The sequence below is a fragment of the Diabrotica virgifera genome, chromosome 6, assembly GCF_917563875.1.
Source record: "Diabrotica virgifera virgifera chromosome 6, PGI_DIABVI_V3a".
In the NCBI taxonomy this organism is placed as follows: domain Eukaryota; kingdom Metazoa; phylum Arthropoda; class Insecta; order Coleoptera; family Chrysomelidae; genus Diabrotica; species Diabrotica virgifera.
In genome coordinates this window covers 182,897,933-182,970,021 of record NC_065448.1, presented here as the reverse complement: position 1 = coordinate 182,970,021, position 72,089 = coordinate 182,897,933, and the positions used below count along the sequence as shown (strand labels likewise).

The window sequence follows — 72,089 nt, the reverse complement described above, 5'->3', positions numbered from 1 at the left end:
ATTTACAAAATATTATTTACCAAAAGTGGAGCTTGCAGTACAGAATATAATATTTTTATATGGTTAACAGACTTTAATTTTTAATGATGTAAGTTTAAATACAAGTAACAACATTAAATAAAAAATACTGCAAAAATAAAGATAAATAAGTGACAGATGTGTCACCTTTCTTGAGCACATACGCAGATTGTTTTGGATAGAATAATCACATATTATACTGTCTTAACTCGACAGAAGACGCTTTATACATATCTGAGATGGGCAAATGTTTTGCACAAGTCGTTATGTGACACTGTTTATGTCCGGTGCACCGTTTATTTTGGTTAATCATATAATGACTCTAGTGTCATCCAATGACAAATACTTGAAATAAACGTAACAGTTTTTGAGATAAGATTTTGTACTTTTCTTAAACTGTTGGTGCAATAAAACCGTTTTTATTTTTTTTTGAGTTGTGACACTATTTGAGCGCAGGTGCGATATTTCGTATGTTAAAATTCAGATTTGTCAAAGGAGAATAGAAACGTAACATAAGAAAATTTTTAAACACAAAATTTTTTTATAATAATTTTATGAGACAAAGAGAAACAACATTGAAAAACCATATACTGCAGTACTAGAAGCAGAGCCCTCCATCCAAATTTCCGGGTGAGGACTATTTTAAGAGAAAGACCATTAACACGATTAAAACCACATCTTAGAATCTTGAAAGTTTTACAGGCAAGAGCATGGAGACAGTACATACGCTTAAAAGAATGGAAGGACAAATTGCTTGAATTCAATATACTAGGTGCAAAGGATAAATATAATAGAATAAGGCTGCATGGCTTATCAACACTTATATATAAATCAAAACGGCAACAAGTGTATGTTTTCAAAAAACTGATAGTGTGTAAAAACTTTATTAAAATTAGTTAAGTACTTGCAGTATATCAAAATGCCATCATCAGAGCTTTCCTATAAAAGGACTAAGTTAAGCGACTTATTCAACAACATACAAAGGTATAACAATCTTACGTCTTATAGGTGTAAATACCTCAAAAGGAGAGCAACTGTTGACCAACACATTTGTCGACATTTTCGACTGTAAGGAATTTATTTTAAAAACGAACTACGGAAAAAATTTTTACTAGACGAGCTTCTAGAGGTCGTTCATAGAAAATTATTTGATATTTGATATCTAATGTTTGCCTTAACTATAGACCTATTGCCTTACTATTGGTATTTTCCAAAATTATTGAGAGACAAAAAACTCGACTTATGTCCTTTCTCGTTGATAACAACATTTTATCACAAAATCAGTTCGACTTTTTAACTAATAAATGTACCACTGATGCCATCTTTTCTGTACTACATGAGGTTTACCAAGCACTAAACAATAATCTTTATACTGTCACTGTTTCCTGTGACTATGCCAAAGTTTTTGTTTGCGTAAATCACGATATTTTGATAAAAAAAACTCAATTTCTACGGAATTAGAGGTATTTCTTTGAATTGGTTCCAATCCTACTTGGATAATAGGAAACAACTGGTTAGAGCAAATGATACTGCCTCAAGTCTCAAAAATATTATATGTGGTGTACCACAAGGTTAAGTATTGGGTCCTCTACTTTTCCTTATCTTAATAAATGCCATCACTAATTTAAGAATCGGTGGAAAAATTTTTCTTTTTGCTGATGATACCAGTGTCACTTAGAGCAACTCAACTATTGCAACTTTTCATGCAAATATAGAATAGAAATAGAAATAGAAATATTTATTCATCCTTTTAAGACATTTTTACAAATGTATAGGACAGGTCATATACAGTAATATAACTGTTACAAGCTAACATTGTTTAGCTACACAATTTTTTATAGGTACCTAACACCTAACACATATTATAAAATAACATATTTAGACTAACATTTTTAGACATTCTAGACTTTGTATACACAAAACAATTTATACATAAAAAATAAAATAGTGTAAAATAGTTTATAGGCTATCGTCAAGGAATTCTTTGACTGAATAGTAGCATTTGGCTAATAATAAATTTTTGATTTTATTTTTGTAACTGTTAAAACTAGCAATCTCCTGCATTTCATCGGGAAGTTTATTGTACAATTTCATTCCCATAAATTTAAAACTATTTTCTAATCTTGATGTTTTAAACTGGGGTATTCGGAGCTTATTACAATTTCTTGTATGGTAATCATGTCGATGAGCATTAGTTTCAAATTGATTGAAATTTTCTTTGACAAACAGAAGAGTGTGGTAAATGTACAGACTATAGAATGACATGATTTTGTATTTTATAAACGTTGGTTTACAAGTTTCCCGAAATTTTAGCCCGAATATTTTACGAATAATTTTTTTCTGAGCTACAAAAATTTTAGGGCTGTCAATAGAATTTCCCCATAGTAGTATGTTGTAACTCATATGACTGTAAACAAGGCCGTAATAGATATTGATCAGTGCTGATATCGGCATAGTATCTTTTATTCTAGAAATAGCATAAAACGATTTATTTAATTTTGTATTTATTGTATTGACTTGTTCAGTCAATCTCAAACGGCAATCTATATTTAAACCTAAAAATTTTGTTGTTGTAACTGACGAAATAAGTATATTGTCAAATTTAAATGATAATGAGTATACATTGCTAAGAACATTTTGGGAATGAAAATATAAAAATTGAGTTTTATCAACGTTTACTATTAATCCATTTGCTTTGGACCAATCTACAAATTTCCCAAAAACACCGTTGGATAATAATATAAGTTCCTCTTTACTAGGCGCAGAGATCGCTAGTGCAGTATCATCTGCGTAAATAGTAATAACTCGAGATTTAATGTAATCAGGAAGATCATTCATAAAAAGAATAAATATAAGCGGTCCTAAAACAGATCCTTGAGGGACTCCTTTATCAATATTGAAAACTGTCGAAGCAGAATTCTGATATGAAACTAACATTTTTCTATTGCTCAAATAGTCTACTATCCAGTCCAAGAAATCTCCTCTGAAACCTAGGTTGTAAAATTTATTTTTAATAAAGTTAAAATCCAGACAATCAAAGGCACGGGACAAATCAAAAAAGAGACCTGCCACATGCCTTCCCCTGTCAAGATCTGTATATATATAATTAAAAAAATGACATGCAGCAGTCAACGTTGACTTCTTTGACCTAAACCCATGTTGATGCGGGGATATAATATCGAATTTGTCGAGAAAACAAACCATTTTATTATATACAACCTTTTCAAAAATTTTTGATAAAACGCTCAGCACTGCTACCGGTCTATAATTCGAAATCAATCCTGGATCATTTTTTTTGTGTATAGGAATAACTCTTGCGCTTTTAAGTGCGTCAGGAAATTTGCCGTTAGTAACCGATAAATTAATTAAGTAGCTCAAAGGAGCAGATAGAGAAAATATTCCCGATTTTACGACTTTTGTGGATATGTTGTCCAAACCAGTACTGGACTTGTTTTTAAGATTTATAATTGCGTCTTCAACGTCTTGATATGTAACGGGTGTAAAGAAAAAAGTTTTGTCCGAAATTTTAGAACAAGTACATTTTGTAGATCTAGACAAGCCAAAATATGATTCAAGATTATTTTCAGTTACAGTTGCAAAATATTCAGCAAAAACATTAGCGATATCCTCAGAAGATGTAATATCGCCACCGTCAGAGCTGAGAGTTATATTACATTTTTTTTGTTTTCTACCTGTTGCTTTATTTACCAAATTCCATGTTGTTTTAGATGTGTTATCTGATTGTATGATAAGCTGTTCATTAAATTGCTTTTTTGCATTTTTAATAAGTTTATTATAATTTGTTTTGGCTTCTTTATATGCCTTTTGAGAATTATTATTTTGAAGATTTTTAGATAACCAATATACATTTTTTATATGACGACCGGCTTTCTTTACTTCTGCGGTTACCCATTTATTTTTACGGTTTTTAGTACTACTTCTCTGTGTTTTTACAGGACTGTAAACATTCATGTTAAAAGAAATTATATCTACAAACTCGTTCATGGCCAAATTAATGTCATTTTGACTATACACTTCATCAACATTAAGTAAAGACAATGCATTTTGAAATTGAAATAAGCAATGATCTGATAAATCGCGATAACAATGTATCCTTCTTTCTGTTTTATGAAAATTTACATTATTGGATTCAATTGTAAGTGTAAAAATTTTATGATCGCTGAAATGACCCTCGTATACATTAGATTTACAAAAATCAATATTAACATTTGTTAACATGTAGTCAATTTTAGTGGATGATGTATGTCCTAATTTATTTGTGAAAATCCTCGTAGGGTCCACAGAAGTAATTTTCAAGTTATAACTAACTATAACATCATGTAAGATTTGTTTCTGCACAGAATTTGACAAATAATCAACATTTAAATCTCCGCATACGAAAAGGTCTTGATAAGAATTGCTACAAAATTCCAAAATATGTTGTAATTTAATAAAAAATTGATCAACGTTACCTCCTGCAGGCCTATAAATGCTTATCACACACACTTTGCGATTTGAACTCACAAAAGTTATGGCACAACACTCACAAATCATTTCTTCACTAAAACGAGATATATCTACCGGTTGATATTTAAGACCACTTTTCACATAAATACAGCTTCCTCCATGAATATAGGTTGTCCGACAATAATATGAAGCGTTTACGTAGTCATCAAGAACCATATATTGCATATTATCTTCTGAACACCAGTGTTCGGCTATACTTAAAATATCAGGTGATTCCTTCAATACCAATAGTTCCAAATTTATCATTTTGTTTGTAAGACATTGTGCATTAAGCTGCACTATCTTTAAGAAAGTTTGATTGTTATTGGAAAGAGTCTCTCGTGGATTTAAACTTCCAAAAAAGAATTAGGTTGTCCCTGTTGCACATATGTTTTGTCAATCTGATCCCCTAGAGACCGTTTACCTAATCTAAAATTAAATCGTTCAAACGAAACGTTTTTTGGCCAAAAGGTAACGTCATATATTTGTTCTTTTAGCTCTGGTTCAACTCCTATCATGAACGATTTATTGTCTTTTCTATTACTAAGTGTGGGAAGTGATTTTATTTGCGGATCAGTGGAGTTTGCATGTTTCTGAAGAAATATCTTAACGTCTTCTGCAGTTATAGAGTCAGGAATATTGGATATGTATAACCATATTTTACGGTTTTTATTTTCTTCTTTGCCATAAAACATTTCGTCCCCGTCTCCAGTACCAAATTTTCTTTTGTGCTTCCTGATAACTTTGCGGAAACCATCGCTGTCCACATTGCTGTTGCCTGGAACACCGGGAATAGATCTTAAATTATTATCTTCAGAATTTGTCGGATTTTGTCCTAAATTCTGATAGAATTCAAGCACACATTTTGTCTCGGCTTCTTCCACCGCTCGCGCTAATTTTTGATGAGAAACTGTTAAGTTCTTCCCCCCTTCCCTTGATGAGTTAGATCTCTTTGCAACATTGCTGTACGTTTCAACATTGTCGAATCGTTGGTCAGGTTTGGAAACGATATTATTATCAGTTCTAATTGTTTTGGAATTCCCTGCTTTTTGTTTGTTGTTAGTAGATACACTCATTAAATTGTGATTAACTTCTTTCGTGTTTGTGTTTTTGTTGACCAACCTATCTTTACTTGAAAAAGATTGAATATCGGAATCCACTTTCTTCATTAATTCAATTTGTTTATTTAAAATAATAATTTTATCTCTCAGTTCATGTATTAGGCAGTCCTTTTGTTTAATTATGTAGATAAAAATTTTTGGATCAATCTTACCGCCAGCAGTCTCCTCCATTGCGTCGAAGAATACAGCTTCCGGTATATCACATTGGTCACATTTAAAATCACTGACTGGATGATTTTCGTCAACGTTAGCACATTTAAAATGCATAAATGTATTCCATCCAATACATTTAATACCATTCACACATTTTCTGTTACACTTATAACATTTTAGATTCGTATTCGCTGTAAGCTCACTAAATACGTTTGAACTGCTTGCCATGCTGCCGACTATAACTTCGGATCTACTGACGATAGAGACCTGGTCTGACTCTAATTAACTCTCATTTAACGTGAATAAGACAGTAGCATTATCCTATAAAGGAGCTCTTGAAACTTTGCCTCTTAATAGCAGCCAGATCAGTACCGTTGATTCTATAAAATTCCTTGGTATTTTTTTAGACAGCAACCTCAAATGCTCCCTTCATATCGATTCGTTAAGTAAGAAACTCGCCTCAGCTTGCTATTCAATAAGATCTGTTTCAAGGGAAATCAATTTAGCATCTTCTAAAATAACATATTTTTCGTTGTGCAAGTCTTATCTTCGATATGGTCATCCCTTGTGGGGTTCTAGTACAGCTGCTCAATGTAGTGTTATTTTGAAATTGCAAAAAAGAACAATAAGATATCTGTTTGGCCTCAGAAGAACTACACATTGCAGAAGTTACTTCAGAGAATTTTAACGGAATTTTAACACTTCCATCTTTATATATTCTAGAAACGGTTTGTTTAATTCGTAAACACCTTCCAGCAGAAACGTCTTTCCAGCAAGGCCTAAGCATCTCTCCTCCACCAGAAATTCAACCTTTGATATTTATTTACCGATCCCGTCCACTGAGTTAGTAAACAAATATATATTATATTCAGCAAAAAAACTATACAACCGTCTCCCACTACAACTTAAAAGATAAAAAAAATCATAAAAAAGACCATATTCAATAGAAGAATTTCTTAATGAATAACTAAGAAAATCGGCATTGAATAACTAATATGCAGCAGCTTAAACGTATTGAATCTGAAATTGTTGATTTTATTTATTGATGTTTAATTTGCAATTTATATAAATTTTGCAATATATTGTTTTTTTTTGCTTTACTTTATTACTCTTATATACTGATATTGACTATTTATCTAATTCTAGTAAATTGTATTTTTTATTATTTTTTACTGATATTTTTTGACTGTATGTAAGTTTTGTACAAAAATTTTTAAAATTTTCAGTGACAATAAAGCATATTTCTATTCTATTCTATTATATATTCGTTACCCTTAAAACATTTTCTGTAAGAAATAATTATAATATACTTCGTTAAATAAATGGCTTTCATTACATGCTCATCAATTATTTTTAAAATATTGTTTATACATGTTATTTTTCCCGTCAAAAACACTAGTTGCAATCGCAGCAAATGAGGTATAAACTTTACAGTGAAAATTTGGACAACTAGTCATAAATATATTATGTCAGCAACGTATACCTACCCGAAAATGCATTGGAAATTTGGTATGCGCATTGCATGAACAATTCCACGGCCACGCATTTCCGAGCAATTATGTGTATGCTTAATTAATAAATGGTTCAATGAAAAAGCGAAAATTCAAGCCAACTGAATAATATTTAAAATGAAGTTAGTTATGGTATTGTTATTATGAATGAATATAATATGACATAATCTGTCAGTTTGCAAAACGTTCTGAATGTGATTACTAGATTTTCAATTTTGAGGATTTTCATATGACAAGTAAATTTAATGAAAAATTTGTCTTGGTGAAAGCTTTATTTATTTAAAAAGCCCATAAATGAGCTACAAATATTAAAACAAAACGTTTTCGATCTGTAAGAAGAGCATCGTCAGTGTTTCAAGAACATGCTAGGCCACCCAAAAATACTAAGGTAAAAACCTTTTAAAAATAGAATAATGTCTTACATAAATGGAAACATTATAAAATCCAAAGGATGGATCTAATCCCTATGGATATGGATTATGAAAGACATTTAGTCTATTTTTAAAAGGTTTTAACCTTAGTATTCTTGGGTGGCTTAGCATGTTCTTGAAACACTGATGATGCTCTTCTTACAGAGCGAAAACGTTTTGTTTTAATATTTGTAGCCCTTTTATGGGCTTTTTAACTTTTATGAGACTTTTACTAAGATAAATTTTTCATTAAATTTACTTGTAATTAATGGTATACAGCCAGCTACAGGAAATTCTTCCTTGTGGATGATTATCATATTATTTTGACGCGGTAGTTATACGTTCTAGGAAGTATTTTTAAAGCCGGTGTTTGGACTTTTGACAAACCACGAGCTTAGGGACAAAAATTAGTTCTGCTAAGATTATGAACTGTACAAAGGTATCATTAGTCCGTTCTTTAACGGTAAAATATTGCAAAACCTCTAAATTTTAAAGAACCGCTTGGATTTGCATGAAATTTGGCATACACCTAGCTAACAAGTCAAAGAAAAGAAGTGATATTGTGCCGATATGTGCTTTTGCCCTGGGGGTGGTTTTCACGCCCTCTTGGGGGTGAAAAAATATTCGTCCAAAGAAAGTCAGGAAATGGTTAAACTGGCTAATTTTAAGTAACTTTCGTCCTATAGAGTTTTTTCACTAAATCAATACTTTTCGAGTTATTTGGCAGTGAATATGTTCATTTTTTCAACAAAATAACCACGCTTTTAGACGGTTTTTCGCAAATAACTCAAATAGTAAGTATTTTGTGGAAAAAACATTCTTAGCAAAAATATAGCCTGTAAAAAATTTAAAAAAATGGTTTATATATCACGTCTCTACACCTAGTAGAAGCAGAGTTATAGCTAATGAAAAATAGGTTCATATTCGTCAAATTTCAAATGGAATACTTTAACGTGAAATAACCAAAAATGAAGCACATTTCGGGGAAAACTTATTACAACTTGTTTAAAGTGTTTAAAAAAAGCTTCATTTTTGTTTCATAAAAAGAATTTCTAGCATCAAAATTAAACAAGTTACGCTCAAAATAAAGTTAGTCCCTTTTGGTTTTGGGAAAAAAATCGAGAAAATCACCCCCTAATTAGTATCTTAAATGAACTTAATCGTTACGACTTCACAAGTTTCTTGACTCGTGTATATGTTGTTTATAAATATGATCTGTAAGTTTCATCGGTTCAAAGTCCTTATTATTGAAAGGGCTGTAGTTAAAAGGGGTTGAACGAGTCACTGATCACGAATGTATGCAAATTTAGAAACACCAAATCTTAATCAATTTTTGTCTAACAGAAAAACAAAAAAATACATGATATTCAGAAAAGCAAATCCGACTTTTTTTGTTTTTCTAGATTTTTGGTATCTCTAACCATTTTTTAAGTTATTTTGAAAAAAAGCATATTTTTCAAAATTTAAATTTTTAAAAAATTTTATTTTGAAACAAATTTTTTTCAAAAATAAGCACTTTGAACCGATGAAATTTACAGATCATATTTATAAACACAACATAAGTAAAATATTTTGTGGAGCGGTAACGGTTAATTTCATTTAAGTTGCTAATTAGGGGGTGATTTTCTCGATTTTTTTTTTTGCAGAAACAAAAGAGACCAAATTTATTTTGAGCGTAAATTGCTTAACTTATTGCTAGAAACTTTTTGTAAAAACCGAAATAAACCTTTTTTTAAACACTTTACAATAGTTATAATGGGTTTTCCCCAAAAAGTGCTTAATTTTTTGGATATTTCACGTCGAAGTATTCTATTTCAAATTTGGTGAATATGAATCTACTTTTCATTGGCCATAACTCTGGTTCTACGAGATCCAGATACCTAACACGTACACCATTTTTTTGAAGTTATACTTCTTTACGTGCGTTGAGGGTGAATTTTTATATGTTGAAACCAGGCTCATACGCATCGGCCAGGCGCATACGCGCATTATAACTTTGTTCTCATTGGATGTTCAAATGACATGTCAAAAATTATCCAATATGGCAGCTGTAGCGCAGCTGTGGGCTGTGGTTTGGTTATGTCGTTGATTGATAAATATAGAGTGATTGTTATACTGCCTTTTTAAATAGTTTTCATATTATATTTTTGGATTTATTAACATGCTTGTTGCATGTCATTGTGGAAGCCCAAACTGTGTGAGTGCGATTTTCAATCGCAAAATTACTGATAAAAACCTATTGGCTCGTAGAGGTAGTGTAGAGATTCTCTACACTAGAGAACTGTGGATAAACATCAATCAACCGGGACGATTTTACGATCTCACTTATTCAAAACTAAAGACTCGGAGGATCCAGTACTTGGAGTCTTTTATTACTGTCAATGATTACAGGTAAGTGTTTTGAAAATAAGTTAAAACAAATTTTGTTCCTACATTTGAGCCACTTTACACATTGCAAGTAATTGCGAAATTTATAGCACAAGTTCTTGCAGCAAAAACTTCTGCAATCAGTTGCAACTTGCAACTAGATTTCTGCAATAAAATGATTACAGGGTACAAGTAATTACAGAAGCTGATATGAAATAGACAGAAACTTTGACCTAACCATAAATTTTAGGTTATGTTGTTTTTATAAATTAAATGTGATTTTTTGAGTAGACTTATCAGATATTAGATTAAAAATATTAGATTATTGAGAAAATTATAATATGTGTTATATATAACAATTGCAGAAAGAATTGCATGAACATGTTCTATTTAGCTGCAACTTCTTGCAGCAAGTAATTGCACCTTTTCTGTGCAATTCTCGTGTGACACGATGCAATTTCAATTGCTGCAAGAAATTGCGCAATTACTTGCATCGTGTAAAGTGGCTATCTCATACATTCACATAACAATATTATACATAAATCTATTAATTTTAGACGAACCAGCTTATTTAGAGGACGAAAATCATCCTGATCAAGTTCCATCACAGGAAATGGTACGCAAGCCTCAAAAAAGTACGTAGGTAACATGATGTTGAAAGAACGAGGAGATTGGAAAAGAAAGAAGTAAATTGAGAGTGAGTAAAACCAATAAACACATTTATCTTATGCTTTTTCAAGTGGATATAACAACTAAAAAATAAATAATGAAGAATAATTTAATATTTTGATATTTTGTTAAAAAATATTCTCAGCTAAGTACAGTGCGTTGGTAACAGACTGTCTCCTTATATGCAATAAACCATTAGCTCATGTGATGCTCCACCTACAATTTGCTTAATCCATATTTTATAACTTTTCCTCAGCTTTTCGCTTTCATGTATCACATTGTTGTTAGCATTAATGGTTCTGATTTAAGTCGAGCTGCAATGCCACTTTTTTTGAATAGCGTAGTTAACCATATATTATCTGGTAAAGTATCAAAAATGTTTCTTACAAACTTTGTGTCAGTGTTCTGCTAACTGCAAATTATATTCATATTGGTTGAGAATAGTCCGTCCGCTATAACTTTTCCCATGCGGTGCGATTCATTTTCAATCAAATTAAGTCAAAACAGAAAATGAAACGTATGCCGATGTGTGTAGTATATAGTATACAGTATACAAAATGTATATACACATCGACGTTCGTTTCAATTTATGTTTTGATTTAGTTTGATTGAAAATGATTCGTACCGTATGGGAAAAGTTATAGCGGACGGACTATATCTGCATAAGTATGCTCTACAAACTCTACATAAATCACTCTGTTTATAATGATCAGCTATTGCCCAAAAATTATTAAATGAATTGAGTCATTCTTTTTTTATATAATTTCGATTTACATTTAACGTTACATTTATCGTTACATCGAGGTCCCGATTCTCTCATTTACGTTAATTTTACAGTTTTTCTAGTGTATTCTTGGTCAGAGTTCCTCAGTTTCTTCAAAATATTAATTTTGAAAACACTTGGATCTCTTTGTCTCTCCTTTCCAAGATTTTTCTTTGGGAATTTTTACTTAGCAGACGTATCTAATAATAAACTAATGCCTTTGATGCGGGAAGGGGTTTTCGCTGTTGATGCTTCTTGAACATGTAATCCACTGTGAACATCAGATATAACAGTGGAAGTTAGTTCACTCGTAAATTATATAGATGTTACAATGTGTTTATAAAAATATTCATCAATAATAGAAATTTATAGTATTGTAACATTGGTTACAAAGCTTTTCCACTGAGTGATTCAAAATTTGCACTTACAATGAGGTTATTTTATTAAAAAACTTTATATTAAGGTACATAAGATAGGATAAAAGTTTTTAGATCAAAATGAAAGTTGTCCTTTGTAGATATCATTTAAGCAATAGTTGAAAAACATTATAAGTGGAGTTACAATGTTATTCATATCAGTTGTAGTTGTGATCTAAAATTTAAATTGGATTAATTTTTTTTGTAGGCTATACAGATAAATCTAAAAGTAAACATAGAGGACAGTGATGCATTAGAGACTGGCATATCATCTCATACGGACAACACCGCAGGAGAGTTTTTTTTATATTTGAAAAATTCAGCTTCGCTTCAAAGAAAGTTGGATGCATTGGAAAAAAAATTAAGCTCACCGTTTGGACTTACAAAAGATATTGAAAATGCTATAAAGTAGGGATATTATACCGGATTTGTACAGTCGGAAAAATGAAAGAATACCCATGAACGAACATATAAAACACGCTGTATTTTCCTGTCACCGTGTCACAAAGAAAATTGCCCAGCGCAAGTACATGTAATAATAATTATTACACGTACTTGCGCTGGCCAATTTTTTGTAGGACACGGTGACAGGAAAATACAGCGTGTTTTATATGTTCGTTCATGGGTATTCTTTCATTTTTCCTACCGTATATACTTTTGTAAATAATACAGGCTGTAACAAAAATACAGGTCATAAATTAAACCACATATTCTGGGACCAAAAATAGTTCGATTGAACCTAACTTACCTTAGTACAAATAGGCACACAAAAAAAGTTACAGCCCTTTGAAGTTACAAAATGAAAATCGATTTTTTCCGATATATCGAAGACTATTAGAGATTTTTTAATGAAAAGTGACATGTGGCATTGTTATGGTAGGTACATCTTTAAAAGAAATTATAGTGAAATTTGTGCACCCCATAAAAATATTATGGGGGTTTTGTTCCCTTAAACCCCCCAAACTTTTATGTATGTTCCAATTAAATTCTTATTGTGGTGCCATTAGTTAAACACAATGTTTTTAAAAGTTTTTTGCCTCTTAGTAATTTTTCGATAAATCATTTTCAATCGAGATGCGGCTTCTTTTTTAATATGTTTACGTAAAAATTTTATGGGGGTTTTGTGCCTTTAAACCTCCCAAATGTTTGTGTACGTTACAACTAAACTATTATTGCGGTTACATTAGTTAAACAGAGTGTTTTTGAAACTTTTTGCCTCTTAGTATTTTTCCGATAAGGCATCTTTTATCGAGATGTGGCTTCTTTTCTAATACGGTTCAAAATATACCTCAAACTGTAATTATTTATAAATAATTTTTCGTATTATTACCAGTACGTAACAGTGTACAAATATATGGTGGATTTGACAAATATTCAAAATATCTCGACAAAAACTAGCTTTTCGAAAAAGTACTAAGAGGCAAAAAAGTTTTAGAAATATTGTTATTAACTAATGGTGCCACAATGATAATTTAATTGGAACGTACACAAAAGTTTGGGGGGGGGGGGTTTAAGGGAACAAAACCCCCATAAAATTTTTATGGTGTGCACAAGTTTCACTATAATTTTATTTTAAGATATTCCTGTCATAAGGATGCCACATATCCGTTTTCAATAAGAAACCACAAACAGTTTTCGATATATTGGAAAAAATCCATTTTTATTTTGTAACTTCAAAGGGCTGTAACTATTTTTATGTGAACATTTGTACTAAGGTAAGTTAGGTTCAGTCGAACTATTTTTGGTCGCAGAATATGTGATTTAATTTATGACCTGTATTTTTGTTACACCCTGTATATTGTATGATATTTTAAAAGAAAATAATGAGTACCACCAGTGTTACTACAAATGTCTAGTGAATTTAGTAAGTAATTTTGCCAATTTTGTAAAATTGACAAGAAAATAATTACTAAATAGTTAGTAATTTTGCCAATTTTCACAAAATTGGCCAAAAACATTGATTATAGACACGGATAGATACCCAAAGCCATTGATTATAGACACGGATAGATACCCAAAGCTGTACAACAAAACCGTGCCAAATTTTCTCCCCTCAAAACAGTATAGCCATCTATAGTTGAGAATGATGATTACGCGGCAGTCGAAAGAAATCCAACATAAAAGGTTTCTTCACTTTTCAAAGCCTCCCCTCCATTCTCAACGTAAATACGGTTTCCCCACTCTAGATAAGCTTGGGAGCTCTTCGAATTCTTCGGGTCACCCGCGTTAGGGGGTTGGCGGCGGGTGTGCTGTCTGTGTTCGGGTCTGTAGTGTTGGCTAAAAGCAATGTAAATGGTTTTAGCTTACCGTTGCCGTTACTAACCTCTTGTTCCGGTATCTTAGTAATTCCTCGTTGTTTTCATATTATGTATTCTTAAAATAACACATTTTACAGAACGTGTTTAAGAGTAGGTATCACAAATTCAATGCCTATAATAATTACCTACTATATTTCTTTATTCTGGAATTAAATTTTAATAAGCGTGTAATAAAAAAATTCCATAACATCTACTTTTTTCGATATGCAAATTAACCCAATATAATATAATATCTAAAAATTATTACTTCACAAGAAGGCGATTTTAATACTAGTGGCATGTTATACAGTAGATAACTATGTAGTTTCTATACTTTTTTATCATCGCACAAAATTGCATAATAAATTAAGTAAAATTAAATAAAATACGAGTTATAAATATTGCCAAATAGTATATTGTACAAGTGAGAAAAAAGAAATATTTCTCACGAGCGCACAAGTTTTTTGTTGGCACGAGCCTAGGCACGTTCAGGCGAGGGAGAAATATGTCACTTTCTCATGTGTTGTACACTGTACTTTTTCTATGGATGCGATTTTGTCAAGAGTTCAAACTTCAAAATTAAATAATTTAGGTGATTTTAGGTATCATATGCATAAATTGAAATAAAATACGTATACATGTAGGTATTTAATTTTCTTAATAAACTGCTCGTCAAAAGTTAGGGATATAGAAAATTCTGCTGAATTTTTATAGTAGATTTTTTCGTGAACAGATTAACGGATTCCGCTAATTTTTTTTTATTATTTTAGACTTTTCTTTAGTATTTACACAGTTATGCAAAGGTTTACTCAAACTTTTTTTTTGTACTTATACCGGGTGGAAGAAAAGAAATGTTTTTCTTATTTTAAATTTGAGGCGCCCTGTAGGGAGGACGAGGTACAAATGGGAGTATATATCGAAATCGTATTGTAGTCTTATGTTTTGTGAACATTTTTTTTTAATTTGGGTAACTCGACGAAAGAATAACAACCAGCTAATTTGAATTTACCGGAAAAATCGGAAAACTCTGGAAAATGGACTTTTTTATTCAACATTCATTTACAATGTTAACACTAATATATTTTGATAAATATTTTCATTAAATATCATAAATTTGTAAATAAATATTAAAATATAATTATAGTCTATATCTACTTATCAAGGGTGGGTCATGAGGAACTGTACATACTCCTACCTCGTATAGAGGCTCCTATGGGGAATAACAAATGACCATTAAAAAGTGTCTGATCCCATTGTTTAATAATATACAGGGCGAGTTTCGCATTTTGACAAAAATTTGTATTCGTCATAATTGTTGAACGGTCAGATCGATGTGTCTCTTATTTTGGTCAATCGTTACACTATTACCACCTAATCAACTGATTTATTCAAACTAGAAAAAATCAGGTCCGGCTTCAAAAAAATTAGTTTGTTTGGGTCTTAGAAAAAATTTCACCCTGTATACGCTTTTTGAAAACTATAATATGAATTTTACAAATTAGACAAATAAGCAATTAAAATGACATATTTATTTTTTTCCCCACACGATTACTTAATTTTTTATAAAAAAATCAAATTTGACTATGAATTAAAAGTTTGGTAAAGTGAACCATAGATTAAAAAAAATAACTTTTATTACAAAAATTAATTTTTTCTTTAACAAATATTTAATTTATGTTACCACCTAATTAACTGATTTATTCAAACTAGAAAAAAATCAGGCCCGGATTTAAAAAATTAGTTCGTTTTGGTCTTAGAAAAAATTTCACCCTGTATACGCTTTCTGAAATTTCTAAATGAATTTTAGAAATTAGACAAATAGGCAATTAAAATGGCATATCTATTTTTTCCCAACATGATTACTTAATTTTTTATTAAAAAATCAAATTTGTCAAAATCGGAATTTTAAACTAAAAATGAAAAAAAAAATTAAATCACGGTTTAACTCGCTACAACTCTGTTCCAGTTTAATATTTTTTTTCTGAAATTTTTACAGCACATATCTCTTACCATTGTGAAGACTATGAAAATTGTTGTAAACTTTCACTCTTCTTCTCATAAAAGTTTTTATGAATTTAAAAAAATGAAAGGTTTATATTCGTTAATTGCAAAGTTAAATCGCAAAAATTAAGTGCAAAATTTAAAATTTATCTATTTGATCACGTCAATGTTAAACTATAGTGTCCAAAGAGAAGTGTTATGGGTTTTAGATCTAGACGTGGTATAGAAAAAAAAATGGTGAAGCTTTTAATTTTAAGAAAAACGTTGTTTAATTTTTTTTTATTTTTATGGTAAAATTCGAATTTTGACAAATTTGATTTTTTAATAAAAAAATAAGTAATCGTGTGGGGAAAAAATAAATACGCCCTTTTAATTGCCTATTTGTCTAATTTGTAAAATTCATACTAGAGTTTTCAAAAAGCGTATACAGGGTGAAATTTTTTCTTCAGACCAAAACGAACTAATTTTTTAAATCAGGGCCTGATTTTTTTCTAGTTTGTATAAATCAGTTGATTTTGTGGTAATATAAATTAAATATTTGTTAACAAAAATTAATTTTTTTAATAAAAGTTATTTTTTTTTTAATCTATGGCTCATTTTACCAAACTTTTAATTCATAGTCAAATTTGATTTTTTTATAAAAAATTAAGTAATCGTGTGGGGAAAAAATAAATATGTCATTTTAATTGCTTATTTGTCTAATTTATAAAATTCATATTATAGTTTTCAAAAAGCGTATACAGGGTGAAATTTTTTATAAGACCCAAACGAACTAATTTTTTTGAAGCCGGACCTGATTTTTTTCTAGTTTGAGTAAATCAGTTGATAAGGTGGTAATAGTGTAACGATTGACCAAAATAAGAGACACATCGATCTGACCATTCAAAAATTATGGCGAATACAAATTTCTGTCAAAATGTGAAACTCGCCCTGTATATTATTAAACAATGGGAGCAGACACTTTTTAATGGTCATTTATTATTCACCATAGGAGCCTCTATACGAGGTAGGAGTATGTACAGTTCCTCATGACTCACCCTCTATACAGGGTGGTTCATTTTATTCGCATCGGTGTCTGTACGGAAAACGACTTGGTTTAAAAAAATTTCTTCAAAATATAGGGCAATGAATACTACAATTTAAAAATAATGTGAATTATACAGAGTGCTACAAAAAGAGTGGTATATCAAAGATATATTTTTTATGGAACATCCTAGAAATGATGAAAATTTTAAATTGCTTTTAAAAAATAAGCTATACCTAAGTACAGGGTATTTTAATTCATTTAAATTTTTACAAAAAGATAAAATTTTAGAAAAAAATAAATATTTTCAAATCTAAGAGTCGCTGACAAATTTTTTCTTAGATCTTCATAATAGACTATTCAGCATTTTTAAACAGATGTTTATTGTAACAAAATTTATACTTACTTAATAGTACATGTTTAGATTTAAAAACTAATTGAAAACAAAACCCTTCTCAAATTGAAAAAAAAAATGTGTGTATAGATTATAATTATGGATCTTCGTTAATTCTACACAGTTTAGGTACAGGTTCATTAATTTCTTCAACATTATCCCTAATTTTTTAAAACAAATCTTCTTCAGCGTCCACTTTCGTCATCTATAATAACTGTCAAAAGGTTGTAGCATCTTTTTTCTTTGCAATTTATACAAAGCTCGGTACAATTGATTTATTTCAAGAAATTATGGATAATGTGGATGAAATTAATGAACCTGTACAAAAACTGTGTAGAATTAACGAAGATGAATAATTATAATCTATACAAAATTTTTGTTTAATTTGAGAACGTTTTTGTTTTCAATTAATTTTTAAATCTAAAAATGTACGATTAAGTAATTATAAATTTTGTTACAATAAACATCTGTTTAAATATGCTGAATAGTCTATTATGAAGATCCAAGAAACAAATTGTCACCGATTCTTAGATTTGTAAATATTTATTTTTTTCTAAATCTTTACATTTTTCTAAAAATTGAAATAAATCAAAATACCCTGTACTTAGGTATAGTCTAGCTTCTTTTTTAAGGGCAATTTAAAAATTTCATCAGGTGTAGGGTGCTCCATAAAAAAATATATCTTTGATATATACCACTCTTTTTTGAAGCACCCTGTATAATTCACATTATTTTTAGATTGTAGTGCTAATGGCCCTGTATATTTCTATGAAGAATTTTTTTTAAATCAAGTCGTTTTCCATACAGACACCGACGCGAATAAAATGAACCAACCTGTATATAAATAGATATATAATATAATTTTATTTTAATATTCATTCACAAATTTATAATATTTTATGACAATATTGTTACGCGATTGACTCTACTATTTTATTTATTTATATCTTTAGTCACTAAGTTTAATTTAAATAAAGGAAGACTTACTTATATTATTTTATTTACATCACTTATTTATTTTTAATGATTACAAATAACACCAACTAACACATCTAATTTATTTACAACTCAAATTTATGATTTAATTAACTAAACATAACGATAACTAATATATACATTTCATTAAATCCGAATCGAGTACAATTATATTACGCGTCGCGGCTCATTCGTTGACTGACTGGCCTGTGCTTGAATTTCAGTCCTATATATACTTCGGCAGCGTTCGTCCCGAACGCCGTGGAAAAGGAATAGCTGTTTCGCGCGTTCTCCAGTAACGACTAGATTGTTCAGTCAGGATAGGCCAATCTGTGAGCAGACTGTTATAAATAGCGTCACATTGCCCCCTCCTTAAAAGATGGTTCCTCCTGGAACCTTGTCGGGACTGGAACTGGATGCTGGTATCTGCAACTGGACCCTCTTTTACAACTCCCAGTTGTATAAAAGTGACAGGGGACGGTCTTCTCTCCGCACCAGTAACTATGCGGATTGCAACAGACTAACACCTGGACCTCGGTGTCTTGGAAAATTTCTTCTACCATATTTCGGATAACTCTCCAGTCTAATTGGCGGCATTCTAACTTTGGCATGGCTAACTTTTGCACGTCGGACTCCAACACGTGCTCTCTCAATTGAATTAATGCATCCCATACATCTTGGTAGGTAGGTTGGTCATGGACAGTGTCTTTTGTTACCAGATAGAATAGGTAACGTGATGCATCTTGGAGTTTCAATGCTTTGCCAGGAGCTGGCAGTTGGCATTGAAGTTCTGCAACTCGACCAAACTTCCTTCGGAAGGCGGATGCCAACCCTCGTGCGTCTTTGATACTGGCCGGGATAGTATGGGCCAGCGAATAGTCATCGGGAAGTGCGAGAAGATCTCGCTTTTCTTCAGTGGTAACACCATGTCTTGCTTTACCGGTACCTCCGTAGGCACCCATGAACTCTTCAAAGGTAAGGTCAGGTATTTCTCGAACTTGGTTGACTTCCGCTTCTTCATCTACGTCGTGGTCTCCCTCGTACGGCGCCAACCGGTTATGGTGGACTATCATCGGCTTTCCCCTAGGAATCTTGCTTATTCGGTAGATAACGTCATTGATTTTCTTGACAATGAGGTACGGACCTTCCCAGAACTGCTGCAACTTGGGAGAACAACCTGTTCGCTTCTTTGGATTATAAAGCCAGACTTTGTCGTTCTCCTTGAAACATCCCTTCTCAGCTTGGGTATCGTATCGTTTCTTCATTCGGTCGCTAGCGATCTGAAGATTAGAACGGACCAACTCATGTATATCGTCCATTCTTCTTCGTAATTCATTCACGTAATCCTCACCAGCAACATCTTCTCCAGGTCGACATCCAAACTCTAGATCACAGGGTAGACGCATCTCACGTCCAAATAGGACTTTTGCTGGTGTTTGACCAGTTGATTCATTAACAGCAGATCTATAGGCCATTGCGAAGAACGGAAGGTACTGGTCCCAGTCTCGTTGATGATTGGACACCATCTTTGTCAAATACTTGCCGACTGTCCTATTCATACGCTCCACCATTCCATCCGATTGCGGGTGATAGGCCGTGGTTCTTGTCTTCTTCATGCCTAGTTTATCACAGATTCCTTGAAATAGATCGCCCTCAAAGTTTCTTCCTTGGTCACTATGGATCTCCAGAGGTACTCCGAATCGGCTGATACAGTCTCTGATTAGCACATCTGCAATAGTGGCGGCCTTCTGGTCTGGAATTGCGTAGATCTCAACCCATTTCGTGAAGTAATCCATTACCACCAACATGTATTTGCATCCATTGTCATTTTCTGGAAATGGCCCGGCAATATCCAAAGCTATTCTTTCAAACGGACTTCCAACATTGTATTGTCTCATAGGAGCCTTTCTTTTCCGGTAGGGTCCGTTACTTGTAGCACAGGTAGTACATTTCTTACACCAGTCCTTCACATCGTCGGAACTATTCATCCAATAAAATCGTTCCCGAATTCTCTGAAGGGTCTTCTTTACACCAAAATGCCCTCGTGATGGACTGTCGTGTAACTGACGAAGTACTTCGGCTACTCTGCTCTTTGGAATCACCAACTGTGTTCTCCTCACTGAACCATCATCATTTTCTATTACTCGTTTAAGCAAACTGTCTTCCAAGATAAATGAGTCCCACTGGGCCCAATACGTCTTAACTACTGAGCCTAGGCTTGATATTTCTTGCCAAGATGGTCGACGATTTTCTTCTTTCCATTTTCGAATCTTCTGTAAAACTGGATCTTTTTCTTGTTCTTCCTTGATCTTGGTAGGCGTCCACTCGTCGTTGACCACTGTTGTTCTTAGTACTGCTGCTTCCTTCGACTCTGTTTTGTTGCAATGGGAACATTCTGCTGGACACGGTCTTCTAGATAGAGAATCAGCGTTTCTGTGGCTAACTCCGGCCCGATGCTCGATCTTGAAATCATATTCTTGAAGTCGTTCAATCCATCTGGCTATCTGACCCTCTGGATTCTTAAACTGCATTAACCATTTAAGGGCGGCATGGTCGGTTCGGATTAGAAACTTCCTTCCGTAGAGGTATTGATAGAAGTGTTCCACTGATTTTACTACTGCTAGAAGTTCTCTTCTCGTGACGCAATAATTTCGTTCAGGTTTTGAAAGCACTTTACTAAAATATCCAAGGACTCGTTCCTGTCCTCCTTGGATCTGCGACAGCACTCCTCCAATTCCCACATTACTTGCATCCGTATCTAAGATGAACTCTCCTTCTGGCAGTGGATACCCTAATATTGGCGCTGTAATTAAATGCCTCTTCAAAGTTTCAAAGGCCGTTTGGCAGTCTCCATCCCAGCAATAATCTCTTGCTTCCTCTGTAAGTCGCGTTAATGGCTTAGCGATATCTACAAACTTCTTAATGAACCTCCGGTAGTAAGTACATAGTCCCAGAAAACTTCTCACTTGATGTTTATCAGTTGGTTCAGGCCATTCCTTAATGGAATCGATTTTTCCTTTGTCCACGGCCACTCCTTCTTTGCTGACTATATGGCCTAAATAATTGACTTTACTTTGAAATAGCTGGCATTTCTTGGGATTTAACATTAACTGGGCAGCTTTAAGTCGATTAAAAACGTCTTCTAAATTCTTCAGGTGGTCTTCAAACGTCTCCCCCAAAACGATTATGTCGTCTAAATACACCAGGCATGTTTTCCAAGATAACCCTCTCAACACATTTTCCATCAGCCTCTCAAATGTCGCAGGAGCATTACAGAGTCCAAACGGCATAACGTTGAATTCCCATAATCCAGATCCTGTCGTAAAGGCCGTCTTCTCTTTGTCCACTGGATCCATTTCTACCTGCCAATATCCAGACTTCAAGTCCAACGTAGAAAACAATTTACTTCCAGCTAATGTGTCCAACGTGTCGTCGATCCGAGGCAGAGGATAACTATCTTTCTTGGTAACATTGTTCAACAAACGGTAGTCCACACAGAACCTCGTAGTTCCATCTTTCTTCTTGACCAGGACCACCGGAGAGACCCATGGGCTCGTAGAAGTTTCTATCACCCCGTCTTTCTTCATTTCTTGAACAATCCTTTCAGCTTCCTCTCTCTTCGCCTGTGGTAATCGTCGAGCTGATTGACGAATTGGCCTAGCGGTACCAGTGTCAATTTTATGTTTGACAACTGTCGTTCTTCCTGTCTTTCCTCCTTTCGGTACGAATATGTCACGATATTGCCTAAGAAATTCCCTTAATTTCCTTTTCTTCACTTGATTCAGAGATTGGCCCGCAACTGCAACCATTTGGTCGAACTTGTCGTTGGAATTATCTGATGTTGTTGTCTGACGGATTATGGACGTCACGGGTACACAAGTTCCTACTTTTGTCTCCTTCTTGATGGTCACTGGGTAGTCATTAACATTAATCAATCTCACGGGAATTTCTTTAGCAGAAGTAACCAATTCCTTTCCAATTATGATTCCTCGGCCAACCTCCTCGTCGTGGTTCCATGGCTCCATCATAACAGGCGTTCCTTCTTCTACAGTTCCCTGTAGCCGCGCTACGATGATCGTTTCACTCCTCGCAGGCACAACTGTATCTTCTTTAATGGCTGCTAGCACAGTTCTGTCATCATGTGGATGAAGAAATACCTCCTCGTTGCCAACTTTGATTACCCTGTTCTTAAAATCCAATTGAAATCCACGCAAATTCATCACGTCCATTCCTAATATAACATCTTCTTCGATGTCTGCAACTATGACAGTATGGACGAACTTTTCTGCTCCAATCCCCAATTGTACCTGGATTTCTCCGTGGATGTTGGCATTTTCACCTGTGGCAGTCCGCAGTCGCAACCTCGTTGGTAAGAGTTTCTTACGACTGTTTATAACTGACGGTCGTATAATGGTCCTGGTAGCTCCGGTATCCACCAACAATGTATACTTTTTACCATTTATTTCTCCATCTACATATACATTATCTTCACGACATTTCAAAGAAGCTATTAGTATTAGATGGTCTTTAGAGGAGTTCTGAGTCGAGGCTGCCCCCCTAGGGTCTGTGCGTTCTCTTATTTCCTGCTGGTGAGTTTCTTGATTTGCGTTCTTCCTTAAACTCCGTGCGTACCCCTTTTCACCACAATTGCAGCAATTCATGGTCTTTGTTTTCTTCGATGTAAAGCCTTTCACCATATTTACCAGCTGGTCAAGTTTGTCTTCATCCTCTTCCTCTTTCACGGTCCTAACTTTACTGTACCCGCCAGAGGCCTGGGTAGCTGATTCGTATTCGAGGGCGGCAGACAAGACATCGACCAGCGTCTTGTGACGAGCTAACCGCAGTGTTCTTTGCATTTCATGATCACGAAGGCCATCAATGAATGTTTGAACAGCCAACTTTTCAATCATGTCTTCGGGAGCTGTTGGATATGCATACCGTACTAACCTGGCAATATCGACCTCGTATTCTTGAAGAGCTTCATCTTTCTTTTGTCGTCGATTTTTAAGCCGCGCCTGATAGACATACTCCAAATGTTCCTGCCCATAGCGCATGTTTAGTCTCTTCATAAGTTGTTCATAATCATTAGTTTCCTCTACTGCTATGGTCTCAAGTATATCTAAAGCCTCTCCTCGAAGAGCAATAACCAGGTTTACAGCTTTGTCTTTTTCAGACCATCCGTTCGCTCTTGCACCTGCTTCGAACTGTTTCACATAACTGTTCCAGGAAGACTTTCCGTCGAAATTTGGCACCTTAACACGAGCAAGACTCACACTCCCTTCAACTATCTACTGTGGCCCCAACTTGTATTTGGTTTCATCATCTTTAATATCTGTTAAGATGGGTTCCACCACTTTGTCCACTTTTTCCGTTTCCTCCAGTTTCTTTTCTATTTCCTTGATCTTTTCTTCAAAGGTAGATTTTATGGACGATATCTTGTCGTCAAAATCCGAAGTGACTTTAGAGATCTCGTTAGTCATTTTGCTGTCAAGGGATGAAATATCACCCGAAACTTTCTTCTCTAATGATGCAATGTCTGTCGAAACCTTCAAAACATCCGAGGAAACTTGGGAAATTTCACTAGAAACCTTTTTCTCTAACGATGTGATCTCTGTTGAAACTTTGTTCTCCAGCGATGTAATGTCTGTCGAAACTTGGGAGATTTCACTAGAAACTTTGCTCTCTAACGATGTAATGTCTGTCGAAACTTTAGAAACATCGGAGGAAACTTGGGAGATTTCGCTAGAAACTTTGCTCTCTAACAATGTAATGTCTGTCGAAACTTTAGAAACATCGGAGGAAACTTTCGAAATCGACGAGATCACAGCAGCATGCTTGTCTTCAAACAAATAGGTTTCTGGATCTTGACCCTCTTCTTGAAGAGCGTTCTTTAGACGTTCGACTAGATCAGCCTTTTTCCCTGTAGTGTCCATGTCTCTCTCTTCTAACTGGTTGCTGAGCTCCTTAACGATCAATTAAGTGATTTTCTTATGTTGTGAAGACATTGTCACACACTTTATTTATTACGATTTATATTTTATTTATTTTTAAAAGTTCCACACTCTATTTAAACCGAAAATTTACGATAAATTTATGTATTTCAAGTATCCTCACTTCTGCACCATTTTGTTACGCGATTGACTCTACTATTTTATTTATTTATATCTTTAGTCACTAAGTTTAATTTAAATAAAGGAAGACTTACTTATATTATTTTATTTACATCACTTATTTATTTTTAATGATTACAAATAACACCAACTAACACATCTAATTTATTTACAACTCAAATTTATGATTTAATTAACTAAACATAACGATAACTAATATATACATTTCATTAAATCCGAATCGAGTACAATTATATTACGCGTCGCGGCTCATTCGTTGACTGACTGGCCTGTGCTTGAATTTCAGTCCTATATATACTTCGGCAGCGTTCGTCCCGAACGCCGTGGAAAACGAATAACTGTTTCGCGCGTTCTCCAGTAACGACTAGATTGTTCAGTCAGGATAGGCCAATCTGTGAGCAGACTGTTATAAATAGCGTCACAATATTTATGAAATTCTATGTGTTAACGTTGTAAATGCATGTTGAATAAAAAAGTGCATTTTTCCGGAAAATGAAAATTAGCTAGTTGCTATTCTTTCGTCGAGTTACTCCAATTAAAAAAAATAAAGGCTCTACATTCTCTGGAAGCTAAGATATAAAATTTTTCAAGCGCTTCAAATTGAACTTTCTATAGCAAAATCTCGACGCGCTAAACTGGACTCCGATAATCTTCCCCATTACGCGGTCCCAGCTTCACTTTAAAGGGTTATTACTCGTTTTAAATAGAAGATATTTCGTACTTCAATTGAAATATAAAACAAACATATTTATTATCATTCTGTAAAAATTTCAACTCTTAATATTTATAAACAATAGAGATGTGATTTTTCAAAAAAAAAAGTATAACTTGACTATTATTGGTCCTAGAAAGTTGTTTTTTTCTTTTTTAATGTGTGTTTTTTACCAGATTTTTGATACAATCAATTATAATTATTTATCAGAAAAAATGACAAAGATATTCTAACTGTTTATAAGGAAAAAACTCACCATTTTTTAGCTACTTGCTTAACATTAAAAAAACAAATATATTATTTTTTTTTAACTTTCTTAGTACTTTGAGTCTTTAAGAACTCATTGCACTTTGCCAAACAGCTCTCAAAATATTCCTAGTAGTCCGTTCTTTAACGGTAAAATATTGCAAAACCTCTAAATTTTAAAGAACCGCTTGGATTGACATGAAATTTGGCATACACATAGCTAACAAGTCAAAGAAAAAAAGTGATATTGTGCCGATGTGTGCTTTTGCCCTGGGGGTGGTTTCCACCCCACTTTTGAGGGTGAAAAAATATTCGTCTTAAGTAAGTCAGGAAATGGATAAACTGACTAATTTTAAGTAACTTTTGTTCTATAGAGTTTTTTCACTAAGTCAATACTTTGTGAGTTATTTGCCAGTGAATATGTTCATTTTTTCAACAAAATAACCACGCTTTTAGACGGTTTTTCGCAAATAACTCAAATAGTAAGTATTTTGTCGAAAAATCATTCGTAGAAAAAATATAGCCTGTAAGAAATTTAAAGAAATGGTGTATAGATCACGTCTCTTTACCTAGTAGAAGCAGACTTATAGCTAATGAAAAATAGATTCATATTCGTCAAATTCCAAATGGAATACTTTAACATGAAATATCCAAAAATGAATCACATTTCGGGGAAAACTCATTACAACTTATTTAAAGTGTTTAAAAAAAGCTTAATAAAAAAAGCAATGCTTACTTTTTTTGTTTTTCGAGATTTTTGGTATCTCTAACAATTTTTAAGTTATTTTGAAAACAAAACCTATTTTTCAAAATAAAATTTTTAAAAATTTTACTTTGAAACTAAATTTTTTCAAAATTAAGCACTTTGAATTGATGAAACTTACAGATCATATAAACACAACATAAGTAAAATAATTTGTGGGGCGGTAAAGATTAATTTCATTTAAGTTGCTAATTAGGGGGTGGTCTTCCCGATTTTTTTTGCCAAAACAAAAGGGACCAACTTTATTTTGAGCGTAACTTGCTTAAATTTAATGCTAGAAACTTTTTGTAAAAACAGAAATATAAAGGTTTTTTTAAACACTTTAGAAGAGTTAAAATGGGTTTTCCCCAAAAAGTGCTTAATTTTTTGGATATTTCTCGTCGAAATATTCTATTTGAAATTTGGTGAATATGAATCAATTTTTCATTGGCTATAACTCTGGTTCTACGAAATCCAGAGACCTAAGTCATACACCGTTTTTTTACTTTTTTATAAGCTATATTTTTGCTAAGATCGTTTTTTTCGACAAAATACTTACTTTTTGAGTTATTTGCGAAAAACCGTCTAAAAATGTGAATATTTTGTTGAAAAATGAACATATTCGCTCGAAAATAACTAGAAAAGTGTTGACTTGGCGAAAAAGCTCTATAGAACAAAAGTTACTTAAAATTAGTCAGTTACCCATTTCCGGACTTATTTTGGACATATAGTTTTTCACCCCCTACAGGGGGTGAAAGTCACCCCAGGGCAAAAGCACACATCGGCACAATATCACTTTTTTCTTTGACATGTAAGCTATACGTATGCCAAATTTCATGTCAATCCAAGCGGTTCTTTAAAATCTAGAGCAAAAACTGTGAAAGAATGTATGTACTATTATAGGGCAACAATAATTGTTTAAACATTCCATGAACATTTAAACATAACTCGTAAACTAACAAATAGATCTTCTTAAAATTTTGTACACTAATAAAGGCACTTAATTTCCTCGTGATAAATGTACAATAAGTTGCTTACGGCCGTTTTGTTAAAAGTTATTAACAGTTACAAAATAATGCAAAAAACGTGGTTTTTTGCAATTATCTCGGTTAATTCTTTATGGATTTTAACTTATAAAAATTTAAATCAATCAAATCAAACTTTTGCTTAAATATGATATTAAATAAAAATGCTATAGGCAAAAAACCATATTTTCTGACTTTGGCCTTTTTTTTATAAAAAAAATGAAGTCGATTTACGAGTACCTCTGTATGTATTTTTAATTAACTATATCCGTATCCTACCATTTAGCACCTTCAAATACAATCGAACACGCTTATTAGAATACCTCTTAAAGGAATATCCCGGTTTAAGGAATAGGAATAGAAATTTGAGGTCCCGAAACATTTATAGTAGTAACCAATCATCGGTTATTAGAATATCCCGGCTATAGGAATACTTTTGGTTGGCACAAAGGCTATTCCAATAAGCGGGTTCGACTGTACCTGTATTGATTTTTACCCTGAAATCGCTCATATTTATTTTTCTACCCTGGTCTAAAAGACCGTTTTTGTTTTAAATGATCCAAAAAATCTAAAATAATATCTGCCCGGGTCGAAAAATTTTCTTTAAAATTTATAAAAAAGTCAATTTTTTATTATTAATTAATTTATATTTAGAATTTTAAAATTATATCGGGCACTCCTTGGTTTGTGTTATTAACATACTAAATTACATACAAACAATTTTTATCCGTTGACAGATCGGTACAGTTGAGAACCTCATATTTATTATCGTATTTTAGAAAACCCTTAAATATCGACAAGGTTATTACATTCAAACTGTTCGCTACGCTAAATAGGATTATTACTTCACTTTTCACTTTTCTGCGTGTCAAGGTCGTTTTCTAATTTAGTAGGTACTGCCATAAATTGGTTGTGGTGGGAGTGATAGGGGAGGTAACCGAACGTCACTCTACGATCATTCTCTTGCGAGAGCAAATTCCTAACTGGCTATTTCACGAAATAACCACTAGAGTCGCTGATTCTTGACTAAAATTTTAATTTTTTGGATGGTAAAGGGGACACGCTTCCGTCCATAAGCGTTGGGTATCTATCCGTGTCTATAATCAATGCCAAAGCTGTACAACAAAACCGTGCCAAATTTTCTCCCCTCAGAACAGTATAGCCATCTATATTTGAGAATGATGATTACGCGGCAGTCGAAAGAAATCCAACATAAAAGGTTTCTTCATTTTTCAGTGCCTCCCCTACATTCTCAACGTAAATACGGTTTCCCCACTCTAGATAAGCTTGGAAGATCTTCGAATTCTTCGGGTCACCCGCGGGGGGCCGGCGGGTGTGCTGTGTTCGGGTCTGTTTAGTGTCCGCCGTCCGCTAAAAGCAGCAGATAGTTTTAGCAAAGAATATTAACACACCCACGTTTTAGCTTACCGTTGCCGTTACTAACCTCTTGTTCCGGTATCTTAGTAATTCCTCGTTGTTTTGATATTATGTATTCTTAAAATAACACATTTTACAGAACGTGTTTAAGAGTAGGTATCACAAATTCAATGCCTATAATAATTACCTACTATATTTCTTTATTCTGGAATTAAATTTTAATAAGCGTGTAATAAAAAAATTCCATAACATCTACTTTTTTCGATATGCAAATTAACCCAATATAATATAATATCTAAAAATTATTACTTCACAAGAAGGCGATTTTAATACTAGTGGCATGTTATACAGTAGATAACTATGTAGTTTCTATACTTTTTTTTATTTAACATCACACAAAACTGCATAATAAATTAACAGCCGGTTTCCGAAAGGACGATCATCTCAAAAATTATGTAATCGATGGTTAATCGTTGATCAAATGCATTTTGAGTTTCAATAACACCAGTTAAACGGGAGTTCAATAACAGTCGATCATATGATTTAACAAACGATTAATCGTTAGTTAACAGCCGATCATAAGTGTTTTGAGTTTCCGAAACGCTGATTAACCAATTTCGCATGTCACACGGCGACCAAAAGGAACTGTCACCTAATTTGAGGTTATTGGTTGATCAAAGGGCTGTTAATGTTTATAAATAGTTGTTTAGAGTTATTAAATAGAGTTTTTTAGTTATTATATAGGTTAAATAGTTATTAAATAAAGGGTATTTTAGTGTTTACTTAAAATTATTAGTGAGAAGAACCAATAAAGAATTGGAAGAACTATATCAAGAGCCAACGATTACGACGACGATCAAAGCACAGAGAATACGATACTTGGGGCACATAGAGAGAATGGGAAGTAAACGAATGCCAAAAATGGTACTTTCACGAAGACCAATACAAAAGAGGAGGAAAGGCAGGCCAAGGAAAAGATGGAAGGACAGTGTATATGAAGACTTGAAGAAAAGTAACATTGAGAGATGGAAAGAACTAGCATTGGACAGAAGGAGATGGAGAGAGGTGGTGAAGGAGTGTGTAAAAAGACTGAAGTGTATTTAAATAAAATTTATAAGTTATATTCAGTTATTTACTATATTATTTATGTAATCAGAAATGTAAACATTTTAGCCCTAGGCCTACAAGGCCTGTTGCGCTTAATAAATAAATAAAATTATTAGTCATTTAATTATAATTTAATTTTTAAAATTAAATATATAGTGTAATTATACAGTGAGCACGTAAAGGTTGGAATAAATTCATTTTTTCATGAATGGGCAATTTTGGAAATAAATCCCGAAACAGGTCAATTTTTATTTTTAAGTTACGACTTTTTGGCCTATATGTCATACTAGTGACGTCACCCATCTGGGCGTCATGACGTTATCCATGACTTTTTTAAACGAGAATAGGGGCCTTGTGATAGCTCATCTGAAAGGTAAGTTAATTCTCTATTCAGTAATATAAACAATAACATAATTATTTATAGAGGCTGTCCAAAAAAAATTTTAATTAAATTTATTAACATAAAAAGAAGAATGTCTGTAATTTATTTAATTCAAAATACATTTTACTGCTATCAGAATACAGGAAAAAATGTTTATTTGACAAATAAATATTGTTTTTTGCTTAAATTCAATATTAAAGCAGCCACCCACTTGCCTCTTGACACTTTGAACATTTAATTTAAGCGAAAAGCAAAGAATATTTTTCAAATAAACATTTCTTTCTGTTTTCTAAGAGCAGTAAAATGTATTTTGAATTAAATAAATGACATATTATATTCTTCTTTTTATGTCAATAAATTTAATCAAAAAAAATATTTTTGGGCAGCCTGTATAAGTAATTATGTTAATGTTTATATTACTGATTAGAAAATTCAATTACCTTTCAAATGAGCCACCACACGACCAATATTCTAATTTAAAAAAATCATTGATGACGTAATCATGCCCAGATGGGTGACGTCACTAGTATGATAATAATGCCAAAAAGTCGTAATTTAAAAATAAAAATTAACCTCTTTCTGGATTTTTTTCCAAAATCGTCCATTCTCGAGAAAATTAATTTATTCCAACCTTTACATGCTCACTGTATGTTGGGCCACACATGTAGATGGTGCTACAGAGGAGCATTAGTTCAGCTCTACTTCAACATATTGTGTTAGTGTGAAAATAAAAAAATAATGTTTAATTTTAAATATTTAATTTAGAATTACTACTTACCTTTTGTTAAATAATTAAATAAAATAAGGACTCACTACATGGCAAGTAAGCAGATGCACCATCTGCAACTGTTGTATAAAGATTAGATTTGGTTGCCAATTGAATCCAACATTGGGATATGCAATATGATATCTGCTTGATATCACATACAATAGATGACATGAAGAACGTGATAAGGAAGCTGGAGGGAAAGGCAGATGAGGTTGGTCTTAAAATCATCACTAATAAGATAGTAGAGATGAGAATAGGAATAAGTGAGCATGGTAAACTATACATCAATCAAGAAGAAATAAAACAGGTTAAAGAATTCTGCTATCTTGATAGTATAATAGTGCAAAAGTTGGAGTCCAGGCAAACATTAAACATAGAATAGGAAAAAGAACAACAGACAACAGGCCTTTGAAATCCTCTCATATCATATCTCAACATAAATTAGCCAAAACACATTTAATAGTATCATCAAATCAATACTACTATATGTGAGGGATACTACGATATGGGAGTGAGACATGAACAATATCAGAAGGAAATGCAAGGAAGAGTTTTTGTAAATAGATTCCCACAAAATATTCTGAAGATGTATTGGCCCAACACCATAACAAATGAAGAATTGTGGAATGCATTAAGACAAAGAAGCAGAGGATGAAGCTAGTAGGTAATAACTCATTCTAACAGGTGGGTAAATAAACTTTGAAAAACACATTTTTTATTAATTTTATTATTTAAAGAAATTACAATTTTTATTTAAAATTACTTTATTAGGTACATACCTAACCACTATTACCGAATAATTTATTGACATCGAATTTTTTTATTTGAAGCTCTACTTCTAAAATTTCTTTTTTTCTTGTTGAAAAATACTATCTTACTTCTTTTTTCTAGTCTTGCTGTTTCAATTTTTTTTGTAAAAGATACATTAAGGGTTTCGCTCCCTATATCTTTTACTTTTTTATTTTTTGAACGAGCCTGAGACATCTTGGCTGTCTTCTTGGGCAGGACAGCAGTTGTCGTGGGTGTACTGAGCAGCACAGTGGAAGTAGAGGGTACATTGGATGTCTGCTATGTGTCTTCCAATTGTAGGTAATCTACTTCCACTTGACTGTCTTGTGCAACTATAAAAATAAAAAAAAATTCAATTGTTTTAGATGTACCAGATAGTTTTTTCTTTATAAAAAAAATCTTTCTCGAATTAAGTAGGTAGTTACTTTTATTTATATACTTTAGCTATCTTAATAGCTAAGTGAATAATCTACCTTAATTTAGAATTGGAATAAATAATTATAATAATTAATTCATATTAATAATATTTATTGATATTAATTCTCATATTTTGAGTTTGCTTAAATTTGGTTTACAAAAGATCTTTTTTTTGTTTAATGATGTCTATAGATAGGCACAAGGTCTGGCTATGGGGAACCGCTTATCACCCTTGTTCTCAGATTTATTATTGATCAACATAGAAATAATATCTTTAACAATCAAACTTTAAACAATAATACCTTTCAAAAAATCTTAAATTGACTTAGAACTGTAGGATACAATATCCAATTTAGATGGAAATCTTTCAGATGCCAAAAACATTCTAGATTCACTCAAAAACTTACATCCGGATGTACATACTTACGGAAACAATGGATAAACTTAAGTTAATCTTTAGAAAACCGACTAGACCGACTATACCATACCTCCCTCTTCTAATCATCCTTTTTAACAGAAGGTGGCTTCTTTCTATTGCTACATCCATAGAATACATAAACCTAGCATTATCAGATAATAGTTTTAAATAGTTAAACTAATGGTCACTCTACTACATTTGTGGATAACGTGCTGAACAAAAAAATGTTCTAATTCAGAAGTTTTGTCCAGATCAAGACCATATACAGGTTATTGTTCAGATAATATTGGAAATATTGATCAAGCTTTATATATATAAATAAATTTAAAATTAGTTACCTTTATTTAAATAAATTAATAAAATAAGGACTCACCAGATGTGAAGAAACCAGATGCACTGTCACAACTGTTGGGTAAAGGTTGGATTTGATTGCCAATCAAACTCAACATTTGTGCCCCTACATCTGTGAGACGAGGCCTAAATGTGCCACCACCTGTTGCAAGTATGTCTTTCTGAAAACAATTCGTTAGTTCATTACTGATTAAGAAATGAAAGGGTTAAAATCAAAGTGGTGTAAGTCATATTCTTGAAATGATGTAAGCCCTATTTTATAATCTTGATATTATATAGACAGACCTCTTCAGAGAAAAAGTGGTGTGTAAGTTTTTACTGTAAATACTTACACCACTTTTCCTGATGAAAAAATGTCTATTTATCAAAGTTATAAAGCAAGACTTCCATCATTTCACAAATATGACTTACACCTCTTTGGCGTTAACACCCTCAAATACTAAACTTCTATTGTCTCAACACTAGGTTAGTTCCCATCATAAAATTAGTTTCATTGGATTATATTTTTATAAAAATATTTCACTCAGAAATAGTGTAATTCGACTGGCCTGGTGTTAAGAGCTTTAAATTTAAGTATACCTACTTTGTCCGCAGTTTGGTCTCTCTTCAACTGGTCCAAAACCTTCTGCTCATTATATTTTTGAATCTGCAATGTAATTAATCCATATAGCTCTAAATCAACCGAAAGTTTTATACACTTACATTTTCCTCTGCTACTTTTTGGCTAGTGACCCTTTTTAAGTTTATATATGCAGTGTTCAGCTGCTTGGGAGTTCTGGGAAATTCAGCGCTATTTTTCCCAGGTTTCATTGTTTTGGTTGGTGGACATAGCATTGGTACATTATTTGTTTTCAATTTAATATGCTTGTATCTGAAAACAAGAATACAATTAGAAATTTGTTCTGTAAGTTAGAAAATTTCGTACTTACTTTCCAATTATTTCCAACAGCAAACATTTCTCTCTCTCTCTCAGTATAATTTTTGCGTGGAGGATTTCCGTTTGTATTGCTCATTTTTAATATATTTTTTAATTATATAAATTATGTAGTTATTTACTATGGATTTAAATTTTTTGGTTATAAAATGAAATTTTGAAGGATGACAGCCGATTGTGACAGTATCGATACCAAATCGTATGTCAGATAATCGATTTTCTACGATCATATAATTTTAAGATGATCGACGTTTGAGAAACTCGTCACTGGTTAACAGTTGATCAAATCTAACAGCTCGATTAGATGATCGAAGATTTGAATAACGTTTCGGAAACCGGCTGTAAGTAAAATTAAATAAAATACAAATTATAAATATTGCTAAATAGTATATTGTACAAGTGAGAAAAAAGAAATATTTCTCACGAGCGCACAAGTTTTTTGTTGGCACAAGCCGAGGCACGTTCAAGCGAGGGAGAAATATGTCACTTTCTTATGTGTTGTACACTGTACTTTTTCTATGGATGCGGTTTTGTCAAGAGTTCAAACTTCAAAATTAAATAATTTAGGTGCTTTTAGGTATTATATGCATAAATTGAAATAAAATACGTATACATGTAGGTATTTAATTTTCTTAATAAACTGCTCGTCAAAAGTTAGGGATACAGAAAATTCTGCTGAATTTTTATAGTAGATTTTTTCGTGAACATATTAACGGATTCCGCTAATTTTTTTTATTATTTTAGACTTTTCTTTAGTATTTACACAGTTATGCAAAGGTTTACTCAAACTTTTTTTTTGTACTTATACCGGGTGGAAGAAAAGAAATATTTTTCTTATTTTAAATTTGAGGCGCCCTGTAGGGAGGACGAGGTACAAATGGGAGTATATATCGAAATCGTATTGTAGTCTTATGTTTTGTGAACATTTTTTTTAATTTGAGTAACTCGACGAAAGAATAACAACCAGCTAATTTGAATTTACCGGAAAAATCGGAAAACTCTGGAAAATGGACTTTTTTATTCAACATTCATTTACAATGTTAACACTAATATATTTTGATAAATATTTTCATAAAATATTATAAATTTTTAAATAAATATAAAAATTTAATTATAGTATATATCTATTTATACAGGGTGAGTCATGAGGAACTGTACATACTCCTACCTCGTATAGAGGCTCCTATGGGGAATAACAAAAGACCATTAAAAAGTGTCTGATCCTATTGTTTAATAATATACAGGGCGAGTTTCACATTTTGACAGAAATTTGTATTCGTCATAATTGTTGAACGGTCAAATCGATGTGTCTCTTATTTTGGTCAATCGTTACACTATTACCACCTAATCAACTGATTTATTCAAACTAGAAAAAATCAGGTCCGGCTTCAAAAAAATTAGTTCGTTTGGGTCTTAGAAAAAATTTCACCCTGTATACGCTTTTTGAAAACTATAATATGAATTTTACAAATTAGACAAATAAGCAATTAAAATGACATATTTATTTTTTCCCCACACGATTACTTAATTTTTTATAAAAAAATCAAATTTGACTATGAATTAAAGCTCGGTACAATTGATTTATTTCAAGAAATTATGGATATTGTGGATGAAATTAATGAACCTGTACAAAAACTGTGTAGAATTAACGAAGATGAATAATTATAATCTATACAAAATTTTTGTTTAATTTGAGAACGTTTTTGTTTTCAATTAATTTTTAAATCTAAAAATGTACGATTAAGTAATTATAAATTTTGTGACAATAAACATCTGTTTAAATATGCTGAATAGTCTATTATGAAGACCCAAGAAAAAAATTGTCACCGATTCTTAGATTTGTAAATATTTATTTTTTTTCTAAATCTTTACATTTTTCTAAAAATTGAAATAAATCAAAATACCTTGTACTTAGGTATAGTCTAGCTTCTTTTTTAAGGGCAATTTAAAAATTTCATTAGGTGTAGGGTGTTCCATAAAAAAAATTATCTTTGATATACCACTCTTTTTTGAAGCACCCTGTATAATTCACATTATTTTTAGATTGCAGTGTTAATGGCCCGGTATATGTCTATGAAGAATTTTTTTTAAATCAAGTCGTTTTCCATACAGACACCGAGGCGAATAAAATGAACCAACCTGTATATAAATAGATATATAATATAATTTTATTTTAATATTCATTCACAAATTTATAATATTTTATAATATTTATGAAATTCTATGTGTTAACGTTGTAAATGCATGTTGAATAAAAAAGTGCATTTTCCAGATTTTTCTGATTTTTCCGGAAAATGAAAATTAGCTAGTTGCTATTTTTTCGTCGAGTTACTCCAATTAAAAAAAACGAAGGCTCTACATTCTCTGGAAGCTGAGATATTATAAAATTTTTCAAGCGCTTCAAATTGAACTTTCTATAGCAAAATCTCGACGCGCTAAACTGGACTCCGATAATCTTCCCCATTACACGGTCCCAGCTTCACTTTAAAGGGTTGTTATCCGTTTTAAATAGAAGATATTCCGTACTTCAATTGAAATATAAAACAAACATATTTATTACATACCATTCTGTAAAAATTTCAACTATTTATAAACAATAAAGATGTGATTTTTCAAAAAAAAGTATAACTTGAATATTATTGGTCCTAGAAAGTTGTTTTTTCTTTTTTAATGTGTGTTTTTTTACCAGATTTTTGATACAATCAATTTTAATTATTTATCAGAAAAAATGACAAAGATATTCTAATTGTTTATAAGGAAAAAACTCACCATTTTTTAGCGACTTGCTTAACATTAAAAAAAAAACAAATATATTATTCTTTTAAATTTCTTAGTACTTTGAGTCTTTAAGAACTCATTGCACTTTGCCAAACAGCTATCAAAATATTCCTTCTTTAACGGTAAAATATTGCAAACCCTCTAAATTTTAAAGAACCGCTTGGATTGACATGAAATTTGGCATACACATAGCTAACAAGTCAAAGAAAAAAAGTGATATTGTGCCGATGTGTGCTTTTGCCCTGGGGGTGGTTTCCACCCCCTTTTGGGGGTGAAAAAATATTCGTCCAAAGTAAGTCAGGAAATGGATAAACTGACTAATTTTAAGTAACTTTTGTTCTATAGAGTTTTTTCACTAAGTCAATACTTTGCGAGTTATTTGCCAGTGAATATGTTCATTTTTTCAACAAAATAACCACTCTTTTAGACGGTTTTTCGCAAATATCTCAAATAGTAAGTATTTTGTCGAAAAATCATTCGTAGCAAAAATATAGCCTGTAAGAAATTTAAAGAAATGGTGTATATCGTTCATTTGGAAGAAGAGGGTTACAACTAAGAATTTTCACTTTTTCAGTAGAGAGGTTTTAAAATTCTTATCAATTTATTTCATTTATATTGTGCAGTGTTTATTGATATTATAGGATTTAATGATTGAGTATGATAGATTTCTGATCTTTTAATCGCTCTGACAAATTTTTTTTTTTTTTAGATATCAGGTTTAGAAAAAAAAACTTAGATATAACCCTCTTCAATAAAGAAATATTATCTTTTTAAGAAATTGGTTTTGCTCATAAAGTTACATTTTGGAAATTGTATTGATAAAGTATTATTAAAAATGCCATTAGATCAATATTATTTAATAAAACTGATTAATAAAACATAAAAAAACTAGTTCGTATCCATTACACAACACAATATGAAATATAAAGCAACAATAATAACGATTGTTTTTCTTCACAAATTTTTATAAAAACTTAAGTAGTAGTCAGGAACACTTCGCTTTTTTTCTATTAAAGACAACAGTCCATTTTTCTTGGCTTCAGTGATTCCCACTTTTTTTGTAAAAGCTTTCTTTAAAGCAATATTATGGACATTAATTTCACGCCTAGAACGCACAATTTCCACTTGATCATATTCTGGTTGATTAAAAGATGATTTATAATTAAGAATAGTAGGATTGTTGCGATCTAACATCAAGATCCTCACATCAGATATTTTAAAATTTTTGGGAATAGTAAGGTGTAAGTCTGCACACAAAGCTTTAAGATCAAACACGTCATTAAAACCCATTTCATGTACTTTATATGGACTTCCAGTTTTTTTCGCTGTTCGAATAATGCACCCATATTGGTCAGGTACGTATATTGGACTTGATTTTTTATATTTTTTTATCTGTTTTTCTATCATAGCGTGGACACTATCCCCTTCACTCTGTCCATGTCCTGGGACAAAAAATTTATGAGTTATTGATTTTATGGGCAAATTATTTATAGCATACAAGTACAGGGCAATTATAAATTTGTTTTTATTTTGCCCTGCACAATTATCAGAATAGAAGATTATATTTAAATTTTCGTCATTACAAATATTTTGAAGAAACTTTAGAATGCAAGATCCTATTTCGTTTGACCCCCTCAAAGCTTCACCCTCGTGCCATAAAAAGCAAGTGCCTTCGTGAGACTTAATATCATACAGTGTAAAATTAAAAACATTTAGTTTTGAAACATAATAAAATGATGATGCTTCTCCAGTTGGGCAAGGCAAAACTGCTTGAAGATCATACACTACGACTTTTGTTGTACCATCACTATGTTTGTCAATATCTTTTTCTGTTCTGGATAAATCTTTCTCTGTTAAATGTTTATCGAACTTTTCTTGTAAAGATGCCTTCTCTTCCTCTGACGAAGACCTGTATCGCAAGCACTCTTCGCATTGGTCTTTTTTAGGGACATGAAATGCTAGATTAAATTCTTCGTTGAAGATCTTAAAGTACATAAGGTAGTTTCCCGAAGAAACATTTTGTTCCTTACATAATTCAAGGTAGTCCCTGTGTAAATCGGTTATGGTTTTACTTCCTTCAATGTACTCTTTAGAGGAATGCGACCGACAATAATGGCTTTCTTTCCTGGGGATAGAGTTAATGTGAGCTCTAATTGAATTTTTTATGCTCTCACTTATTTTTTGATGTTTTCCATGCTTCCCTCTCTTGTCCTTTTCTATAACCTTTCCGGTTTCGCATACAGTTTGTTTTCGCAGGACCGTTGTTATAATTTTGTGATTAATTGATAGCGTTGCCATAAAAAAATATTTGCACACCCTTACTTGCTGTCCATCAATTAAAAAATAGTATGCATTATTTGGTTTTCTGGGTGCTTTTTTATTTGAATATCTGTACCGTGGTGCAACAGCTTTCAAATTAGACGAAATATATTCTCTTTGTTTGTCAAGGTCATTCAGATTCCAGTATTCTTTAAATATTTTGTTTCTCTGTGCTTCGTCTAATTTTTCGGAACACTTTAACTTGCATTTATTCCCGCAGGGTGGTAAAATGGTTTTAGCTGGCCGCAATATTTTGGATTTGGTTTTTGTGCCGTCTGCATTTTGAACAATTCTGGTAGATAAATAGGCTTCTCCGCCATTTCGCAATCTCTTTGTGTCTGCCTGTTTCCAAGTTGCAGGCTGCCGAAGTTTCTTCCTACCCACCTTTTCATTGTTTGACGGATCTTTAACTTTTCTTTTTTTAATTGCATTACCTGTTGTTATTTTAACTTGCCTTTTAATGACAGGTGGATTAAAAGGAGGATCTGCGATGCTGTCATCTGATCCATAAGGATCGGTATCGGTTTTAGAATGTTGTGAACTGTTGTCTGTATCAGAAGATGTGTTACTGCTAGATGATGACTTACTGCTTGATGATGAGTTACTGCTTGAAGATGAGTCACTGCTTGAAGATGAAGTACCTTTATCCATAGCTTTTTTAGGTAATTGAGTTTCTAAAAATAAAAATAACACCACTTATAATAATATCCACATTTTTAGGAACTTTAAAGCAGTGTATCTTTGTATTTTATCTTACCCAAAAAATTATTATTTCCACTACCACATGTGTCATCATTTGTCATAATAGGGTTGCTTAAGATTTTTTCAGATGGGTCTGCATTATTAATAATATCTAAAATAATAATACTTATACAAAAAATCCGTATTTTTTCGATCTAAATAAGAACTTACCAACAGGACAATTTTCTAAATTTTCCTTGGCAAAATGTTCAATCACCCACTTTGTTGTTGGTGTCGTTTCCGTAGTATTTACTGTATTACATTTATCATACATTATGTTTTGTGCATCTTTAAAAGAATTTTCCGAATTATCTTTAGTATAATTGCCTTGACTATCTTCAACATTTTCAAGATTTGCAAAAATGCGATTCGTACGGCTGTTATTAAGCATTATTGTCTAATTAAATTAATCCTAAAATAATACTACTATAAATATATACTGTAAAAATATATAATATAGTTATTTTTTATATGTAATAATACGATAAAGTTATAATAATTTACCCAATGCAAAAAAAAATAATTCAAATATAACAAAATAATTTTAAGCAATAAGGTTACATTTCGCAAAACTACTTTTTACGCACACTACATTTCTTCTAATTTATGATATATTATTTAAAAGAAAGTTACAACTAAGAAAGTAACCTTCTATCAGAACATACTAGTCACTTTTAACGTTATACTTTTAAAAAAAATGGGTATATCTTTACTTATAACTCTATATACCAAAAATAAATGTATAAAAATAATATTACCTTTAAGAAAAATGGGTCCAAACACAAATATCACCCTTTTAATTATATTAATTTATCTTTTGTCAATTATATTTCAAGATATAACTATATTCTCTAAAACAAATACCGTTCAGTAAAACTAGGTCAAGTACATACTGAAATGTAACTGTATTTTTCATAGTCAACTCGTTAAATTCGGGGAACGACAAACAGTTGCATCTGCCATCTCTCGGAAACTAGCGTACTTACACATGCAACCATTTTTTCTATAGCAGAAGATATTATTTGGAAGCTATTGATGCAATAAAAAAAAACTTTAACATTTTGAGATGTAACCCTCTTCTTCCAAATGAACGATATGTTATAGTCAAAGCCCGAATCTCAGGCACTCCTAGGTTTGACTAGGCAGGTCTGACTGACGGTCTTAGTCAAAGCCCGAAATAAATTACTGTTTCGGCCTTTGACTAGTCAAACCTAGGAGAGACTACGTTGGTCAGGCAAAGGTCGAAATTTAATTTTATGAAATCGGGGTTTGACTAGTCAAACCCCGATCAGCTATTAAAATGTCGTAATTTGTTAGAATCTTTTGTACTAATTTCTTTTAGAGACAGAGACAGCTTAACGTCTGGAACATCTTCGAAATTAGGAAATTTCTCTTTGCATTCTCTTATTTGATTTCTTGAAAAAAGTTTGTTTATATTCCGTACTTCGTACCAACTTATTTTTTCGTATCTTTTAGACGTATCTGACGTTCATTTTGCGAAATATTCGCTTTTTTTGTGAAATATTGTGACTCGACCATTTCCTTACGCCCAAAATTTTAACTCTTTTGGATATACTTAACTTATCTTATCTTAATCTGACGATTTCGAGTTTTTCTAAGGATATATTTTTTTGGACTCCCCTTAACGAACTCCCCTGTATTAAGAACCAATATATATATATATATATATATATATATATATATATATATATATATATATATATATATATATATATATATATATATATATATATATATATATATATATATATATATATATATATATGATAGAGATACATTTACAGGGCACAAGGTTTCTCTCCATGTGATAATCTGACGCGCTCGTGTAACTGCAAAAATCCCCGCTTGGGCTCCCCTACCATTATATACCTAGTCCAGTCGGGATAGCATTTGACCTTGCATGTCGAGCTACCCAGAATTTTATTATTCTAATCTTTAGGGAAGTCAACAGTAGAGCTTTAAAATCGTATCAAAAAGTATCAAAATCGTATAAAAAAGTATTAAAAGTAAAAATCACCATAGTACTAACGAAGGCCCTGGACCGTCGCGTCGTCACTAGTGGAGGAAGAAAATTGTCAAACAATTGAGATTACTTCTTCAGATATGGTTTGTTGTATTTGCCAAAAATAGAGCTCTGACGCATATACGTGCATAATTTGTAATCAGGCGGTACAGACATGTGTTGTGCACAGACAGAAAAGATTAAAATAAAGGAAATGCGATTGAAGGTCTTCATGACCAGCCTATAATGCTATGAAACAATTAAGTGAAAAAAAATGTCCTCCAATTTCGATCGGAAAAACTGTAACAATACCTAATCCCCAGCTTTGATAGAGCCAAAGTAGATGCTTGAAATATTTTGGGTGTCATACAAGATAAGACAATTGACGGTTTATATAGAGTTGGTACGAAATACGGAATAATAAACACACTTTTTTCAAGAAATCAATTAAGAGAATAATTTCGAAGATGTTCCAGACGTTAAGCTGTCTCTGTCTCTAAAAGAAATTAGTACAAAAGATTCTAAATTTTGGAGAACAAGGATTTATAAAATGCTACTGCAATAAAAATGCTCTTCCAAATTACGTAAGTGTAAAAGGTCTAACGCTAACGTATTGTGCAACTCTAAATGCCATAATGCCTCAACATGTGAGAATAAACACTAATTTTTTTATTTTAATTACGACAATATAAAAATAAGAAACATTAAAATTAAAAAATAACGCTTTATTAAACCTAATCTAACAAATTACGACATTTTAATAGCTGATCGGGGTTTGACTAGTCAAACCCCGATTTCATAAAATTTAATTTCGACCTTTGCCTGACCAACTTAGTCTCTCCTAGGTTTGACTAGTCAAAGGCCGAAACTGTAATTTATTTCGGGCTTTGACTAAGACCGTCAGTCAGACCTGAGAATTGCCTAGTCAAACCTAGGAGTGCCTGAAATTCGGGCTTTGACTATAACATATATATCACGTCTCTTTACCTAGTAGAAACAGACTTATAGCTAATGAAAAATAGGTTCATATTCGTCAAATTCAAAGTGGAATACTTTAACATGAAATATCCAAAAATGAATCACATTTCGGGGAAAACTCATTACAACTTATTTAACCCGGCACCTGCCACGTGGCTTTGCAAGGCGCCAACTGCCACGTGGGGTGCTCACAGCACCCCTTAAAAATTTTCTGTGATCTACTTGTTTAAAAAACAAAATAATGTGTTGAGTAACACAAGAATATAAATAAACATGTTTTATTAACTTATTAGCCACTAATATGTTTAAAAGTTAAAAAATAAAATGAAAAAGGTGTTATAAGCAAATTAGCAAGTATCAAGCCATAATAAATGAAGTCAAGTAAAATAAAAATTGAGAGTGAAAGAAATTAATTGGCTTATAGGTAGAAAATCTCGACTCTCAATTGAGAACAAACTGCTGATTTACAAAACAGTCATCAAACCTATATGGACGTACGGTATAGAACTATGGAGTTGTGCCAGCAAATCAAACACAAAAATTATCCAAAGAACTCAATCAAAAATTCTACGCACCATCGCAAATGCCACGTGGTACATTTCCAACCAAACCTTTCATACAGACCTAAACATCCCGTTAGTCAGCACAGTAATTCAAGAAAGAGCCAACAGACATCACGAGAAATTGGAAGACCACCCCAACCAATTAATATTACCATTACTGCAGCCACTAAACAACAGAAGATTGCGAAGATTATGGCCCATAGATCTTCGCTGAAACTGAGGTGAAACCGCTGGGTGATGTACCTCATAACGCCATTTTAGTGTACAATAATACATTGATATATGTTATTGTACTTGTTATCAAATTAGCTTATAGAATATGTAATTCTGATTGTTAATAAATGCTTACAAAAAAAAAGTAAAATATCTAAAGAAATTAAGATTTAGTGAGTATAGAGTCTATATTAACCCTTTCAGTCACAACTTTTTTTGAGCTATGGGAAAATTCTCATATTTTTGGTATATAAAATAAACTATTTTTTTTGATAATTTTAACATCATTTTTTTTTTATATGTCATATGTCACTTGGCATATGACATGTCCATTAGGGTGGGCCGAAACTGGACTTCAGAAAAAAAACGAATCAAACAGGAACGCAATACCCGTAAAAAGATGCGTATATGTGTAAAAAATACTTGTGATTTTTTGTTTTATTTTGAAAAAATGTCTTCAGCCCTCTACCAGCCCTTAAGTGACCTTGAAAAATAAATAAATAAATTAGGAACACAATACCGCTCAAAGTTTGTCTTTTACCGTGTATAAATCTTTTGTTTTTTTCTTATTATTTTAAAATGATTTTATCAGCCCTCTACCACCCTCTAACTAAAATAAAATCTCAATTTTCCAACTTTTTCCAAACACAAAATGTAAAATTAACTCCGTATAACTTTAAAGCATAAAAAGTATAATAATATAATATAAAAGTATTTAATACTGATGGTCTTGGTCGTGAAGCCTCGGATACAATCGAACAGTCCCGGCTGAGATGGATCGTCGAGAGTTATGGTACTTGTCGTCGCTTATCTTCTTAGTGCGAAATAAGCTTTCGGGTGAAACGCATGTTTATTGTTTATTTGTTGAAAGCCAAGACGAATAGATTGTGTTTGTTGTATTTGCGTGAATACCTAGCACCACCATAAATATGGCTGCTTTAAAATTAAATATTACAAGAAGTAAAGTAGAATGTCCAATTTTCGGTAACCCAGTCGACTTAAACTGTCATGTTTTACCAACGATAGAACATGTGCTTCGATGTTATTTGTTTATTCGTTATGAACTGAAGTTTACTAAATATTTTGGAAAGGAACCAAGTTTTAATGAAGTTTGTGAAGTGCTTGTGCCAAAAATCAAAAGTATATGGGAATCAGCGTCAATTCCAACCGTGTCAAAGGACCGCATCATGCAATTATTACGTAAATATCATAATAAATATTTAAACCTTATCAGATATCCAAAAAGCAAAAGAAATGTTCAATATGAGTTAAAGATTACCAGCTTCAAAGAGGAAACAAGGGATAAGTTGTTCGACATTGCTGCCTGTAAGTGTGATTTTTCTGCATGCAAGTGTGATAAATCAAGAAAAGTACCAAAGCAGGAACAGGAATTTCTTTTGGATCAACGGTCCACTAGAGATATGGCTATAGGAACTGTTGATCGTGAAACAACTAAAAAGTTGAATGTAAGGACGGAGAGACAAACAAAAGAAACAGAACGAGTACAAAAATTCAAATCTGAATTTCACAATATTTCTATGCCCAGCTGTTCTACTGAGGTCACTAGGTTATCAACAGACTCTGACAATTCTTAATGTTGTTCTGAAGCTATTTCCTTGTGGCATTTTTATGATTAATTATTTATATGGGAAATAAGCCACAATTAAAATGAAAAAAATGAAAAAAATAATTTTATTAACGTTTCGACGTCCAAATCGGGTGCCGTTGTCAAAATACAAAATATTACTAAAATAAACTAAAGTGTTGTTGCTAAGCAAAAAAAAATTCTTCTAATAATTTATTTAATCTCACTCATTTATATTGGCAATTCAGACATATATTATACATTTTAAAGTAGAAGACTTTAAAATGATATTGCCAATATTTATGAGTTGCGTTCCTGGGACGACTTACTGAAAGATAGTTCATTCGATTACATGAAATTAACAAAATTAACAAATTAAAAAACAATTTAAATTAATTAAAAATTAAATTAACAAAATTTAATTAAAATTAAACAAAAAAAATTAATTAAAAAATTAATAATACGAGGAAAATATCAATACCATATATAAAAGGACTATCCGAGAAACTTAAAACAATAGGAAATAAATTCAACATTTCAACAACATTCAAAACAACAAACACATTGAGATCTATTCTATCTAAAACTAAACCTAACAATGATCAAGAAAGAACAAAAAATTGCATTTATAAAATACCTTGTGAATGCGAACAATTTTATTTAGGTGAGACATCAAGACCATTAGACGTTAGAATAAGTGAACATCAATCTTATATTAAAAATAGAGAATTTGAGAGATCTCAAATATGTCAACACGCATGGGATAATGAACATAGAGTTCAGTGGAGAGATTCAAGTATAGTCCTGAAAGAATCAGATAGTAAAAAGAGAAAAATCAAAGAAGCGGCTCTAATTATGCTAAATGAAACCAATTGTGTCGCAAATTCCTCGGTAGAATGCAGTAGGATGTGGTTACCCATACTGAAAGAGGAAGTCAATAGAAAGAAAATACCAAGATTAGTAAGTCAATAATATCGAGCTAGTACATATTTTATATTTTAGTATTACTTATATATTATCTAGTATTATTAATAATATTTATAATTTAAACATGTTACAAGTCAGAATTTGGTATTATTTTTTGAGAGTAAATTAATGTAAGACCAAATACTTACGATGTCGGGATAGTATCACAGGTTTTTTCCTGGTTTTCCCTTGTGATTTACTATGAAGTCTCTAACGCGAGAATTTTACTGTCGTTGCATTTGGTTGTCTTTTTAAAGACATATCACATGCTATAATTTTTTATGACGGATATTCTTGAGTTGGGGTTAATTTCATGTAATCGAATGAACTATCTTTCAGTAAGTCGTCCCAGGAACGCAACTCATAAATATTGGCAATATCATTTTAAAGTCTTCTACTTTAAAATGTATAATATATGTCTGAATTGCCAATATAAATGAGTGAGATTAAATAAATTATTAGAAGAATTTTTTTTTTTGCTTAGCAACAACACTTTAGTTTATTTTAGTAATATTTTGTATTTTGACAACGGCACCCGATTTGGGCGTCGAAACGTTAATAAAATTATTTTTTTCATTTTAATTGTGGCTTATTTCCCATATAAATAATTAATTACTGACAATTCTTCTTCATCTGAAGCCTCACCTAGTGTTGCAAATATTGATTTACCGTCGAAACCATCCTGTAGTCAAATGAGGATAAAGTTGCCCACATTAGGTACCATATGTGACAAATATGGAATTTCTGACAGGTCAGCAGCTGCTGTTGCCACAGCTGTATTAAAAGATGTGGGAATTATTTGCGATAGTGATACCTCAAAAGTAATCGATAAAAATAAAGTTAGAAGAGCTCGTCAAAAGAACAGAAATATCCTTAGTAATGAGTTTCAGTCTACAAATAAACCCATTAAGAGTATTTACTTTGATGGCAGGAAGGACAAAACCTTAGTGCAGGAAAAGAAAGGTGAGAGATATCATAAAAGAACTATTGCAGAAGAACATGTGTCATTGATAGAAGAACCGAATTCTGTTTATTTGGGGCACGTTACCCCATCTGCAGGCTCAGCCAAGTCAATTGGAAAGGCAATAATAGACTTTCTCATTTCAAATAACTTCTGTTTGGATAATTTAGTGGCGATTGGTTGTGACGGAACCATAGTGAATACTGGACATAAAAATGGAGTTATAACATATATCGAAAATGAACTTAAGCGACCTTTGCAATGGTTTGTGTGTGCCTTACATGCTAATGAGTTGCCATTGAGACATTTATTTCAACGTTTGGATGGAGCTACTACTGGACCTCGTCAATTCTCTGGAGTGATCGGGAAATTATTGGAAAAATGCGAAGACCTTCCAATCGTAGATTTTGAAATAATTGAAAGTGATCTCCCAGAACTAACAATACCATCTAAAGAATTAAGCTCAGACCAGTCATATCTGTACGACATATGCCAAGCAATATCAAATGGCAACGTCTATGAAAATTTAGCAAATCGTAGCCCTGGAAAGTTAGCTCATTCCAGATGGCTGACAATGGCAAATAGAGTTCTCCGCCTCTATGTTGGAACCGAACATCCTACATCAAGATTGAAAGATCTTGTTCAATTTATAATTAAAGTCTATGCACCAATGTGGTTTTTTATAAAGCTTAATCCAAGTTGCACACAAGCCAGTTTGCATGTTTTCAAATCCATTACACTATCAAGATATTTAAGAGATGATCTTAAAAATATTATAGATGCAGTTATCCAACGAAACTCCTATTATATTCATCCGGAGAATCTTCTCTTATGTATGTTAACAGATAATCGTCAATGGGTACGAGAATTAGCTTTACGGAGAATTATTAAAGCCAGAAAAGAGAAAAAAGTCGGAATAAGGCAGTTTAAAATACCAGAAATAAACTTTAATGCTGCGGAGTATTTTGAGTTAATAAACTGGAGTGAATGTGAAGTAACGGCCCCACCAATGTTAGCTGACATACCAGATGATGAGCTGAAACAGTTAATTGATAGCTCTATAATTGCAGACTTTGACTTTCCAAAATATCCATGCCACACGCAAGCTGTGGAGAGATGTGTGAAATTGGTTTCGGAATCATCTTTGCTAGTTACAGGGCCAGAACGCAGAGACGGATTTATTCGATCTAAAATAAAATCAAAAGACTTTCTTGTAACTTACGATAACAAAGCACAATTTAAAATTGAATGAACGCATTTTTCTATTGATTTTTATTTCGCATTTTAGTGTGTTTAAAAATAGGATATTTATATTTTTGTTTGTTTTCGGTTTCCAATAAACTTTTAGTTCAGTTCAAATTTTGTTTTATTTCCCAACACCCTATAAAATGTGCAGTAGTTTCCCATATTTACACACAATTTTTCAGAAATAATTGTGAATTTATTATTTTTATTTTTGATTCAAGATCATTATCTGTTGGTAGAGGGTAGAATATCTTATTCTAAATGTATAAAAAAAATAACATGAACTCTTTGCATATAATTGAAACTTTTTACAGGTATTGCTAATTAAATTAAATAATTTTGATTTAGGGTTCACTTTAGGGGTGGTAGAGGGCTGAAGATGTTTTTTTAAAAATCCTAAAAAAAATACAGTGATTATACTTACCAAAAGGCATCTTTTTGGGGGTATTGTGTATTAAAACTAAACAAATAATTTTTTCGGCCCACCCTAATGTCCATGTTGATGGACATTATGACTTGAAGCAAAATAAAATAAACCTGAAGATTTTAGAAATTTATTTGAATATCATTAGAATGACGAAATAAACAATATTCTTTGTAAATAACGAATTAATCATTTTACATGAAATTTAAAAAAACAGTTACGACCGCTTACAAAACATAAGTGAACATTACATTTCACGCAAAATGTATGTGATTTTCCCTTACAGTTCTCCATTTTGCAACGTGTACTATGTTTTTTTTCATCTATTTTCGGAAAATGTCCATAGCTGTCGAACCGTAATTCAATATATGGCCTTGCTTCAGTTTTGGTTTTTTTATTATTTGTTGTACCAGTATTTTCTTGCCCAGATGGTCTGCCTCTCTTTGGTGGAACCTTATGTAAAATGAGGTGTTGCCCAATACTCATTCTAAAGTCCCACAAATCCAGGATTTTATTGTATTGTACGCCTAGCAGTTCAGCTTGTTTTCTATATTCCAACCACGAATTTACTATCGCCATATCTATAGCATGTGTTATCATACGTACAGTCCATTTTCTGGATCGTCTGTAGGATCTGTAAACGCTCAATAAAAAATCTAACTTATCAACACCACCCATGTTGGAATTGTAAAGCGATATGGCTTCCGGTCTAGATACATTTATATACTCTTTCGACGTCTTATCCCTTCTCTGGCACAAATCCATTTTTCCCGCTGCAACAAAATTTGAAGCCACTAAAACTGGTTTATTGTCGAACCATTTTGTAATCACAATTCCATCTTCACTAACCGCTACATCAAAACTACCTCTACCATTTTTTTTTAGATCTTTATCAGATGTTAGTTCTGGTCCAAAAAATCGGTTTATTCTAATTGTTCCGACAGCCATAATAGATTTATTGTTCAACCATTGAAAGAGATGATAAGAACTAAAGAAATTATCAAAGTACAAACCGTGATGAGTTTCTTCAATTCTCTCAACTAGCTGCATCACAGTTCCAGCTCCTTGTCCAAACTGTGCATAATTTTCTTTTATTTCCGTTTCAGCACCTTGATATATGATGAAATCGTAAATGGTACCAGATTGTCCAGCCAATATCCATAATTTGATCCCCCATTTTTTCGGTTTATTTGGGAGGTACTGCTTGACATTGATCTGTCCCTTGAATGGAACAATTTGCTCGTCAATGCACAAATTTGTTTCGGTTTGAAGTTCCCTACAACGATTTCTAATGGAATTATATATTTCTCGGACTTTCCACATGCGATCTGTTTCATCACCTCTTGTTGTTACATCTACTAAGTGAATGGTATTGCGCAACTTAGAGAAGCGATTGAATGTCATATTATCATTTACAATTGAAATACCTGTAAGCTGGGACCAATACACTCTTGCTCTTGGGAGTTTTAGATTTCCCATAATAATGTGAATGCCTACAAATCGCTTTATTTCTTCTTTATCTGATGGAGAAAACCGAGCAATATTTTTTTGTACGGCATATAAGTTAGTCATTTCTGAAATCTTCTCAAACAGAGCATCAGGTATGTATTTCATAAAATATTCAATAGGAGCAGGTAATTCATCAACTTGTACTTCTTCTGGAACAAACCACTGTACTGGCCTGGTAAGATAGGTAATATTTTTTTTTCCAACAAACATCTTTCTTATTTGTGAGTTTGAACTCTTTACAAAACTCTAGCAGTCTCTCCTTTGCAGTTGTTTTTTTTTCAGTGGTTTGGTTGGAATTTTCTTTGGTTTTCATGTCCTCAGACATTGTTTGTTCTGTAGTCACTTCATTGGGATATTCTAGATTTTCTAACTCACCTCTTTCTGTTGACTTCTGTTCTTGGATCAATCCGTCAAAAATAGTTTCCTCAATATCTTGGATATCATCGCCAAATTCTGAGGAAACGTCATTTAGATCCGCAATACTGTTGGCGTCATCAGCATCTGACAAACGTAATATTTCTGAGTCATCGTCTTTCATGAGTAAATCCAGAAGTTCATCCTCAGTCAAGGGTCGTGACCATCTCTTTTCTTTACTAGTTGACGGTAAACTTTCCATTTTATGGATATCTAAAACAACACGACCTTGCTAATTTTTATATGCATAAGTATACCTAAGTCATTTTGTCCATCTACATGGACATATAAATATACACCACTTTATAAGATATTTTCAGTCAACAGTTTGATACATAATATAAACACACTATACTAATGCTCTTTACTTACCTACCCAAATCAGCAGGTATTTGTACGAAAAAACAAGTTTATTCAATAGAAATCGTTCCAATAACAAACAGGTGTTTTCACCACCACGACAGCGTGCTAAATGCAACCTGTTTTGCGTTTTATATAGCTTCACAAACCGACTAACAGATGGCTATCAATGTATTCAATGCTTTCCTTATGCATGTACCCACACATGGACAAAATGATTTGGGCGATAATAACCATCGATGTTTTAAGAGAATGCTTTGAAAATCGATGTCCATCGGTGTGGACACGATGACTGAAAGGGTTAATAATTTAAATCAGTTATTTCAATAAAAATGTAAATTTGACCTGTTTATCAAAAATACAAAAAAAAATTTAAAACTTAAGTGCCAGATGATGATACCCCAATTCGACTTTAGAGCTACATATAAGTTCAGAATGACACTAAATAACCACTTCAAACACTAACACATATATGTTATATAATATTATAGAAAGCTACTATGACGCACAGCTCGGTTACCAAACTTGAAATACCAAATATTTGATAAAACTGTGTTATGGGGTGCTGGTAGCACCCCACGTGGCAGGTGCCGGGTTAAAGTGTTTAAAAAAAGCTTAATAAAAAAAGCAATGCTTACTTTTTTTTGTTTTTCGAGATTTTTGGTATCTCTAACAATTTTTAAGTTATTTTGAAAACAAAACCTCTTTTTCAAAATAAAATTTTGAAAAATTTTACTTTGAAACTAAATTTTTTCAAAATTAAGCACTTTAAATTGATGAAACTTACAGATCATATAAACACAACATAAGTAAAATAATTTGTGGGGCGGTAAAGATTAATTTCACTTAAGTTGCTAATTAGGAGGTGGTCTTCCCGAATTTTTTTGCCAAAACAAAAGGGACCAACTTTATTTTGAGCGTAACTTGCTTAAATTTAATGCTAGAAACTTTTTGTAAAAACAGATATAAAGCTTTTTTTAAAGACTTTAGAAGAGTTAAAATGGGTTTTCCCCAAAAAGTGCTTAATTTTTTGGATATTTCTCGTCGAAATATTATATTTGAAATTTGGTGAATATGAATCTATTTTTCATTGGCTATAACTCTGGTTCTACGAAATCCAAAGACCTAAGTCATACACCATTTTTTTTTACTTTTTATAAGCTATATTTTTGCTAAGACCGTTTTTTTCGACAAAATACTTACTTTTTGAGTTATTTGCGAAAAACCGTCTAAAAATGTGATTATTTTGTTGAAAAATGAACATATTCACTCGCAAATAACTAGAAAAGTGTTGACTTGGCGAAAAAGCTCTATAGAACAAAAGTTACTTAAAATTAGTCAGTTTACCCATTTCCGGACTTATTTTGGACATATAGTTTTTCACCCCCAAGAGGGGGTGAAAGTCACCCCAGGACAAAAGCACACATCGGCACAATATCACTTTTTTCTTTGATATGTAAGCTATACGTATGCCAAATTTCATGTCAATCCAAGCGGTTCTTTAAAATTTAGAGCAAAAACCGTGAAAGAATGTACTATAGATAGGGCAACAATGATTGTTTAAACATTCCATGAACATTTAACATAACTCGTAAACTAACAAATAGATCTTCTTAAAATTTTGTACACTAATAAAGGCACTTAATTTCCTCGTGATCAAGGTACAATAAGTTCCTTACGGCCGTTTTGTTAAAAGTTATTAACAGTTACAAAATAATCTCGGTTAATTCTTTATGGATTTTAACTTATAAAAATTTAAATAATCAAATCAAACTTTTGCTTAAATATGATACTAAAAATGCTATAGACAAAAAACCATATTTTCTGACTTTGGCCTTTTTTTATAAAAAAAATTAAGTCGATTTACGAGTACCTCTGTGTATGTATTTTTAATTAACTATATCCATCCTACCATTCAGCACCTTCAAATACAGTCGAACAGGCTTATTAGAATACCTCTTAAAGGAATATTCCGGTTTAAGGAATAGCATAGGCGTAACCTGGGGGGGTTTTGGGGGTTATAACCCCCCCCATTGGGATGTACTTTGAGCTCTATACGCTTAACACCATAGCCATCAGAGACCTTCCATTAGTTGTAACCCCCCCCCTTTCAGGTAGTTGTAACCCCTTCCCCCTTAGGATCATCCTGGTTACGCCTATGAGGAATAGAAATTTGAGGTCGAGGTCCCGAAACATTTATAGTAGCAACCAATCATCGGTTATTAGAATATCCCGACTATAGGAATACTTTTAGTTGGCACAAAGGCTATTCCAATAAGCGGGTTCGACTGTATTTACCTGTATTGATTTTTACCCTGAAATCGTTCATATTTATTTTTCTACCCTGTTCTAAAAGCCGTTTTTGTTTTAAATGATCCAAAAAATCCAAAATAATATCTGCCCGGGTCGAAAAATTTTCTTTAAAATTTATAAAAAAAGTCAAGTTTTTTATTATTAATTAATTTATATTTAGAATTTAAAAATTATATCGGGCACTCCTTGGTTTGTGTTATTAACATACTAAATTACATACAAACAATTTTTATCCGTTGACAGATCGGTACAGTTGAGAACCTCATATTATCGTATTTTAGAAAACCCTTAAATATCGACAAGGTATTACATTCAAACTGTTAGCTACGCTAAATAGGAATATTATTACTTCACTTCTCTGGGTGTCAAGGTCGTTTTCTAATTTAGTAGGTACTGCCATAAATTGGTTGTGGTGCGAAAAACCGTCTAAAAATGTGGTTATTTTGTAGAAAAATGAACATATTCACTCGCAAATAACTCGAAAATTGTTGACTTGGCGAAAAAGCTCTATAGAACAAAAGTTACTTAAAATTAGTCAGTTTATCCATTTCCGGACTTATTTTGGACATATATTTTTTCACCCCCAAGAGAGGGTGAAAGTCACCCCCAGGGCAAAAGCACACATCGGCACAATATCACTTTTTTTCTTTGACATGTAAGCTATACGTATGCCAAATTTCATGTCAATCCAAGCGGTTCTTTAAAATTTAGAGCAAAAACCGTGAAAGAATGGACTACATAGAAAAGGCTTAGCGACAGGGGAAAATTGCATCGGCGAGCGAAAGATAGATTTATAAAGACTTGAGGAATAATATTTTAAATAAAATTTAGTACTCTGAGGTAATAAATCTAAATCAAAAAGTGTGAAGCCAACGTTGTCCTAAAATATTTCTCGCAAGTATAGAACAGAAGTCATAAAAAACCTAGATATCCTAATGAAACTAATAAGGCTTACGAATAATAACAGATAACGGAATCACCAAAAATATAGAAATAGCAACTGGAGTACTACAAGGCACTTGTCACTTGGACCTGTATCAACGTCACTATTTAATGTCGCTGTAGAAGGAACAATAAGTGCTACAGAAATAAAAGGCACATTTGAGGCGTTCACAGCAACAGTGCCCTAACCCACTTGTCTCAATTTTACCAAAACCCTTTTATTACATTAAAGTTATACACCATAGATATGACAAAACTTATACAAAAACTAATATTGCACTGCAAGATACCAGACACAGGGAGAAACAGCGTAACGATACCAACGTTCAAGAAAGGAGACAAAGAAGACCCCAACAATAAAAATAGAGGTATAAATCTACTGAACACCGCACTTAAGCTAACCAAAAAAGTCCTAACCAAATAATCAATAAACTAACAACTTTATCAGATGAACAACCAGGATTCAGATCCGGAAGATCCTGCATAGACACCGTATTTGTACTGAGTCAAATCACAGAAAAGGCCATTGAGTACAATAAACCAGCATATCTATGTTTTAAAGACCTGACAAAGGCTTTTGATCGCATCTAAGTCAAAAACGTCTTACATTTACTGTATAGAAGAAACATACCAATCAATATTATACAAACCATCGAAAACGTCTATTTTCCTAATCGAATACAGGCAAAAATAAATGGAAAACTAATGCAGTTTATACAAGTAAAAAGCGGAGTCAGACAAGGTGACTTATTAAGCCCTTTGCTCTTTAATATAATAATGAACGAAATAATAGAAGCAATACGTAAAGGTCATGGTTACAGAATTAGGCCAGGGTAATAAGAGAATTGTTTGAGGACAACAGAAATAACATTGACAAGGTAAATGGTGAAACGGGACCTGAAATCCTAAAATGTGAAGTAGAAATGGCACTTAGAAATTCCAAAACTGGAAAGGCAAATGGACCCGATGAGGTTCCTACTGAATTACTAAATCTCTTGAATGATGAATCAATAGGTATAATATTGCACTTATTTAACACAGTATACAATACTGGTATTATACCTCAAGAGTGGCTGCTGTCTACATTCGTTACACTGCCAAAGAAATCCAATGCAAAAGAATGTTCAGAATATCGAACAATATCTTTAATGAGCCATCTACTAAAGATATTTCTAAAAATCATCCACAACCGAGTTTATCAAAAGTTGGAGTCAGATATTAGTAATACACAGATGGGGTTCAGAAAAGGACTAGGTACTCGAGAAGCTCTCTTCGGTTTGAATGTTCTTACACAAAGATGTCTAGACGTTAGTCAAGAAGTACATGCATGTTTTATCGATTTTGAAAAAGCGTTTGACAGAGTACGCCACGATAGGCTAAGAGACATTCTTGAAAGAAAAGACATAGATAATAAAGATCTGCGAATAATTCTCAACTTATATTGGAATCAGAAAGCTAACATCAAAATAGAAAACGAGATATCAAAAGCAATAGAAATGCGTAGAGGAGTAAGACAGGGATGCATTTTGTCACCACTGCTATTTAATGTATATAGTGAAAGCATCTGTCAGGAAGCCCTTTTGCAAGCAAATGAAGGAATCGTAATCAATGGAGAGGTTGTAAATAATATTCGATACGCAGACGACACTGTACTAGTTGCAAGAACAGTAGAAGAATTACAACGATTACTTACAAACATAAATATTGCTTGCAACAATTATGGCATAAACATTAATATCAAAAAAACCAAGTATATGGTCTTCAGTAAAATCATGACACAACCAGCACATATTAGTATAAACGGCATTCAAATTGAAAAAGTATTAAGTTATAAATACTCGGGAACTTTAATAAACGAAACTGGAGACCAAAACAATGAAATAAAAAGACGTATCGAAATTGCCAGGGCCACCTTCATAAAGATGAGAAAATTCTTCTGCAACAGAGATATAAGCATCCCTCTACGATTAAGAATGCTAAGTGGCTACGTATTTAACACGCTATTATACGGTGTAGAGGCCTGGACTCTCAAACATAACAACATAAAAAATATTGAAAGTTTCGAGATGTGGTGCTACCGTCGAATGCTGAAGATAAGTTGGGTTGAAAGAATCACAAATCTTGAAGTAATACGAAGGATAGGAAGAGACCCAGACATTTTATTAACGATAAAACGAAGAAAACTCGAGTATTTGGGTCACCTGATGAGAGGTCATAAATACGCATTACTTCAAAATATAATGCAAGGAAAAATAGAAGGAAAACGGAATCCAGGCCGTAGAAGAATGTCGTGGATGCGGAATTTGAGAGAGTGGTTTGGCTGCACCACTAATGAACTTTTTAGGTCAGCTGTAAACAAAGTCAGGGTAGCCTTGATGATTTCCAATCTCCGATAGGAGTGGCACAAGAAGAAGAAGAATAAGACAAAAATATACCCTGTTCGTGACACTTCAGCAACCAGGGTACTGAAGTATTTTTTTGACAGGTAATACCTATAGAAACAAATTATAACAATTTTCTGCATAGTATCTGGCGGCCATTTTTATTTATAAACAATTAACTGTCAAAAAATGCCATTTTCCCATTTTTTCAAATCAACGGAAAACAGTGAAACTGTTGATTTTTTAATACAAATGTCTTCGTGATTATCGAAAAAGCTCTAAAATGGCGTATTACAAAATTTGATATACTCATTTATTGTTAATATAATTGCGAAAAAAGGTCGGAATTGAAAAAAAAATTTTATTTCTCAATAACTGTTGTAAAAATTAGTGTATTGCTTTGAAATTTTTGTCAAATGAGGGTTCTTTGGTGCTTAATATGTGGCAAAATTTGCAAAGCGATTCATTTAATTGTTTATATTTTATTCAAGAAAGTCAGAAAAAATAATCTTAGAACCATTCCACAGGTGACAAATGAAAGAGCATGAGCTACATTTTCAACATGATTTAAAAAAGTGAATAAAAAATGCATTTATTAGTAATAAATAATTATGCAAAAGTATCGTTAATTTTTCTTTATAAACTTTTTGAATAACTTTTTCCAAAAAAATTAACTTTTTGACCCTGTTTTAGGTGCACAACTACCAAGTAATGTTATCTATATCATTATTGATAAAAATTTTTAATGAATATGTACAATTTATTATATAACAAAACAAAAAGTTTATAAGGAAAGATTTACGATGCTTTTTCATAATTATTTATTACTAATAAATGCATTTTTTTATTCACTATTTTTAAACCAAGTTGAAAATATAGCTCCTGCTCTTTCATTTGCCACCTGTGGAATGGTTCTAACGCCATTTTATTCTAACTTATGTTATTGCAAAAAATGCTCTCTGGGATAAACAATTTGAATAAAATTTAAACAATTGAATGAATCGCTTTGTAATTTTTATCACATATTAAGCATCAAAAATCCCTTATTTGACAAAAATTTCAAAGCTGTACATTAATTTTTACAACAGTTATTCCAAAAAAAATTTTTTTTGCAATTCCGACCTTTTTTCGCAATTATATTAACAATAAATGAGTATATATCCAAACTTTGTAATGTCATTTTAAAGCTTTTTCCACAATCTCGAAGATATTTGTACTAGAAAAGCCATAAGTTTCCCTGTTTTCCATTGATTTCAAAAGAAAATGAAAAATGACATTTTTGACACATAATTGTTTATAAATAAAAATGGCCGCCAGATTCTACGCAGGAAATAGTTACAATTTGCTTTTATAGGTATTACCTTTTTGAAAAAACGCTTCAGTACCCTGGCTGTTCAAGTGCCATGGAAAAAACCTTATTACCCTGGACTAAATGGGAAATAAAGAAATCCAAATATTATGTTATGCAGACGACGCCGCAATAATCGCCGAGACAGAAGACGATCTCCAAAAATTAATTAACACACATCTCCAATACAACAGCCACGAAATACAATATGATAATATCAGTAGAAGAAACTAAATGTATGACAACATCTAAATACCCACTACGATGTAAAATCGAAATTGATGGGAAAGTAATAAAGCAGGAAGCAAGGTTCAGATATCTGGGAATAGATATAACCAGTTACGGAGATGTTGAAGAGGAAGTACGACAACAAAGCTTAAAAGCAAGTAAAGCGGCGGGATCTCTTAATGATACAATCTGGAAGAAGAAACACCTAAGACAAGACACAAAAGCAAGAATCTATAAACCAGCAATTAGACCTATATTGACATACACGGCGGTGACAAGACCTGACACATCTAAAACGAGACGACTACTAGAAACAACAGAGATGAAAATACTCCAGCGAATATCAGAGAAAAGTCTGTTGGATAGGGAGAGAAGCGAAAGCCTAAGAAGATCATGCAATGTAGAAGACATAAATGGATGGGTGACAAATCGGAAACAGGAGTGCAACGAACACATTGGTAGAATGGCAGACGATAGGATAGTACGAATAGCACGAGATAAATCATTAAATGGACGAAGAAGTAGTGGCAGACCAAGAAAAAAATGGTGCGATAACTTAAACAATTTAGGAGGCTAATATTGAAGAAGAAAAAGAAGAAACTGGCTTTAAAGCCTACATACAAGAAGGAAGGAGAAGAAGAAGTTATACACTACTTAAGTGTTTTCAGATGCAGTGTGGCTTAAGCAACTGTTGCTTGAGCTACTATGCATCTGAAAAGAGTTAAATAAGAAATAACTTTAATAATAAAAGCGTTTTGATAAAATTGTGGGATGTGATTTAGGCCACTGTTGCTCTGAGTGCCACAATTATAATTTCAACGTAGTAAGTTGTGGCGTATGCTGACAACATAGCATTAATTAGCAGAAACCTAAAGAGTTTAAAGGAACAATTTACGAATTTATATAAGGAAGCATCCAAAAAGGGCCTAGCAATAAATCAAAACATAACAATACCTACTATGCTCAAGAAAAGATCCAGTTAATATGACATTAACATTTCCGTGACCGTGTGGGGTATTTTAGGTAACCCAGATTTGGTTTTGTTTTTATTACTTTTTAAAATATTTTTATTTTTTTTTCTACCTTCAGGTAATCCTAGAAAATATATTACCAAATCGTTTGTTTATAAAAATTATTAGATATAATTTCAATTTTAGTAGAAAATTACTTGGGGTACCTTCCTTACCCTGCAAGGCCTGCTGCGTACTGAAATCAAAGGGTCAGTTGACACCGGAAATAAAATGACCAGCTAGTATACATGTGTTCGTTCGAGTACGCGATGGCCATTTGGGATTTTTATGGAAATTAATTATGTGGCTGCACTCAATGCCTATATTATATTCACTAAAAAGTTTCATGATTGGAAAGGAAATAACCGCAGTAGGCGAAGGATTTTTTTACAAAACTTGGCACATGAACTTGCACTCCCAAACGTTCTAAACCAGAAACACAATAGAAATAATTTTCACCCAAACTGTAAAAACTGCGATAGATTTATTTCTTTCTAACAGCAATACCACAGTGTCTGAAACCCCTGCTAGATGCATCTTTTGTGAGAGGTCATAGGATAGAAAGACTAAAATATCATGTTGTACATTTAAAAAACCCATTTGGAGCATACATCGAGAAAATAGTAAGAAATTTGTGTGCCTGACTGTAACATGAATAAGAGCAAATTATAATAAAAGTTCAAAATAAAAAAGTACCTTCTTCTTCACGTGCCATCTCAGCGACGGAGGTTGGCAATCATCATGGCTATTCTAATCTTAGATGCTGCTGCTCTAAACAGTTCGTTTGATGTGTTTACAAAAGTATACATTTTTTTAATAATAAAAAAATTGTTTCAGTTACTAGTGCTTCAATAACTTTCCAAACAATAATGTATAATTAAAATTAATTATTATAGTATTTTAGTGAGGTACCATAGTTACCCCGCACGGCCTGAAGAGCAAGTTTTTGTAGCATGGTTCCGGAAAGGTTTAAATATTGCTGTATATGCTGTATATGCTGTATATTGCTGTATATGAGTTTGAAAAGGTAGAACACTTTAAATATCTTAAAGTCTCAGTTAGTGGAACTAATGATAGAAGCATAGTAATCAATTAAAGAATCCAGGCACAAAACACGACCTACTGGAAATACAAAAACTTCCTTTAAGGTAAGAAGCTTACTCAGAATACTAAACTGAAAATTTACAGAGCAACAATTAGACCAGTAATCACATATTATGGTGCTGAAGTAATATGCCTGACACAGAAAGAGGAAGAAAGAGTGAGGATCCTAGAGAGGAAAATAATTTGAAGGAGGATAGCAGGACCATTAAACATAGGTAATAAATTATTACCTATGCAATCTTTACGTTCGTATTTCCATGATGTTTATGGGATGGCGCTACAAATTATATAACGTCATTTAGCCAAATATAGAGGTAGGTTGTATAGAGCCTTGTCAATCCGAAGATTTAATGTGGCTTCTTTTATAGATATGTTATATTCAAAGCCCGAATTTCAGGCACTCCTAGGTTTGACTAGGCAATCCTCAGGTCTGACTGACGGCCTTAGTCAAAGCCCGAAATAAATTACAGTTTCGGCCTTTGACTAGACAAACCTAGGAGAGACTAAGTTGGTCAGGCAAAGGCCGAAATTTAATTTTATGAAATCGGGGTTTGACTAGTCAAACCCAGATCAGCTATTAAAATGTCGTAATTTGTTAGATTAGGTTTAAAAAACATCATTTTTTAATAGTTGCACAATACGTTACACATTTTACACTTACATAATTTTGAAGAGCTAAAATAGCAGCCTGATTTTTGCATGAGAGTTTAATGAAAGGGTAACAAATCAACTGGAAGTTCTGTCGGAAAAAATACATGTGACGTTTTCGTGGTCTGACCGTTCCAAATTTTTAAACTGTTTCACAATTAAAACTTCCCCTGTTCCAGTGTTCCCATATATCAAAGTTTATCCGACTAGACACCCTTAAGCTATTAACAAATTTTCAGCTTGCTATTAATCAACTTTTTTTCATACGCGGGATCCAGACCTATTATCTTGTATGATACCCAAAATATTTCGAACATCTGCTTTGGCTCTATCAAAGCTGAGGATACGTATTGTTACAGTTTTACAGACGTGGCTGACAGACTAGAAAGCCACGTCTAGTCTGTCAAAATGTAACTAAATTGGCAAAAAAATAATTACAATTAATAAAATCACTAGCCAGTTGAGTCTGGGTTTATAGAACCGACTATATTCGTGATGTTTAGTCACAATGACGACCTGTCGTGGATGTTTTCAATAATTCTTCTTTTTTTAATAAAACTTTATTTGAGCTGTTAATATTGTGAGATAGGAAATTTTATGTTGTATGTTTCCTACTCTGAATATGTCAAAATTCGTTTGAGTTGAGCGAACGGAGTTTGATTATTATTTCCACGTAATTTGGTTTGACTAAAAGTAGAGTTTTATTTTAACACAAACAGATGGAATGGGAATGTCATCGTCAACTGTGAAAGAAGACATTGCAATCCGAGAAAAAACTAATGATCACCATAATACTAACGAAGCTCCTGGACCGTCGTCACTAGAAGAGGAAGAAAATTTTCAGAAAATTCAGATTTCTTCTTCAGATGTGGTTTGTTGTATTTGTCAAAATGAGAGCTCTGACGCACATACGTGCGTCATATGTGCGTTTGTAATCAGGTGGTATAGTCGGTTCACTAAACTCAGACACAACTGGCTAGTTAGTGTAGGAAACAGAGGTTGAACCTTGCAAAATGGACACAAGTCCGGTTTTATTTTTTTTCTGGTAGATCAAGGGGTGCTTATTATAAGACTAACTTTTTCTGAAAAAAATTCGCCCCGGAACCCCCTTTTTCACCCCTTTAAAGGGGGTAATTTGTGGTTTTTGCGGAACGTAGCCATTCCTGTACCTTTTACAAAAATTTTTTTTTATAGAAATATGAAGATGACTATATTTTCTATGATTTATTTCCCGACAGCATATGTCTATCATCCACCGTTTAGCGGGGGTGGCGCCCCAAAGTTGACAAGTTTTTAAAAAAGATGTTTTTAAAAAAAATATATTTTTCCCTAACTGTAACGGAAATTAAGAAAAAGTCCTGCGACAATTTTTCATAAATAAGTGACTGATTTTTTGGTATAGGTTTCACTTAAGGGTAATTACCCTATTTTTAATTACAGGGTGTTACATTTTAAAAAAGCCCTTTTTATACCATCTGAACCGTTTATGCTAGAGTAAAAAGACTTTCAGAGATTACCCACGTACTGGTGCTATTTACAAATTTGTATAATTTACCCCCATTTTTTCCTCGGAACCACCCCAAAAAAAAAAAGAATAATTAATAAATAAAGTGATTTTCTTGAAATCCTTCACACACAATGCCCTTTATTAATACGCTTCATATATCATTTTGTGCACGTTATTATTACCCATGCATGGACACCAAAAGCGATTTCCTAGTGCAACCCCTGTAGCCAAAAAAAAAAATAAATAAAATGGGGGTTGAATTTTTTTTTGTTTTTTAGTTTTTGATCCATATGGGCATATGCTTCATCAATTCTGCTTTTCAAAAATATATATGGTTATTGCAACATTCCTGCGGAAACCACCCCTATCCTTGAAAATATACTGCAGAAACTACCCCTATCCCTTGGCGAGCATGTTTTTACGATTTGCTCATTACCTATGCATTATTTTTAAACAAAACTTACACAGGGTTAAAGACCACTATTAACTCTAAAAATTAGGCCCTATTCATTTTTTTCGTATAAGCAACCGTTACGGCATAGTGGCGCCGTAAACTTCGTGATATGCTTTGGCGGGCTCCAGTTTTTGTTTTTTATTTCGTCACTTGTTTGTTTTATTGATAAAGTACTTATGTAAAATAAAACAACACAGTGTAAACTACAAATTATGACCTATACACATTTTACATTATTTGCCCCCCAAAGCCACAGTGGTGGCCCAAAATCAATTTTTGCATATTTTCGCCACCTACACGAATTTTATTTCATTAATGCTACCTTAATAGCACAATATTCACCCTTAAGTGGTCGCTAAGCAGTGGCGGATCCAGGAAGGGGCGATGGGGGCGATCACCCCCCCCCTCTCACACCCAAAGTGATATTATATTTAAAGATTATAAAAATATTCATTTATTTTTATAGAAATCTAGCCAATTGGCACCCCCCTTAACGATGCTGGATCCGCCACTGTCGCTAAAACATAAAAAGTACGCCATCATTATAAAAATAATAATATAAGCATTTCTATAAAAATAAATGAATATTTTTATAATCTTTAAATATAATATCACTTTTGGTTTGAGGGGGGTGATCGCCCCCATCGCCCCTTCCTGGATCCGCCACTGCTTAGCGACCACTTAAGGGTGAATATTGTGCTATTAAGGTAGCATTAATGAAATAAAATGCGTGTAGGTGGCGAAAATATGCAAAAATTGATTTTGGGCCACCACTGTGGCTTTGGGGGGCAAAGAATGTAAAATGTGTATAGGTCATAATTTGTAGCTTACACTGTGTTGTTTTATTTTACATAAGTACTTTATCAATAAAACAAACAAGTGACGAAATAAAAAACAAAAACTGGAGCCCGCCAAAGCATATCACGAAGTTTACGGCGCCACTGTGCCGTAACGGTTGCTTATACGAAAAAAATGAATAGGGCCTAATTTTTAGAGTTAATAGTGGTCTTTAACCCTGTATAAGTTTTGTTTAAAAATAATGCATAGGTAATGAGAAAATCGTAAAAACATGGTCGCCAAGGGATAGGGGTAGTTTCTGCAGTATATTTTCAAGGATAGGGGTGGTTTACGCAGGAATGTTGCAATAACCATATATATTTTTGAAAAGCAGAATTGATGAAGCATATGCCCATATGGATCAAAAACCAAAAAAAAAAAAAAAATTCAACCCCCATTTTATTTATTTTTTTTTGGCTACAGGGGTTGTACTAGGAAATCGCTTTTGGTGTCCATGCATGGGTAATAATAACGTGCACAAAATGATATATGAAGCATATTAATAAAGGGCATTGTGTGTGAAGGATTTCAAGAAAATCACTTTATTTATTAATTATTCTTTTTTTTTGGGGTGGTTCCGAGGAAAAAATGGGGGTAAATTATACAAATTTGTAAATAGCACCAGTACGTGGGTAATCGCTGAAAGTCTTTTTACTCTAGCATAAACGGTTCAGATGGTATAAAAAGGAGTTTTTTAAAATGTAACACCCTGTAATTAAAAATAGGCTAATTACCCTTAAGTGAAACCTATACCAAAAAATCAGTCACTTATTTGTGAATACATGTCGCAGGAATTCTTTCTAATTTCCGTTACAGTTAGGGAAAAATACATATTTTTTAAAAACAGCTTTTTTAAAAACTCGTCAACTTTGGGGCGCCACCCCCGCTAAACGGTGGATGATAGACATATGCTGTCGGGAAATAAATCATAGAAAATACAGTTCGCTTCATATTTCTATAAAAAAAATTTGTTGTAAAAGGTACAGGAAGGGCTACGTTCCGCAAAAACCACAAATTACCCCCTTTAAAGGGGTGAAAAAGGGGGTTCCGGGGCGAAATTTTTTCAGAAAAAGTTAGTCTTATAATAAGCACCTCTTGATCTACCAGAAAAAAAATAAAACCGGACTTGTGTCCATTTTGCAAGGTTCAACCTCTGTTTCCTACACTAAGTGGTTTTATTAAGTAATTTTGCCAATAAAAAAAAAATAATTAGTAAATATTTAATAATTACTAAATAGTTAGTAATTTTGCTAATTTTGGCAAAATTGGCAAAAAACAAAAAAATTACTTATTAAAATCACTAGTCAGTTGTGTCTAAGTTTAGCGAACCGACTATACATGATGTGTGCGTTGATAGCACATTGGTGCATACTATGAAGGTTTTGAAAGAAAAGTTAATATGCATGCGTTGTGCACAGACAGAAAAGATTAAAATAAATAAAAGAAAGGCGATTGAATGCCCCGGATAATGCTATGAAACAATTAAGTGAAAAAAATTTCCTCCAATTTCGATCGGAAAAACTGTAACAATACGTATCCCCAGCTTTGATAGAGCCAAAGGAGATGTTCGAAATATTTTGGGTATCATACAAGATAAAGCAATTGACGGTTTATAGAGTTGATACGAAATACGGAACAATAAACACACTTTTTTCAAGAAATCAAATAAGAGAATGCAAAGAGAATTTTCTTAATTTCGAAGATGTTCCAGACGTTAAGCTGTCCCTAAGAGAAATAAGTACAAAAATTCTAAATTTGGAGGACAGGACTTTATAAAATGCTACTGCAATAAAAAATATTGTTCAGAATTATGTAAGTGTAAAAGATCTAACGTATTGTGCAACTCTAAATACCATAATGCTACATGTGATAATAAACACTATTTTTTTATTTTCATTCCGACAACGTAAAAATAATAAACATAAACAAATTTTGACATTTAAATAGCTGATCGGGGTTTGACTAGTCATATTCATAAATTTCCATAAATTTTCATAAAATTAAATTTCGACCTTTGCCTGACCAACTTAGTCTCTCCTAGGTTTGACTAGTCAAAGGCCGAAACTGTAATTTATTTCGGGCTTTGACTAAGACCGTCAGTCAGACCTGAAGATTGCCTAGTCAAACTTAGGAGTGCCTGAAATTCGGGCTTTGACTATAACAGATTTATTAATCTAGAAATGTTCAATTTGTGGGTTTGGCCACTGTTGCTCTGAGCGCATCAAATCCAGAAGCCGTTATCAAGAAAATTACCAAATAGAGACCTGTATCGGGCAGACCATGAGGAAGACCCAAAACCAGATGGGAGAATCTTAAGAAGATGGGAGTTAGAGAGTAGGTAACCATAAGCAAAAACAGGAACGAATGGAAAAATTGTTGAAGATGCCAAGTCATTTAACAAACATAATATTGTAAAACCAAAATATGAATGCGGGCTAATTCACCGCCACAAATGAATCGGAAGAGCACAAAGAAGGCTGCAATCAGTGCTCTAGGACTCTAGATAGTGTAGATGCCATGATGATGATGATGATATATGTTATAAAACGTAAGCAGTTGACGGATAAAAGCTTTATTAAAATAAACGACATACATGTTTAGAAAAAGTCAGTAGTAGATTAAAAGGTATAGTTCTGTTCAACTACTATATTTCAACGCAAAGATACTTATTTTGGGTAAAGGTTTTAAATCTTATAATTTAAAAATGTCAAAAATCATATTTTTTATAAAAGGGTCAAAAGAAAGCTAAATCAAAAAGTGTTAAGCAAACGTTGTCCTTAGACGGCGTTCATACTCGGGCGATAAAAATAAGCGATATATCTTAAGCGATATTTGGTAGGCCATACGCAAAAACAAATGCTTAAAATCTAAGTAGAGATGATAAAAAAGGTTCACTTCCTCGCGATTGCACAACATATCGCAAGTAATATATCGTTCCAAGTGCTACATGTCGGTCGCCCTAGCGATTTGTTGCCTACTACATATATTCCAAACTGTTAACATGTCGAGAAGAAAGGAAGACAGTTCTGTAATTATTTTCATTAATTTCGTGAAAGCTAGGCAGATCATTTGGAACTATTCCCTTCCTGCTTACAATAAGTAAGACATATGTGACGAGCACTTTATGAAGGGAAATTGCATCAGAAATAAAAGTTACAGGTCTTTGAACTTTAATAATTCGTGCTGATACAACTCTCTGGAAACAACAGCTGAGCTATGATGAGCGGTTATCAAATTATAAAGATGTACCCAGTATTTTTTTGTCTTCTCATTCTACGCCTAAACCAATAAGCCACTACAACGTCTTCGTCATTTGAGGTCATAATTTTAACTGAAATGAAATTGTGCTTGCATCATCATCGCATCTATTTCTATTTGACCCTTCCTAGCAATAAATCGTGGCGATAAAATATATCGCTTATCGGCTATCGCCCGAATATGAACGCCGCCTAAAATTATTTCTCGGATTTTTTTTACAGTTTAATCACGTAAAAAAAGAAAAGTGTTACCCAACCTGAGAGCCCTTTATATTTTATCGATGGCGACATCTAATCTTTAAATTATAGCAGCCTTTAGCTCTTACCGTTTCCTGCTATATACCGTGGTCACGGTGAATAATTATGTTCTCTAAAACTTAATGTACCGTGGTTTGACAAAAAGTGGGGTAAAAACCCCACAAAACGGCAATTGGGCGTTCTCTTTTTTTACGCTTATTCTTAGTTGGCTATTTGTTAAGCTTTTTAAATCTTGTTGCAGGTAAATAAATAGTTAAGCATCATTTAACCAGAAGCATTGATTCGCAGAGTCTTGAGTTTCCTTTCTGTAAGGAATTTTACATTGTTTAAAAAATATATTGTCATAATTTTAACCAAAAACATTGCTTCCAAATCCTAGAGTGGAGTAGAAATATTGTAATTTAATTAATTGATGGTAAGATAGCTACTGAGCCTAATATCCGTAACCGAAAAATGGTCTTACTATTCTAACAACGTATATACCCAGTGTAAAAAAATTATATTTTTTATAGAATTTAATAATTTTTTTTTAATAATATGTTTTCAATCATACTCTTGCTATTACTAATTACTGTTCTTTTTTTTTTCAGGTAAGATGGTTGAAAATTACCGAAAATAATAAGCACCAAAATTTTCAGGTAATACAATCAGAAAATTTATCTATCTTATATCTATAGTTTAAAACGTTAATTTTTAAATTAATGAAACAGCATAATATTAAATAATTTATAATGATAAATTCTTTTAAAAAATCAAAATTGATAATATAGAAGCAGTTACAGGTTTGATAACGTGATAGATACAGTGGCTCACAGCTTAAACCATGCAGTCACTACTCAGTAAAACTAGCTTGTGTCAGTGGCTCACTATTTATTAGAAAAAAATTACATATTGAAACTCAATTATTATTAGTCTTCTAAAATAAAATAAACTATTTTTTCTACGAGCGTGCAAAAATGTCTACTTTTGCGCACGCATTTTAGTTTAGAAAGTTTCAATTTTCGGCACACGTGTTACTTTTCCGCATGCGTGTTACTTTTCAGCACGCGTTTTTTACTTTTCCGCACGCGTGTAAATTTAGATATGTTAATATGGCCTTAAAGTAATTATAATACATGCAATAAACTAATATTTAGATATTATTTACTAATTTATTTCAAATATATCTTACTGTGTTCCTGTTTTAATGAAATTAACGCGACAATTCGATGAAATAAAATTATTTTGACATAATATTCGAAAGTCAAATCGGTAGACAATAACAGTCGTTTTGAATCATCGTCATGGAAACTAAGATCGTCGTCATGCTAACTAATTATACTGAAAGTTTGGTTTTGACAACCTTGTCGAAGAATTAATTTGTGTATGTATTTTCATATTAATTAAATTAATTGATTAAGATTTGGTAATTTTTTAAAGACTCTTAGAAAAAATATTGTTCCTAACTCTTGCAGAAAGTCTCTTTTCCGCACTCGACTGCTTGCCGAACTCCCGCTTCGCGTCGTTCGGCAAACTGCAGTCGCGTGCGGAAAATAATGACTTTCTGCACTTGTTAGGAAAATAACTATTTTGGGTTTGTAATATACCATACTTACATAACAAAAAATATTTAAATATTTTATGTGTGATTTTGATGTCACAGCTATAATGATGCAGATACGATAAAGCATTACACAGCTTATCAATTTGAAATTTGCAAAGTAAACGTTAGATTAAGTTCATATTGCAGTTGTTTCTGTTTAATTTGACATTTGACATTTCACAATATTTAATCGCCAAATAACAAAATTATTTAAAAATGGGTCGCGGAACTGCGATTAGTGAAAGAAATTTAATTATTTCTCACCATAAAATGGATTAAACCTTACCGAAATAAAAATAGAGTTGAAAATAAATAATATTAGAAAAATAAATACAAAAGCAAGAAAACTGGATTAAATAAAAATTATTTTTTTAACAATTTTATAACATTTAGAATGAATATTTCACTACCAAAAATTTAAACAAAAAATATTCAAAATTTTAACCGTAATTATTTTAAATTTAAGAAGTCATTTTGAATAAATATTGTTAAAATTTTTGGTAGTGAAATTTGCATTTTCTAAATGTTTGTATGTAATAAAATTGTTAGTGCAGAGCTATTTAAATCGGCAGTCAACAGGGTCCGCGTAGCCATGATGATTTCCAACCTTCGATAGAAGATGGAACTTAAAGAAGAAGAATAATATTGTTAAAAAAATAATTTTTTTTAATCCAGTTTTCTTGCTTTTGTATTTAATTTTTTCATAAACTAATCACATGAACCATCATGTGTTATAGATCAGGGCGGATCTGCTTTAAGGTGAATGTGCGAGGTGGCATTCGGATTTTTGCAGATAAAGTTAGTCGACAACTTCAAAAACTATAATTGACTTATGTTCCTTCTGAAATAAGCCCGGAACATTAATAAAAAAAATTAAATATTTAAAAATCGCGAAAAATATCGATTTTTTTTCTATTTTCATTGCTTATAACTTTAAAACGAATCATTTTGGAACAAAGTCGTAGCGAAAGAAAATAAATACAAATGAATTTTGTATAATTAACGACTGGTTTAAAATGTCTTAAATTATTACCCTTTCTGCAAAATAGCAATAAATAGAAAATGAGAGTGCAAAAAAGACTGCTTTTAGTCACAAAAATTGGAAAAAATCCTTTGTAAAAGGTATAATTTTATTTTAAAACCCTTTAAAGGGCTACATCACAACAAAATGTTTTCGATTTGTATAAAAAATCATCGTCAGTGTTAGATCTAAAAGTAAGTATAACCGATTTAATGAATATAAAGTTGGTGGGAAATAAGCCACAATTAAATTGAAAAAATAATTTTATTAACGTTTCGAAGCCCAAATCGGGTTTCGTTGTCAAAATACAAAATACTACAATATTTTGTATTTTGACAACGAAACCCTATTTGGGATTCGAAACGTTAGTAAAATTATTTTTTCAATTTAATTGTGGCTTATTTCCCACTAAATAGTTAATCATAAAAATGCCACAAGGACATAGCTTCAGAACAACATAAAGTTGGTATTTAAATTTTGACTAAGGTTAGAGCAAGTTGATTACACTTACAAACTGGATGCTAGCTGAGCCACCAAAGAAAAATATCCGGGTAAAAACCCTTTAAATATAACATAGATGCGTTAAAAGTGCATACTTTAATAAAATGCCTTATGATGGTCACATGGCAACCAGGATAATGCCCTAAGGTAATGTATTGAAATTTACCAACACGTGGGATCCATGTTGGAAAATTTCAATACATTACCTTAGGGCATTATCTCAGTTGCCATTTGACCATCATAAGGCATTTTATTAAATGCACTTTTAACGCATCTATGTTATATTTAAAGGGTTTTTACCCGGATATTTTTCTTTGGTGGCTCAGCTAGCATCCAGTTTGTAAGTATAACCAACTTGTTCTCACCTTAGTCAAAATTTAAATGCCAACTTTATATTTAACAAATCGGTTATACTTATTTTTAGATCTAACACTGATGATGATTTTTTATAAATATCGAAAACGTTTTGTTGTGATGTAGCCCTTTAAAGGGATTTTAATAAAATTTTATACCTTTTACAAAGGATTTTTTCCAATTTTTGTGATTGATGGTATACAGTCAACTACAGGAAAAACATTTTCTTTTCCTTGTGGATTTTATTTTTATTCAATGTTTTCAACCACTTTGGTTGTTCTTGGAACCTTTATATCTCGCTTAGAAAATTTTATAATATACTTAAACCATCCACCAAATTTCATTAAAATCGACCTAATATATTTTGCATAATAACTTTGCAATCTAATTTTTTTTAAAAGTTTAAATTTTTTAAATACTTTCTGAACAAAAAGTAGACCATTTAGATATTTGCTAATTTTTTGCATATAAAGGGGTTCTCTACCTATCTAATACACTTTACAGAATTTAAATCGGAGTATTAAAGCGGACTCAGCACTGTTTTAAAATTATAAACAATGTTTTGAGTTATAAACAAATATAGTGCCGTGAGGACGTTTGAGTTGGAATATTTTCCATTGCCATTTTCTTGAGAATTGGAGACTCTACAAACAGATCCCGAAATAGATCGATTTTTTATTTTTAAATTATAACACAGCCCAACAAAAAAAATTTTTTGTCTTGCTGCCGAAAAAAATCAACTGATTTTAGTTAATTCGTCTGTGCTGATTCCAAAAATACAAACCTTTTCTTTTTATCAGCTCTAGTTTTCGAGATATAACATACTTATCAAATACTTAAATATTCTTACATTTCTGTATATTCCACCACTATAATTGCAATATGTTTATAAAAAAAATTAACAAATTCTGAGACAAATGGGCAAATGAACAAAAGGGCCTATTTTGGTGTTCATGTAGGAGATCAAGATAAATCCTGAGCTCCACATGTAGTGTGCAAAACTTGTATTGAAAACTTGCGACAGTGGACGAAAGGACAGCGAAAATGTTTAAATTTGGTTTTTCAATGGTATGGAGGGAACCAAAAAATCATTTTGACGATTGCTATTCAGTATCGTTTCGACAATCATAGAGTGAAGGTCGCTCCAATATTATTGTCTACGGTGTTTTCAAAATAATTGCTATTGTGATATTTTGTGAACTTATTTAATTAGTGCTAATAAACTGATATATTAGAGTCA

At 32.3% G+C, this 72,089-nt stretch overlaps 2 protein-coding genes across 2 annotated transcripts; both read right to left on the bottom strand.

The window, feature by feature from the left end:
- Positions 1 to 31,825: 31,825 nt before the first annotated feature.
- On the bottom strand, positions 31,826 to 34,372 carry LOC126886579 (uncharacterized). The gene is made up of 5 exons (XM_050653532.1): positions 34,021 to 34,372; positions 33,794 to 33,962; positions 33,675 to 33,737; positions 33,114 to 33,252; positions 31,826 to 32,237 (listed from the first exon to the last, which is right to left on the bottom strand). Exons 2-5 carry the CDS (start codon positions 33,923 to 33,925, stop codon positions 32,185 to 32,187), a joined length of 387 nt encoding a protein of 128 aa, XP_050509489.1. The 5' UTR covers positions 33,926 to 33,962; positions 34,021 to 34,372; the 3' UTR covers positions 31,826 to 32,184.
- Positions 34,373 to 37,757: 3,385 nt separating this feature from the next.
- LOC126886255 (uncharacterized) lies at positions 37,758 to 40,285 on the bottom strand. Its single transcript, XM_050653120.1, has 2 exons — positions 39,880 to 40,285; positions 37,758 to 39,796 (listed from the first exon to the last, which is right to left on the bottom strand). The coding sequence occupies exons 1-2, from the start codon at positions 39,923 to 39,925 to the stop codon at positions 37,758 to 37,760; spliced, it is 2,085 nt and encodes a 694-aa protein (XP_050509077.1). The 5' UTR covers positions 39,926 to 40,285.
- Between the last annotated feature and the right edge of the window lie 31,804 nt (positions 40,286 to 72,089).

Coding starts and splice junctions, on each gene's coding strand:
- LOC126886579 (XM_050653532.1), bottom strand. CDS start 33,925: ATGCTATGTCCACCAACCAAAACAATGAAACCTGGGAAAAATAGCGCT. Junction 33,738..33,793: donor AAAAAGTAGCAGAGGAAAAT/GTAAGTGTATAA, acceptor ATTACATTGCAG/ATTCAAAAATATAATGAGCA. Junction 32,238..33,113: donor ATCTGGTTTCTTCACATCTG/GTGAGTCCTTAT, acceptor TTATTTTTATAG/TTGCACAAGACAGTCAAGTG.
- LOC126886255 (XM_050653120.1), bottom strand. CDS start 39,925: ATGACAAATGATGACACATGTGGTAGTGGAAATAATAATTTTTTGG. Junction 39,797..39,879: donor TGGAAATAATAATTTTTTGG/GTAAGATAAAAT, acceptor TTTTATTTTTAG/AAACTCAATTACCTAAAAAA.